The sequence below is a fragment of the Phyllobates terribilis genome, unplaced genomic scaffold, assembly GCF_046119375.1.
Source record: "Phyllobates terribilis strain yellow unplaced genomic scaffold, ASM4611937v1 Scaffold_3__8_contigs__length_932513732, whole genome shotgun sequence".
In the NCBI taxonomy this organism is placed as follows: domain Eukaryota; kingdom Metazoa; phylum Chordata; class Amphibia; order Anura; family Dendrobatidae; genus Phyllobates; species Phyllobates terribilis.
Genome location: NW_027362763.1, coordinates 684520248 through 684592136, shown reverse-complemented (window position 1 = coordinate 684592136; position 71889 = coordinate 684520248). Strand labels below are relative to the sequence as shown.

Below are 71889 nucleotides of genomic sequence, written 5' to 3'. Positions count from 1 at the left end.
AAGAGACGGTGCAAGAAAACACTATTATTTTTTTTGATAAAGCCTTTACACTAAATGACAAGTACAGTAAGCAACACTGTCACTGTACTTCATATATGTGACTGACATGTTTCTATCTATCTAATCTATGTGTGATGCTCTATTCTGTCTGTTGTAAATTGTCGGGTACCGCTGCTGAATTGCCGGCCGGCTTTTTTAAATAGACGGTGCAAGAAAACACTATTATTTTTTTTGATAAATCCTTTACACTAAATGACAAGTACAGTAAGCAACACTGTCACTGTACTTCATATATGTGACTGACATGTTTCTATCTATCTAATCTATGTGTGATGCTCTATTCTTTCTGTTCTAAATTGTCGGGTACCGGTATATGCCGCTGATGAATTGCCGCTTTTCATGTTTCACTGTTGGCACTGTTCCCATCGATTTGGGCAATCACTGTAATGCCACAACCACCATGGCTGTGGCATTACAGTGAGTGGCAGGCAATCCCTGCATGATTGGTGCTCAAAATAGCGCCAGACATGCAGGACACGCTTTTGGTGCACGAACAGTTATCGAACATAACCTCGAACAGCCGAATTTTTTGCAAATCGTTCGGGTTCGTCGAACAACTCGAACACCACCCAAAACAGCTCGAATTTGAGATTGGCGAACAGTTCTAGTCGAACACCGCTCATCTCTAGCCGGGACTCCCTCTGAGCTCCTCTCAGAACAAGGGCACGGGTGGCAGCTCCGCTCCGTCCGATACCCGGTGGGATCCTCTGGGCCTACCGGGCTTTCCCAACCAGGACATAGAGTAGCAAGGTCAGGTGTCGGGGGCAGGTACCCCTCTTGCAGCTGGACTCCCTCTGAATATATCAGCATGGCGAGGACAGGTGGCGTACACCGCTCCGTCTGCATCCTGCCTGGGATCCATTTGCTGTGGAGCTACACTCTTAAGCTCCGGGCCTTCTTGATCCTGGTCCTTGACCGGGTTGAGACATTCCTTGTCTACAACCTGCCCCTCGTCCCAAGGCCGGGGTACGAGGGCTGTGTCTCCATCCGATGCAGGCCCACACAGGATCCACGCTCAGGGAGGGAGATCACAATACAAGAACCAAGATGGCTTTTTATTAAATATGAAATTTAAAGTGTAACTAACTTGTAGGTCCTCCACCCTCACCCAATAACTGGTTCCCCTAACTCTCGGTTCCCCAGTCTCCTTGTAACCAGGGGAGCAGCACCTAGTGCATACTAGCCCCCTCTGGTGGAGAAATGTGGTGTTGGATGCAAAGGTTGGGTCACGACTATCACACTGTTCTTACCTCAGAGGAAGAACACCACACTTCATTAGAGAAGTGCAGCATCCCTGTGGCGGTCGAACCCTCAGGGGCACCACAGATGGAGCGACACATGATGTCCCAGATGTGCTCAATCGGATTCAGGTCTGGGGAACGGGCGGGCCAGTCCATAGCTTCATGTATGTACATGTATGTCATATGTTGTGAACGGGTTACATTTTCGAACCAGACTAATAGATTCAACTTTATTATAAAGAAAAAAAGAGAATTTTTTTTTAATAATATATTTTTTAATTATTTTGCAGAAGTATTAAAACACACACACACACACACACATGTTGCATTGATTTTAGCAATCATAAAGATAATACAGTTAAAGGCTATGGATGGACGTCTTTCTCATGGAAAAAAAATGTTGCTTTTTTTATATGTTAGTGGTAACATTGCAGTAAGTTTCAGTCTGCAATCTTCAATCCTTCATTCATTTACAAACACCCTGAAATGCAGCCTGATCCAAATGTCACATTACTTTTTTTTGTGGGAGTGTCTCTTCCTGTAAGATAGGTTAGATGTGAGGTCTGTGTGGGTCTCCCCGCAATATAATATCTATGAAGAACTTGGCACTCAATTGATGTAGAAAAAAAGGTGATTTATTTGCAATCCACAGTAAACATATATGACGTTTCGGTCTCATTTAGATCTTCTTCAAATATACGGATTGCCATAGAAGAATATAGGACTCAATGCGGAAGGATACAGTGCATCTGGAAAGTAGGAATGCTGACTTCTATAGGTGCAATACCTTTAGTGTAAAAGTCATATATGCTCACTGTGGATTGCAAATATATCATCTTTTTTCCACATCAATTGAGTACCAAGTTCATCATTGATATTATATTACGGATTCGGCTCCTAATTGTGCACCTGCTGTCAAGAGTGCTGCGCTCTACTACTACATGTGTTCTCCCTGTAATATAGCCTGGATGTAAGGTCTGTGTGTCTTTCCCAATAATATAGGCTGGATGTGAGGCCTGCGTGTCTCTCCCAGTAATATAGGCTGGATGTGAGATCTGTGTATCTCTCCCAGTAATATAGGCTGGATGTGAGCTCTGTGTGCCTCTCCCAGTAATATAGGCTGGATGTGAGGTCTGTGTGTCTCTCCCAGTAATATAGGCTGGATGTGAGATTTGTGTGTTTCTTCCAGTAATATAGGCTGGATATGAGCTCTGTGTGTCTCTCCCGGTAATATAGGCTGGATGTGAGGTTTGTATGTTTCTCCCAGTAATATAGGCTGGATGTGAGCACTGTGTGTCTCTCCCAGTAATATAAGCTGGATGTGTGGTTTGTGTTTTCTTCCAGTAATATAGGCTGGATGTGAGGTCTGTGTGTCTCCCCCAGTAAAATAGACTGGATGTGAGCTCTGTGTGTCTCTCCCTGTAATATAGGCTGGATATGAGGTCTGTGTCTCTCTCTCAGTAATACAGGCTGAATGTGAGCTCTGTGTGTCTGTCCCAGTAATATAGGCTGGATGTGAGGCCTGCGTGTCTCTCCCAGTGATATAGGCTGGATGTGAGGTCTGTGTGTCTTTCCCAGTAATATAGGCTGGATGTGAGGTCTGTGTGTCTGTACCAGTAATATAGGCTGGATGTGAGGTCTGTGTGTCTCTCCCAGTAATATAGGCTGGATGTGAGGCCTGCGTGTCTCTCCCAGTGATATAGGCTGGATGTGAGCTCTGTATGTCTGTCCCAGTAATATAGGCTAGATGTGAGGTCTGTGTGTCTCTCCCAGTAATATAGGCTGCATGTGACGTCTGTGTGTCTCTCCCAGTAATATAGGCTGGATGTAAGGTCTAAGTGTCTCTCCCAGCAATATAGGCTGGATGTGAGGCCTGTGTGTTTCTCCCAGTAATATAGGCTGGATGTGAGGCTTGTGTGTCTCTCCCAGTAATATAGGCTGGATGTGAGCTCTTCATGTCTCTCCTAGTAATATAGGCTGGATGTAAGGCCTGTGTGTCTCTCCCAGTGATAAAGGCTGGATGTGAGCTCTGTGTCTCTGTCCCAGTAATATAGGCTGGATGTGAAGGCTGTGTGTCTCCCCCAGTGATATAGGCTGGATGTGAGGTCTGTGTGTCTCTCCCAGTAATATAGGCTGGATGTGAGGTTTGCGTGTTTCTCCCAGTAATATAGGCTGGATGTGAGCTCTGTGTGTCTCTCCCAGTAATATAGGCTGGATGTGAGGTTTGTGTTTTCTTCCAGTAATATAGGCTGGATGTGAGGTCTGGGTGTCTGTCCCAGTAATATAGGCTGGATGTGAGGTTTGTGTGTCTCTCCTTGTAATATAGACTGGATGTGAGCTCTGTGTGTCTGTCAAAGTAATATAGGCTGGATGTGAGGTCTGTGTGTCTCTCCCTGTAATATAGGCTGGATGTGTATACTACGGGCTTGCATCCCTACCTGAGCACCTCCACCACCCCAGGAGTGCGGTAATTTATTTATTCTCCCAGTAATATAGGCTGGATGTGAGCTCTTCTTGTCTCTCCTAGTAATATAGGCTGGATGTGAGACCTGTGTGTCTCTCCCAGTGATATAGGCTGGATGTGAGGTCTGTGTATCTCTCCCAGTAATATAGGCTGGATGTGAGGTCTGTCTGTCTCTCCCAGTAATATAGGCTGGAAGTGAGTCCTGCGTGTCTCTCCCAGTGATATAGGCTGGATGTGAGGTCTGTGTGTCTGTCCCAGTAATATAGGCTGGATGTGAGGTCTGTGTGTCTCTCCCAGTAATATAAGCTGGATGTAAGATCTGTGTGTCTCTCCCAGCAATATAGGCTGAATGTGAGGCCTGTGTGTCTCTCCCAGTAATATAGGCTGAATGTGAGACCTGTGTGTCTCTCCCACTGATATAGGCTGGATGTGACCTCTGTGTGTCTGTCCCAGTAATATAGGCTGGATGTGAGGTCTGTCTGTCTGTCCCAGTAATATAGGCTGAATATGAGCTCTGTGTGTCTGTCCCAGTAATATAGGCTGGATGTGAGCTCTATGTGTCTGTCCCAGTAATATAGGCTGGATGTGAGCTCTGTGTGTCTGTCCCAGTAATATAGGCTGGATGTGAGCTCTATGTGTCTGTCCCAGTAATATAGGCTGGATGTGAGCTCTGTGTGTCTCTCCCAGTAATATAGGCTGGATGTGAGCTCTGTGTGTCTCTCTCAGTAATATAGGCTGGATGTGAGTCCTGCGTATCTCTCCCAGTGATACAGGCTGGATGTGAGGTCTGTGTGTCTGTCCCAGTAATATAGGCTGGATGTGAGGTCTGTGTGTCTCTCCCAGTAATATAGGCTGGATGTAAGATCTGTGTGTCTCTCCCAGCAATATAGGCTGGATGTGAGGCCTCTGTGTCTCTCCCAGTAATATAGGCTGCATGTGAGGCCTGTGTGTCTCTCCCAGTAATATAGGCTGGATGTGAGCTCTGTGTGTCTCTCTCAGTAATATAGGCTGGATGTGAGTCCTGCGTATCTCTCCCAGTGATACAGGCTGGATGTGAGGTCTGTGTGTCTGTCCCAGTAATATAGGCTGGATGTGAGGTCTGTGTGTCTCTCCCAGTAATATAGGCTGGATGTAAGATCTGTGTGTCTCTCCCAGCAATATAGGCTGGATGTGAGGCCTCTGTGTCTCTCCCAGTAATATAGGCTGCATGTGAGGCCTGTGTGTCTCTCCCAGTAATATAGGCTGGATGTGAGCTCTTCATGTCTCTCCTAGTAATTGTAACATACCTGGCGGCGTCCTTGCATAGTGGTCCATCTCCCACTGTGCAAGAGCGCGCACTTGATCTCCAGTCCAGAATGTCTCTCTGGCTTCCCTCCATGCTGTCTGTTTGCCTCTGTGTCTGCTGCTTAAGGGCGGCGCCCGATCACTTCCTGCTTTTTGTACCTGCTGCAGGCACACCCCTTGTGCGTCCTCAGCCTATTGCTGTCTGTCACCTGGTATTTAAAACAGCTGCTCCAATTAACCCATGCCTGAGCATCTTGCCCTGTCAGTTGGCTTTTGTCTCTGACATGCCAGGTCCTGTCTATGTTACCTGTCTTGCAGTATCTGTTCCCATGTCTGTACTGTGTCCTATCTGTGTACCTTAACCTGTAGTCTGTACTCGTTCCTTGCCTGTTCGTTCCGCCTTCCTGGAGGCTGTATTTCCAGGCCAGTCTGAACATGCTCCTTGCCTGTTCGTCCCGCCTCTCTGGGGGCCGTATTCCCAGACCCGCTCCTGTATCCCGCTGCAGTGTCGGTCTTTCCGTACACTCAGTTCCAGTCTGAACTCTCTCCTATCTTTTACCTGTTTTTTTCTCTATGTCCGTTCCTTTCCTTTTTCGGCAGAGTCTGAACTCGTACCTAACTCCTGCTCGTTGTCACTGTACTTCCGTTTGTGAGTTTGTGGTCCACTCGCTACTTCTCTGCAAGTACCCTGTGGGTATCTGGTTCTGCCTTTCCCTTCTAGTCTGTTCCGTGTGAACAGAGCCCTGTTCCCTCTGCGTCTGCGGTTTTCGCTTTGCTCTGCTCTGTCCGCCGCGTCTGCGGTTTTCGCTTTGCTCTGCTCTGTCCGCCGCGTCTGCGGTTTTCGCTTTGCTCTGCTCTGTCCGCCGCGTCTGCGGTTTTCGCTTTGCTCAGCTCTGTCCGCCGCGTCTGCGGTTTTCGCTTTGCTCAGCTCTGTCCACCGCGTCTGCGGTTTCGCTTTGCTCGGCCCTGTCCACCGCGTCTGCGGTTTCGAATTTGTCTCCCAGTCTGTACTGGACCCTACCCAGCCTGCGCTCTAGTCTGCCTGTTCCTGTATTCCCCGGTGTGGGTCAACAGCCGTGTCCGGAGTCTGACCTGGAGTAGACCCTGGTTCCTCTGCTCGGTTCCTTCCTGGTGCACTGGCGTCGTATGCCGTCGTGCGACCTTGGTCGGATCGGGCAGATACTTAGTTACGCCCCTCCAGGCACTCTCCGGTTCATGGCACAGTGGAATCACTACATAAACACGCACACGCCAGTCAGTTCGGGCGTGTGCATTACAGCATGCTCAGGCCATGGTTCCCGTTGAGCCCCACGGCCTTCGTTCTTTGAGACTTTTTCCAGCGAATACGTGCATTAAAAATAAATAAAAAAAAATGTTTTTTTTCTCTAGCTGAGTTCCAGGCGAATTACGCACCCGTCCAGATGGATCTATCAGCTCTCGTTCCTGCGGATCCGCCACGTTACTATGGGGATCCAAGACAGAGTCGTGCATTTGTGGAGCAATGCATGCTGCACTTCAAGTTCTACCCTCTTTGTTTTCCCACCGATCGGGTTAAGGTGGGATTCATTATGTCTAACCTAGCGGGTGATGCCTTGGAATGGATCAACCCCCTATGGGAAACACAGGATCCTATCGTCCTGGACATAATGGCCTTCCTGGTGGCCTTTCTAATGGTCTTCGATGATCCTAACCCGGAGGCTCCTGCTGAAGCTTCACTTCCCAGTATCCCGGAGCAGCCCCGATGGGTAATGTGTGTGGGTAGCGCAATAGTCCTCCTGCCCAATGAGACTACTGCCCACCCAGAATCCTCACAGGGTGACTACACTCTCCGGAATACTTCTCCCAACCTCAAGAGGCAGTCCAGATGTGCTAGACGTAGAGGCAAGCCGTCACGCCAGGGTCTGTCCTCCCTGAGACCTCCTGACCCCAACCTTGAAGTCTCTACTGAAGCTTCATCTCCCTGTATCCCGGAGAAGCCCCAACGGGTAATGTGCGTGGGTAGTGCACCAGTTCTCCTGCCCGAAGAGACTGCTGCCCACCCAGAATTCACACCGGAGGACCCCCTGTTGCCTCCTGAATCCCCCGGGATACCACTTGAGGACAATTGGAGAGAGACTTCCCTATACCCTGCACTTGATACCTCGCCCGCTTCGTCCAGTGAGTCCGACCTAGTGTTCTCCGAAGCAGAGGTTACCCCTGAGTCTCTACACCCCTCCGATCAGGCGGAGGATCTCCAGTTGTCTCCTGAACCCTTCGGGGTGCTACCTGGTAGCGAATGGACAGAGACTTTCCTATACTCGGTACCTGATACCTCGGCTGCTTCATCCAGTGAGTCCAACCTAGTGTACTCTGAAGCAGAGGTTACCCATGAGTCTCTTCACCCCTCCGACCTGGCGGAGGACCTCCAGTTGTCTCCTGAGCCCTTCGGGGTGCTACCTGGTAGCGAAAGGACAGAGACTCTCCTATACTCTGTACCTGATACCTTGCTCGCTTCGTCCAGTGAGTCCCACCTAGTGTACTCCGAAGCAGAGGTTACTCCCGAGTCTCTACACCCCTCCGACCAGGCGGAGGACCTCCAGTTGTCTCTAGAACCCTTCGGGGTGCCACCTGGTGGTGAATGGACAGAGACTTTCCTATATCCTGGATCTGATACCTCGCTTGCTTCGTCCAGTGAGTTCGACCTAGTGTACTCTGAAGCAGAGGTTACCCATGAGTCTCTACACCCCTCTGACCAGGCGGAGGACCTCCAGTTGTCTCCAGAACCCTTCGGGGTGCCACCTGGTGGTGAATGGACAGAGACTTTCCAATACTCGGTACCCGATACCTCGCCTGCTTCGTCCAGTGAGTCCGACCTAGTGTACTCTGAAGCAGATGTTTTCCCCGAGCCTCTGCACTCTTCTGACCCAGCAGAGGACCTCCAGTTGTTTCCTGACTCCTCCGGGGTACCACCAGATAACAAAGAGACAGTGACTTTTTCTCACCCTGTACCTGATAACCCGTCTATTTCTTCCTGTGAATTTGACAAGATGTACCTCGAAGCAGAGGTTATCCCCGAGTCTCTACACCCCTCCGATCAGGCGGAGGACCTCCAGTTGTCTCCTGAACCCTTCGGAGTGCTACCTGATAGCGAATGGACTGAGACTCTCCTATACTCGGTACCTGTTACCTCGGCCGCTTCTTCCAGTGAGTCCGACTTAGTGTACTCCGAAGCGGAGGTTATCCCTGAGTCTCTACACCCCTCCAACCAGGCGGAGGAGCTCCAGTTGTCTCCTGAACCCTTCGGGGTGCTACCTGATAACGAATGGACAGGTACTTTCCTATACTCGGTACCTGATACCTCGCCCGCTTCATCTAGCGAGTCCGATCTAGTGTACTCCGAAGCAGAGGTTACCCCCGAGTCTCTGTACCATTCCGACCCGCCGGAGGACCCCCAGTTGTTTCCTGAATCCTCCTGGGTACCACCAGATAACAAGGTAACAGGGACTTTTCTACACCTTATACCTGATACCTCGCCCATTTCATCCTGTGAGCTTGACAAGATGTACCCCGAAGCAGAGGTTACCCCCGAGTCTCTGCACCCCTCCAACCCGGCGGAGGACTTCCAGTTGTCTCCTGAACCCTCTGGGGTGCTACCTGATAATAAGTGGAGAGAGACTTCCCTGTGTGTTGTTCCTGGTACTCCACCCTTTTTGTCTGTTGCTGAGGATGGCTGGATAGGAGGTAGCATCCTAGCTAACCAGATGAGACCAGTTTCTCCAGTGGACAGTGGAAGTGATCTCCTTGAAGTGAAGGATTGGCCCTCGCATTCCCTGCGGAATATTTTGGCAGGCCTGAAGAAGAGGGGGCGTAAAGGGGGGGGGGGTACTGTAACATACCTGGCGGCGTCCTTGCATAGTGGTCCATCTCCCACTGTGCAAGAGCGCGCACTTGATCTCCAGTCCAGAATGTCTCTCTGACTTCCCTCCATGCTGTCTGTTTGCCTCTGTGTCTGCTGCTTAAGGGCGGCGCCCGATCACTTCCTGCTTTTTGTACCTGCTGCAGGCACACCCCTTGTGCGTCCTCAGCCTATTGCTGTCTGTCACCTGGTATTTAAAACAGCTGCTCCAATTAACCCATGCCTGAGCATCTTTCCCTGTCAGTTGGCTTTTGTCTCTGACATGCCAGGTCCTGTCTATGTTACCTGTCTTGCAGTATCTGTTCCCATGTCTGTACTGTGTCCTATCTGTGTACCTTAACCTGCAGTCTGTACTCGTTCCTTGCCTGTTCGTTCCGCCTTCCTGGAGGCTGTATTTCCAGGCCAGTCTGAACACGCTCCTTGCCTGTTCATCCCGCCTCTCTGGGGGCCGTATTCCCAGACCCGCTCCTGTATCCCGCTGCAGTGTCGGTCTTTCCGTACACTCAGTTCCAGTCTGAACTCTCTCCTATCTTTTACCTGTTTTTTTCTCTATGTCCGTTCCTTTCCTTTTTCGGCAGAGTCTGAACTCGTACCTAACTCCTGCTCGTTGTCACTGTACTTCCGTTTGTGAGTTTGTGGTCCACTCGCTACTTCTCTGCAAGTACCCTGTGGGTATCTGGTTCTGCCTTTCCCTTCTAGTCTGTTCCGTGTGAACAGAGCCCTGTTCCCTCTGCGTCTGCGGTTTTCGCTTTGCTCAGCTCTGTCCGCCGCGTCTGCGGTTTTCGCTTTGCTCAGCTCTGTCCACCGCGTCTGCGGTTTTCGCTTTGCTCAGCTCTGTCCACCGCGTCTGCGGTTTTCGCTTTGCTCAGCTCTGTCCGCCGCGTCTGCGGTTTTCGCTTTGCTCAGCTCTGTCCGCCGCGTCTGCGGTTTTCGCTTTGCTCAGCTCTGTCCGCCGCGTCTGCGGTTTCGAATTTGTCTCCCAGTCTGTACTGGACCCTACCCAGCCTGCGCTCTAGTCTGCCTGTTCCTGTATTTCCCGGTGTGGGTCAACAGCCGTGTCCGGAGTCTGACCTGGAGTAGACCCTCGTTCCTCTGCTTGGTTCCTCCCTGGTGCACTGGCGTCGTATGCCGTCGTGCGACCTTGGTCGGATCGGGCAGATACTTAGTTACGCCCCTCCAGGCACTCTCCGGTTCATGGCACAGTGGAATCACTACATAAACACGCACACGCCAGTCAGTTCGGGCGTGTGCATTACAGTAATATAGGCTGGATGTGAGGCCTGTGTGTCTCTCCCAGTGATATAGGCTGGATGTGACCTCTGTGTGTCTGTCCCAGTATTATAGGCTGAATGTGAGCTCTGTGTGTCTGTCCCAGTAATATAGGCTGGATGTGAGGTCTGTGTGTCTGTCCCAGTAATATAGGCTGGATGTGAGGTATGCGTGTCTCTCCCAGTAATATAGGCTGGATGTGAGCTCTGTGTGTCTCTCCCAGTAATATAGGCTGGATGTGGGGTTTGTGTTTTCTTCCAGTAATATAGGCTGGATGTGAGGTCTGTGTTTCTCCCTGTAATATGGGCTGGATGTGAGGTCTGTGTGTCTGTCCCAGTAATATAGGCTGGATGTGAGGTTTGTGTGTCTCTCCTTGTAATATAGACTGGATGTGAGCTTTGTGTCTGTCAAAGAAATACAGGCTGGATGTGAGGTCTGTGTGCCTCTCCCTGCAATATAGGCTGGATGTGAGGTCTGTGTCTCTCTCAGTAATATAGGCTGAATGTGAGCTCTGTGTGTCTGTCCCAGTAATATAGGCTGGATGTGAGCTCTGTGTGTCTCTCTCAGTAATATAGGCTGGATGTGAGCTCTGTGTGTCTCTCTCAGTAATATAGGCTGAATGTGAGCTCTGTGTGTCTGTCCCAGTAATATAGGCTGGATGTGAGGTCTGTGTGTCTCTCCCAGTAATATAGGCTGGATGTGAGGTCTGTGTGTCTCTCCCAGTAATATAGGCTGGATGTGAGGTCTGTGTGTCTCTCCCAGTAATATAGGCTGGATGTGAGGTCTGTGTGTCTCTCCCAGTAATATAGGCTGGATGTGAGGTCTGTGTGTCTCTCCCAGTAATATAGGCTGGATGTGAGGTCTGTGTGTCTCTCCCAGTAATATAGGCTGGATGTGAGCTCTGTGTGTCTGTCCCAGTAATATAGGCTGGATGTGAAGGCCGTGTGTCTCTCCCAGTAATATAGGCTGGATGTGAGCTCATGTCTCTCCTAGTGATATAGGCTGGATGTGAGACCTGTGTGTCTCTCCCAGTGATATAGGCTGGATGTGAGTCCTGCGTGTCTCTCCCAGTGATATAGGCTGGATGTGAGGTCTGTGTGTCTGTCCCAGAAATATAGGCTGGATGTGAGGTCTGTGTCTCTCCCAGTAATATAAGCTGGATGTAAGATCTGTGTGTCTCTCCCAGTAATATAGGCTGGATGTGAGGCCTGTGTGTCTCTCCCAGTAATATAGGCTGGATGTGAGCTCTGTGTGTCTGTCCCAGTAATATAGGCTGGATGTGAAGGCCGTGTGTCTCTTCCAGTAATATAGGCTGGATGTGAGGCCTGTGTGTCTCTCCCAGTAATATAGGCTGGATGTGAGCTCTTCATGTCTCTCCTAGTAATATAGGCTGGATGTGAGGCCTGTGTGTCTGTCCCAGTAATATAGGCTGGATGTGAGGTCTGTCTGTCTGTCCCAGTAATATAGGCTGAATATGAGCTCTGTGTGTCTGTCCCAGTAATATAGGCTGAATATGAGCTCTGTGTGTCTGTCCCAGTAATATAGGCTGGATGTGAGCTCTGTGTGTCTGTCCCAGTAATATAGGCTGGATGTGAGCTCTGTGTGTCTGTCCCAGTAATATAGGCTGGATGTGAGCTCTGTGTGTCTCTCCCAGTAATATAGGCTGGATGTGAGTCCTGCGTGTCTCTCCCAGTGATATAGGCTGGATGTGAGGTCTGTGTGTCTGTCCCAGTAATATAGGCTGGATGTGAGGCCTGTGTGTCTCTCCCAGTAATATAGGCTGCATGTGAGGCCTGTGTGTCTCTCCCAGTAATATAGGCTGGATGTGAGCTCTTCATGTCTCTCCTAGTAATATAGGCTGGATGTGAGGCCTGTGTGTCTCTCCCAGTGATATAGGCTGGATGTGACCTCTGTGTGTCTGTCCCAGTAATATAGGCTGGATGTCAGGTCTGTCTGTCTGTCCCAGTATTATAGGCTGAATGTGAGCTCTGTGTGTCTGTCCCAGTAATATAGGCTGGATGTGAGCTCTGTGTGTCTGTCCCAGTAATATAGGCTGGATGTGAGCTCTGTGTGTCTGTCCCAGTAATATAGGCTGGATGTGAGCTCTGTGTGTCTCTCCCAGTAATATAGGCTGGATGTGAGTCCTGCGTGTCTCTCCCAGTGATATAGGCTGGATGTGAGGTCTGTGTGTCTGTCCCAGTAATATAGGCTGGATGTGAGGCCTGTGTGTCTCTCCCAGTAATATAGGCTGCATGTGAGGCCTGTGTGTCTCTCCCAGTAATATAGGCTGGATGTGAGCTCTTCATGTCTCTCCTAGTAATATAGGCTGGATGTGAGGCCTGTGTGTCTCTCCCAGTGATATAGGCTGGATGTGACCTCTGTGTGTCTGTCCCAGTAATATAGGCTGGATGTCAGGTCTGTCTGTCTGTCCCAGTATTATAGGCTGAATGTGAGCTCTGTGTGTCTGTCCCAGTAATATAGGCTGGATGTGAGCTCTGTGTGTCTGTCCCAGTAATATAGGCTGGATGTGAGCTCTGTGTGTCTGTCCCAGTAATATAGGCTGGATGTGAGCTCTGTGTGTCTGTCCCAGTAATATAGGCTGGATGTGAGCTCTGTGTGTCTCTCCGAGCCTATATTACTGGATGTGAAGTCTGTGTGTCTCTCCCAGTAATATAGGCTGGATGTGAGGTCTGTGAGTCTCTCTCTGTAATATAGTCTGGATGTGAGCTGTGTGTCTCTCCCAATAATATAGGCTGGATGTGAGGTCTGTGTGTCTCTCTCTGTAATATAGGCTGGATGTGAGGTCTGTCTTTCTCTCCCTGTGATATAAAAGCTGGATGTAAGTTTTGGGTATCTTTCCCAGTGGGGAGGGAGAATGTGGACCAGAGAGATCCGTCAGGAGCAGAAATAACAGCCGTGATGGATTTGTATCAGTTTTGCAGAGCAAAACAATCTGACGCAGCAAAATGATTAAAAATGTTTTAATGAAGATTATTTAGAAGATTAAAAATTTACATTTCGGGAGCAAAAGAACCATAAAGAAGTCTGTACGAAGGTGTCTGTAGCCATTAAGGCTGGATTCACATTTGGACGTATGCTTTTCTGCTCCATAATAGAAAGGGAAAAATTGAACTGAAGGTCGAACACAAACTGCGGTGAACGGACTCCTTTGACTATAATGGGGCCTGTTTGGTTTCCTTTAGACCTCATTTAGATGTCGGTGATTTTCTTGTATGCAAAAAAAACGAGTTAGCTTTTACCATCCGAGTTTCTTCATTTTTTCATTGATGAAAATGATCTCTCAAGCTTCTGCTATCAGTCAGTGAAAAACGGACGGCACAATTTGGCACAGAGATGCTGCCCGATTGTTTTCGTGGTCCTATAGACTTTCATTGGTGAGTTTGATCCGATTGTCGGTCTGCAAAAATACACAGACATGTGAACTGCTACATAGACTATAAAATGTACAAGTTCTATCTGTAAAAAAAATTGCAAGATTAGAGGTATATTTATTTTTGAAACGAGAAAACGTGCTTTGAAGATCTAGAGTAGACCAGTCCGGCGCCGCTGCAGCTGATTTATAGGTCTCTACTTGGTGTGTATGTATGGAGAGACCTGTCAATCACCGGCAGCGGTGCTGGGAAGAGTCGGCCAGGGGATCATAGCTGGTGACCAGACTACTCCAGCGTCGTCCCTGACCGGCTCTTCCCAGCGTGGTTGCAGCTGATTGATAGGTCTGTCCTTCATGTGTACATAAGGAGAGATCTGTCAATCACCGGCAGTGATGCTGGGAAGAGCCGGCCAGGGGATCATAGCTGGTGACAAGGCTAGTCCGGCGTCGCCTATGGCCGGCTCTACCCAGCGCGGCTGCAGCTGTCAGGTTTCTCCTTCAGGAGTACATAGGGAGAGACCTGTCCATCACTGTCAGCGGTGCTGGGAAGAGCCGGCCATGTGATCATAGCTGGTGACCAGGCTAGTCTGGCGTCGCCTATGGCCGGCTCTACCCAGTGCGGCTGCAGCTGACAGGTTTCTCCTTCACGTGTACATAGGGAGAGACCTGTCCATCACTGGCAGCAGTGCTGGGAGAGCCGGCCAGGGGATCATAGCTGGTGACCAGACTAATCCAGCGTCGTCCCTGACCGACTCTTCCCAGCGCGGCTGCAGCGGATTGATAGGTCTGTCCTTCATGTGTACATAAGGAGAGATCTGTCAATCACCGGCAGTGATGCTGGGAAGAGCGGGCCAGGGGATCATAGCTGGTGACCAGGCTAGTCTGGCGTAGCCTATGGCCGGCTCTACCCAGCGCGGCTGCAGCTGACAGATTTCTCCTTCACGTGTACATAGGGAGAGACCTGTCCATCACTGTCAGCGGTGCTGGGAAGAGCCGGCCATGTGATCATAGCTGGTGACCAGGTTAGTCCGGCGTCGCCTATGGCCAGCTCTACCCAGCGCGGCTGCAGCTGACAGGTTTCTCCTTCACATGTACATAGGGAGAGACTTGTCCATCACTGTCAGCGGTGCTGGGAAGAGCCGGCCATGTGATCATAGCTGGTGACCAGGCTAGTCCAGCGTCGCCTATGGCCAGCTCTACCCAGCGCGGCTGCAGCTGTCAGGTTTCTCCTTCAGGAGTACATAGGGAGAGACCTGTCCATCACTGGCAGCGGTTCTGATCAGCCATAAATTAAGTATATATCTAATATAAAACGTTGGAGGATTTGACTTTTTTATGAACAAAGCTCTCAATAAAATTAATAAATAAATATAAAAATAAAATAAAATAAATATCTCTGGCTCTTGGAATGAGTAATAAAAACAATCCAGAAGTGCGCTAGAATAATAATATATATTTTTTAAAAAGTCTGCCCGCTGATCGTGCCGGCATCTCGGGCTCGTACCGGCGTACATGAAAGGCTCTGGACAGATTCCAGTGAATTAATCATTTATAAACAGCTTAAATGGCGCTATTAAAAAGAACATTAAAAATACGCCCTGATATGGTTACACTGATGGAAATACAATAAAAAAAGTTATAGCTTTCCGATTAGAAAGGAAGGGGTTAAAGTTGAAGGGGTTGCTGAAGGGGTTAAAGTTGCCAAACGTTAATACAACAATGAATAAACTTTATTTATACATAAAGTGCACATCACCACACGCGGATGCTGGGATTTGTAGTCCCATAGCAATAACTGTCAACAGGACAGGAGAAGCCTGTGGCTATTTCTGCCGCTCCCCCCCCCAGTGACGCCACTGTAAGAACTACAATTCCCGGCATGCACCGCGGAGACAGCTGTTTCCGGTCCGGAGAGGTGTCGCTGCAGTGATCGGGCCGGCGGACGCTGCTCAGCCCGGCAGGGGGCGGGGAATCTCTCCCGGTGACGCCGCCCGCTCTCGTCCCTCCCGCTCTCGCTGTGTGTGGTCAGCCCCGGCTCTCCTCCTCCTCCTCCTGCAGAGCCGGAAGTGAGCGCGCGGCCTCTATAGGCATTTCCGGTGACGTCACGGCTCGGACTCCATTAGTGCCGCAGCTGAGGGGGAAGCCGCCTGTGACAGCCCCGGAGCCGCCGAGCAGCGGCCGCGGATCTCCCCCCTCCCGTTCCCCGCTTCCCCTCCCCCCCAGTCCTCGCCTCCACACCCCGGGAGGGGGACGGCGCGGTGTCCTCTCTCCTCAGCCACCAACCACGGCCGCTCTCGGTGAGGAAACTCTGGCCTCCGCTTCCTCCTCAGACTCGGACACCGGCGGCCGAGCGACCCCTCCCCCGCGGAAGAAGCTCCGAGCCTCGGAGGAGGCGGCGGCGGCGACTCAATCGGTCATTCCCGGCGGTAGAGGAGCCAGCGGGGGAAACATGCAGGCGAACGGGGCAGCTGCAGCGGCGGCCGGTGCGGGGGGCTCGGACAGCGGCGGCGGTGCCCCGGCGTCCCCCTCACATAACGGGGAGGCCTCGTCCTCCGGGCCCGGCGGGGAGCAGGCGCACAGCAACGGCCTCCTCAGCACCAGCAACGGGGCCGCGTCCTCCTCCACCTCCTCCTCCTGCTGCGCCGCCGCCAGCGCCGCCGAGCAGCCGGGCCTGAAGAAGAAGAAGCGGCTGAGCCAGGCCGACGAGGACGTCATCCGCCTGATCGGACAGCACCTGCACGGCCTGGGCCTCAAGTGAGTGCGCCCGTGTCGCCATACTGCGCCGGTCCCGATAGGTGACGTCACGCCGTGCTGCAGACCTCTGCAGGTAGTAAACAGGCTGACGTCACAGGGGTCATTATCGAATGGGCCTGACGTCATCAGCCTGGAAATAGGAGAGGATTGTTTACTCCCTGCGCTGCCCCCTGCAGACAGGAGCAGGGATGTTACAGGCGTCTGTCACAGGCCGATACTGCCGTGTCTGTAGCCTGCGACCACCGGATGGCGCCGCCATCCCCGCCTCTAATTGATAGGTCCAGCACGATGTCATACATGTGACACCCCAAAATGGGCAAATGAATCAGAAGTGGACCCGAGGATGGCGGCAAATCGCAGGGGGCCACGGACTACAGACATGGCGGCTGCTCCGGGGGTCCTGTACCTCTGCAGTCTTCTCATCTGTATCTGATCATATATATAGTCAAGATTGACCATTCAGTGAGTGTAGCTGTCCCCATAGAGAACAGAGGAGTAGGAGATGGCCCATTGGGGGCCGCAGACTGTGCCCCCCTGACCGTGACTATAGGTGACTCACTACATATATTAGTGTGTTACCTCTAGTCACTGTCAGGGGGGCACAATCTGCGGTCCTCAATGGGCCATCTCCAACTCTTCTGTATTCTCTGGGGACAGCTGAGCTCACTGAATGGTCAATCTTGACTCCTTTTTTTTTCTGGAGGGGACTAGAGGACCCTATTTCTCTTCCAAAAATGGACCCCACACTTATTGGATCGTGCTGTCAATATATTATTACACCTCTGATCAAAATTTGACGCTTGGTCCCCCAAAAAAGTTCATGCTCCTCTGCTATAACTTTGAGTGCAGATTGTTGTTTTCTGTGGATATTTCTGCTCTTGTGTCACACGGTAACGTCTGGAAATCTGTCCCAGATGCTCATCTGATAATCCTACAGATCCGCCGTGACGGGTCGCCACCCCCGTCTGTCCGGTGCAGTGAGTGGCACAGGACGTGGGCGAACAGCTGACCCTCTACCCATTGTGTGCCCCCTCCATAGTGGCAGATAAACCTAGCACATGAGGTGTGAGCAGATGGTGCCCGGCCGGCGTGTCCATGCACAGCTGACACCGGCCGTGTGTGTGCGCCAGGCTGAGCCGCCGTGGCCTGAAGTCAGTGTCTGTTTATAGCTGGGCTTATCTCTCAGCTGCAGGGCCTGTCTGTGCTGAGGCCTCAAGTGTCACATGGACTCCTGTAATGATTAGCCCGTGCCCACTACGGCCGGCGGGATCACACACACCGCCGCTGCCCACGGATGACATTTCTGCCACCATTTTAGTTTGAGAAATCTGCCTTCCTATAATCTGCATCATTCTGACAGGTGCTGGATTATCAGACTCTGGATAATCCTAATGCCAGTTTAAAGGGAGCACCCTGTATTCATGGTGACTGTCTAATGCCCTATTATGAAATCTGTGGAAATGCTATAAATCAGGGGGCGGTCCCAGCACCTATTGGGGCATTTTCCATAACACCCATTGTCATGAATGGCAACAGCACGACCTCCTTGCCTCATAAAATATATATATTTTTTTCTTAACGGCCCCCTATTACTGGTGTTGTCTGAGGTGTGCATTATTGCTTTATTACAGCCTGTGTTGTAGCAGAGCCGGTTGTGCTGGCAGAGTTGAGCTCCATTGTCTGCAGATCTGCTCTATCCGCCGCCTGCGTGTTTGCAGGTTGGGTCTCTTTGCGGTGTGTGCGCTGTGAGCACTGAGCCTTTCCGCCCGCTCTCCTCCGCATACATTTTCTCTCTTCTTTGTGTCTTCCATCTTGCCGTTGATTAAGAAGCTGCATTTTTTTTGTTTTTCCTCCTCTCCCTTTTGGCAGCGGATAAGAGGTTAATATTGGCCAGCGATGACGGGAGGGTGATGTTTACATCCAGTAGTGGCTGAGGAAGAGGAGGACTTACTATTACTCTGCTGACACAAGGGAGGGAGGGTGATGCTGCCTCCTTAGATGTGGGGGAGGGGAGGCTTATAGAGGAATCCTCACACCCCGGGGGTCTCTGTAAATGTCTGAGGGAGGATAAACCAAAGTTATTACCTAACCAGAGTAGTATGTGTGTGACCGTGACCTCTCCGCCACTGCTGATCTGTGGTGGTCGCCTATAGAGGACAGTAAACAAGTGGATTAACTAGTAAAGTGCCAGTGCACAGTAAAATGAGCTGCAGACAAACAAGGTGGAAGGGACTGAAACAACCACCTTACACCTCCTTACTCTGATCGCTGACAACCCCCCATCATCTTACGCTGACATAACCTCCACCCCCTCTTACTCTGATTGCTGACACCCCCCATGATCTTACTCTGATTACTGACAGTCCCCACCATCTTCTTACTGACCCCACCTCACAATCCTTTTACTGGCTGCCAACACCACCATCCGCTTGCTGACCCCTGCACCCCCCATCTTCTTACTCTGACCGCTGTCAGCCCCCACTATCTTCTTACTGACAGCTGATCCCCACCACGACCACCATCCTCTTACTGACCACTGACCCTGGCACCACCATCCTTTTGCTGACTCCTCCACCACCATACTTTTACTGCCTGCTGATTTCCCCCCTCCCACTACCATCTTCTTGCTGACCTACCACCATACTATCTTCTTACCACTGACCCCCCCCCCCTTCTTACTCTGACTGTTAATTCCCCCCCCACACACACCATCTTCTTGCTGACCTCCCCCCCCACCATCCTCTCACTGTCCACTGACGCCCCCCACCATCCTCTCACTGACTGCTGACAACCACCACCATCCTCTTACTCTGACCGCTGTCACCTTCCCTGTTTTCCCAGCTCTCGTATTCATCGGAGTGCTGTATACTTGCCATTACACGGTATATACATGGTCTGTGGTGTATACACTGCTGCATATTGGGGGAGCTGTTAGTTAGAGAATTTGCATACAATGTATTTTTCCTGTTTTCACGCTCTTTGCTGTTCTGTGAGGTCACATTGTAACGTCTCCTCCCCACCTAGAAACAATAAAGTATAATGTGGTCTGATGTATATCGTCCAGTGACGCGTGCTGTTATATACTGTATACCGCCACCATGATGCATCACCCTGTGATGGGGGTTACACATCTGGTGTAGATCCTGATTGTGTGCGATGGCGCCAACAAACTGTAAGACCCCCATACACAGAAGCCAAAGGTGGGCTGACAAATCAGCATTCACCGGCTGTTTAAAAAAATTGCATCTCAGCTGTTTTCTGCTGATAATGACGGTGCTCATCGGCCGAAAAAAAATCCAACATGCCTGATCTGTCCTCTGAGCATTAAGAAAAGCAAACAAATACGAAAAATAGGCCACTAAATTTATGCAAAAGAGTCAAAGTTTATTAAGGGGTAATAACAAGCACAAGAGGGGGGTAAAGTGCAAAGTGACAGTAAAAACCATAAAGATAGCTCCACGCGACAGCTGCCATAAATAATATATATGTAATTATACCCAATTTGCAAGCATGCTCGATGGGTGGTACAAATAGCAGATATACAATCAAGAGTATGTATCAATTTAATACATATTATCCAACTCTATGTACCAAATGGTGTTACCTATGAAGCCCTGTACAAGTGCCTAAATGGTTATAGACATGATATATTGCCCTAGATACTTTATTTTATATAATACCATCCATGCTCGTGTATCAGATAGTAGAGGGGTCACCATGGCCCTGTTTATACATACCAAGGGATAAAGCGTGGAAAGGCAAGGCAGGTACAGGAACATATGATGTAAGCTGCACACGTGGAGCGATCTCCCCGACGCGCGTTTCGGTTTCCCTTCGTCAAGAGGCATTAAGAAGAATCGCCCGTGTCAGAGGCAGCAGACAGTCATTGCTTATGGTCGGAGATGGCCATTTCAGACTACTTTTCTCTGATGTGAATGGGGGCCTTCACAATTGGAGAAAACTTTTAGGAACCTCCATAATGGGGGGGCCGATCGTTCAGCCAACACCAGTGACTGGACATCGCTCGGACTATGCACTGACCTCTCAAAGCCAATGGGCTAATTCACGTAAGATTAGCCTAATGTTCTCTGAACCTACAGAGCTCAGCCGACAGTCTAATGTGTACAGGTGCCTCCCCAACAGATGCCATGGTAGAGAAGGCTCGTCATGTCCCATTTCAGACTGTTGATCCCTGACTAGTGGCGCTCTTGGAGATCATAGCGCTCCTGTGTGGGGTTGGGGGGGCTGTCAATCCTTCTTGCAGCAGCTGTGTATTGGGCATTTCTTGGGGGGAGGGTTGTGCTGACCCCATAGACATTAGACTGTCACCTGTCCACCATTATGGGCGGCTTCTGCCAACTTTGGTCTAGTCTGTGTGTGTGCTTCTTTTACAATTATGGCACCTTCTTCCCAAGGCAATGAGCGCGGGCAGCAATTTATCCTTGCACTAGTCTTGATGGGATTGGCCCAAGTGATCAGATTGATGGACGGGCCCAACTCTTTTATAACTATAAAAAGACCACCCCCTCCTGCTACACAATCCAGTCAGTGTTAAAGAAACAGTGGTCTTGCTAGCGAAGTGAGAAAAATATAGGCTTAAACTTATGGGATCAAATAACTAAAAATTGACATGTCCATATGTGTTCACCCCTTTTGCTATGAAGCCCCTAAAAAAAATTCTTGTGCAAGCAATTCCCTTCATAAGTCCCATGCTTAGTGACAGGACGTCCCCCTGTCTCAATCTAATGTCACATGTCTGTCAGTATATACACTTTACCTTTTCTAAAAGGCCACAGAGGACAACACCATTAACAAGAGGCTCCACTAACCAAATACCATGAAGACCACGGAGATCTTCAAACTGCATCACACAAAGACCACGGAGATTTCCAAACTTGTACCTCAACAACTTTGTCCCTGACTAGTCAGGGTTGGGGTATAAAAACAGAAAAAAAAACAACAATCTCTGATGATCCCCGGAGCACCATCAAATCAATTATCACATGGAAAGAACATGGTACTACAACAAACCTGCCAGGAGAAGGCACCCATCAAAACTCTCAGCCAGGGCAAGGAGGGCATTAATCAGCGGCAGCACAGAGACCAAAGGTAACACTGAAGAAGCTGCAGAGTACCCAAGCAGAGACTGGAGTATCTGTTCATATGACCACAATAAGCCGTACACTCCTTTTTAAAGGTGGCCTTTATGGAAGAGTAGGCAGAAAAAAGCCATTACTGACACAAATATTGTAAGGCTCATCTTGAGTCTGCCAAAATACATGTGGAAGACTCCCCAAATGTATGGAAGAATATGCTGTGGTCAAAAATGAACTTTGGCCACCAAAGTAAACGCTATGTACGGTGCCAAACCAACACAGCCCATCACCCCAAGAACACCATCCCCACAGTGAAATATGGTGGTGGCAGCATCATTCTGTGGGCATGTTTTTCGGGACAAGGGAAAATGGTGCAAGTTGAGGGGGAGATGGATGATGTGAAATACAGGGATATTCTTGAGCAAAACCTGTCTGACAGTGACTTGAGACTGGGACGAAGATTCACCTTCCAACAAGACAATGACCCCAAGCATACTGCTAAAGCAACACTCGAGTGGTTTAAGGGGAAACATATAAACGTTCTGCAGTGGCCGAGTCACAGCCCAGACCTTAATACAATGGGGAATCTGTGGTCAGATGTGAATATTGCTGTTCATCAGAGGAAGCCATCTAATCTGAAGGAGCTGGAGCAGTTTCGCCTTGAGGAATGGGCAAAAATCCCAGTGGAAAACTCGCTTATCCAAAGAAACTTGCAGCTGTAATTGCCACAAAGGGAGGCTACACAGAGTACTGACTTTAGGGGGGTGGGGGTGAATAGCTATGCACACTGAAGTTTTCCGTTTTGTCCTATTTGCTTCACAATAAAAAGAAAACCAAATGTTCACAGTTGTAGGCATGTTCTTTACATGAACTGATGCAAACCCACAAAAACAAAACAGTGAAACACGAAAAATGCCAATGGGGTGAATACTTTTGCAAGATACTGAAACTATTTCTGTCTGGAACACCCATTATTGTACAAAGCTTACATTCAGCTATAATGGAGTAATGTGAATAAAGCCTCGATGGGCGCCTGTCAGGAAGGCAATCCCTCTTTAAACTCTCGGCCCTTTAAGGGAGTGTCAGCCCAAACAGGCATTATAAACTTGGGCACGTAGGGGATATATCTCCTATAAAAACCACACTTTTTAGTGGTCTTAATCGCTGCTTACTTTCTGCAGAAACTGCAGTTTAGTCAGATATAATAATTAGATGCTTGGTGCACCATTACCATAGACATTGAATGGAGCGGAGGTAGCGTTTCACCCTCACGCCATTTAAAACGGGGGTGTATCTCCCAGCGATCAATAAGTTGCCTTCCCCTATTCTGCTCTTTTGGGATTAACCCTTTTAAGATGTTTTCGTCATTACTTAATTTTAAGTTTAGTGGGTCCCAGGGATCAACCCCCGGTAGCTGACAGGCAATGGTTGGTTTGGTGTTGCTGTACATGTACAGACGGATCGGACTGTATGAGGTTGGTCTTAGGACGCTGCCGACACATCCAGCCGTAATAACCCTACAGCGGGCACTGAGCGGCGCTGTGCCAAGTTTCCGTCTGTGGGTCCCGGTAAGTTGAGCGGCTTCTGACACTGTGTCTCTCTTGCAGCCAGACGGTTGATCTCCTCATGCAAGAATCAGGATGTCGTTTAGAGCACTCGTCCGCTACCAAATTCCGCAACCATGTCATGGAAGGGGAGTGGGATAAGGTAATGATGCCACTCCATTACGCCCTTCATAGTAGGTGCTGGTCAGAGGGTGCACAGCGTCTCATGTCAGAGCAGCTTGGTACAGATCTTGTCGTTTTTTTTTTTTTTTTGTTTGTTTTTTTTTGGGATGAATGACTTATTTTCCTTTCTTGCTGTGAGTTTCTAAGATGATTTGATTTGATCTTTGCAGGCAGAGAACGATCTGAACGAGCTCAAGTCTTTAGTGCACTCTCCGCACGCCGTGCTGGTAAGAAACCTTCTGTCTCCTATCATTAGCATGCTATGTGTCCATCGCTCTTCTGCTTGGGGAGGGGATCATTGACTCTGCTTTTGCATTTGTAAATAATTTAAAATGTAATTTTTCAAGAACGCTGATGGTTGTCTTTCATTATGTTTTACATTATACTTTTTATATATATAAATATTTTTTTTTTTCCAAAATTGTTAAAACCCCTGGGAATGGTATAAAATATCAAGAATACTTGCCAATCCTGCCCAAAAAATGTTCCTGTTCTTTTCCGCTGGAATTTACTTATAGTGCTTCAGCAGCATTGTCTACATGTGACCGCTGCAGCCGATCACCGGTCACAGTTGTGAACCCTATGGTATTAGTGCGCCAGTCTAGTGTCATAGTCCTATAAACATGAACCACAGGAGCAGCAGGGCATTGGTGAGGTCAGGATTGCACCGTGTGCACAATTTTTATTGTATTTTAGGTTAATTTTATTATTGCACATCTCTAACACTGCTCGATCCAAAAGGCTAATAAATCTGAAACTTGAATATTTCTCTGCAGAATTATTGGGCAACTAAATGAAAAACTTACATTTTCCATCTGTTACAGTGAGAATAAGAACCAAACAAAATACATTTCTGACATTTTCATAAAGAATCTCAATGACCAATATACAACGCGTTCCAAGTTATTGTGCAAATTGGATTTAATTGTCCGAAAGAAGGGGGGGGGGATCTTCCCCTTAATTTTCATGCATGGTTTGTGTCTCAGGGTCTTATGATCACTGAAATCAATCTCAAAATACCTGTGATAATTATACTGAACTAAAATATAAACTTGGCACTTGTTTTTGTTCCCATTTTTCATGAGCTGAACTCAAAGATCTAAGACTTTTTCTATGTGCACGTGAGGTCTTTCTCTCAAATATTGTTCACAAATTTGTGTAAATCTGTGTTAGTGAGATCTTATCCTCTGCTGAGAAAATCCATCCACCTCACAGGTGCGTCATATCCGGATGGTGATTACACATGATTATTGCACAGGTGTGCCTTAGGCTGCCACAATAAATGGCTTCTCTAAAATGTGCAGCTTTACATTATTGGGGGCTACCGTGGTATGGGGGAGGGGGCAGAAAACCAGTAAGTGTCTGGTGTGACCACCATTTGCCTCACGTAATGCTACACATCTCCTTCACACAGAGTAGATCAGGATGTGGATTATTGCTCTGCTCCTGTTCAATGGCTGTGAAGTTGCTGGATATTTGCAGGAACTTGAACACTGTCATCCCCAGATACAGAGCTTCCCGAACATGCTCAATGGGTGACATGTCCGGTGAGTGCTGCCATGTAAGAAAAGGGATGTATTCAGCTTCCAGGAATTGTGTACAGATCCTTGCAACATGGGTCTGTGGTGGTGGACGAATGGCACAATAAAGGGCCTCAGGATCTCCTTACGGTATCCCTGTGCATTCAAAGCTGAATCAATAAAATGCAGCAGTGTTTGTTTGCCCATACCATAACCCCCACCATGAGCGACTCGATTCACAACCTTTACATCAGCAAACCGCTCACCAACACGACTGCCATCTGCCCAGTACAGAGAAAACCTTGGGTCCGTGCAGATAAAGGCATAATGAGGAAGGTTTCTGCTGACAAATTCATCTGATTAAGAGAGCAGCTGCTAAAATACCATCACAAAGCAGAAAACTGGTATCTGAAGGTGCTGGGAGTCCAGTGAACCTCAAGGTGTAGAATCCACCACAGGCCGCAATTGTGCATAAACCTACTATTCAGCCGCCTCTAAACATTGCTCACAAGCAGAAACTGAGGCAGTGGGCCCAGACATGCATGAAGACTATAAAGCCATCTTGTTTACTGATGATGCAGTGCAACCTTGGTGGTCATCCACGACTCCATCCATCTCATCTAGACCATCCATGTCCCAACAAGGCTGCAATGCCAGAAAGGAGGTGGTGGAGTCGTGTTTTGGGCCAGAGTTAAGGGCCTACCAGCTCTTCCCATAAGGGTCTCTGAAAGTGTGAAAAATTATCTGGATAAAGTATATAGTTTCTGACTGACCACTTTCTTCCATGGTACGAAAAGAACTGTGCCATCCTTGGCAAAATCATCTTCATGCTGACAATGCCCCAATCTTGTGCTGCAAAGAAACCTGAGTCATTTGCTGCTATGGGCATAAAGGGAAATTAACTCCTGGTGCTGCCACCATCCTCCCCTGACCTCACCTATTGAGAAACTTTTGGAGTATCCTCAAGCAAAAGATCTATGATGGTTGGAGGCTGATCGCAAACAGCAGCTCTGGAGGCAATTCTGACATCCTGCAAAGAAATTCAAGCAGAAACTATCCAAAAGCTCAAAGTTCAATGGATGCAAGAGTTGTGAAGGTGACGTCTAAGGCGGCTTCTGTTACATGTAACTTGGCTTGTTTAGATGCTTTTTGACTTCAGTTAATGTGACCCATTAATGCTGCAAATGACCATTTTCAGTTCTTAACTACGTATAATATATTTGGAAACTGTTCTGCAGAATAATTTGGTGCATTTACTTTTTTTTTTAAATTCTGTTATTGGGAGGTTTCTCCAATAAAATCTGATCTACACACTAACTTTTGAAGATTTGCAGGTTATACTGACTCATCTGCATTGACCGTTTAGCAAAATCAGACCAAAAAAAAAAACCATTTGCATAATAATGTGGAACGTGGTATAGTAATATGGCCGCCCTTCTTCTCAGTAACAGCCATAAGCTCCATCCATGTAGTCTGTCCAGTTCTTCACCTATTATGGGCTGCACCAACCACATCCCCAGACACTGATCAGAGAGGGGACTGTTCTCCTTCACCAGAAATCTCCTGTGTGAGAAGGGCCACAAGTTCTCACTAGGGTTTAGGTCCAGTGTGGACTGGTTCGGGTCATTATTCTCCATCAGTAAGGCCTATCCGGCCCCGAGCAGTGGAGACTCCGATGCTGTGATGGAGTCTCGTCCTGCAGAACAATCCTGGTTTTCAGGAGTGATGCAAACTTGTTCCTGCTCCGCTGCTGGAAGAAAGTGTCTTCTAAACACCGACAGGTGGCTGCAATTATTCCAGGTTGTGGTCAAATCTCCATTACTTTTGGCACAATATGATTAAAATTGAAGATTAAGTAAAATTGGAGCAAAAACCATGCAGTTTTAATGCAATCTTTAATATTGCAGTTAAACACAAACTATCACCTGGGTTGCAACGTGTGAACACAGCCTGACATAGTGGATAGAAAGTCTACACTCCCTTATTAAAATTCCAGGTTTTTGTCGTGTGTAAAAAGAAGAAAAAAAAACTACCAAAAAGAAACATTTCAGGACTTTTTTTTTTTTTTTTTCCATCTTTTTTTTAATGTCATCCATTATCTGCATAAATCCATTGAGAAACAAACTGAAATCATTTTGAGGGCGAAAATAAAAATAACAAAACTAAAATAATGTGGCTGCATAAGTGTGAACACACTTCTATAATTGGGGGATGTGGTTGTGTTCAGAGTTGGCCAATCACATCTACCCTTATGTTACATACAACCCCTGGCAAAAATTATGGAATCACCGGGCTCGGAGGATGTTCATTCAGTTGTTTAATGTTGTTGGAAAAAAAGCAGATCACAGACATGGCACAAAACTAAAGTCCTTTCAAATGGCAACTTTAGGGCTTTAAGAAACACTAAAAGAAATCAAGATAAAAAATATGGTACTCAGTAAGGGTCATTTTTTTCAGACCAGAGGGAAAAAATTATGGAATCACTCAATTCAGTCTGTGATCTTTTTTTTTTTTTCAACAACCTTAAACAACTGAACATCCTCCGAGCCCCGTGATTCCATAATTTTTGCCAGGGGTTGTAGTAGTCAGTGCTCGGCTGCTGTCATTTACAGCGATTCTGATTAATCCTAAGAGAGGGTTTCGCTGTTCTAGGAGGCTTTTCCTGACATTTTCGTAGATGCATTTTACAGCAAAGGCCACGATCTGTAAACAGCTGACAACTTTCAACAATGAGATCCCTTTGCTGTGTTATCAGTCAGGAGAAGGGGACAAAAACATTTCCAAGGTATTAGATCTATCATGGGCCAGATTAAAGCCCTTTCAGTGTCCAACAGTGACATTTACCTAGAACTGAATGTTCCTTTAAAATTTGATGAGAAGAGAAGAAAATTTCGTCCAGGAGGTGGCCAAGAGGCTGACAGCAACATTAAAGGAGCTGCAGGAATTTCTGGCTAGTCATGGTTGTGTACTGCATGTGACAATCTCCTGTAGTCAGGTCTCCTGCCTGTGGTGTTGGTGGGAAGACAGAAGCCCCTTCTTACAAAGAAAAACATCCTGACTGTTTTGCCAAGGCAAGTGGGAAAATGTTAGTCTGAGACACCAGGTAGAATTTTTTTGCCATAATTTCAAAAGGTGCAAAGCCAACACTGCACATCACCAAAAGAACACCATACTCACAGTGAAGCATGATGGCAGCAGCATTGTTTTGGGGCAGTTTTTCAGCCGCTGGAACTGGGGCTTTAGTCAAAGTTGAGGGAATTATAAACCGTTCCAAATATGCATTTTGCAGCAAAACCTTCAGGCCTCTGCTTGCAAGCTGAGGATGAATTTTCACCTTTCAGCATGACAATGACCCTAAGCAACTTCCAAATCGGCAAAATAACGGCTTCACTAGAAGATCAAGCTTTTGAAATAACCCAGACCCAGACCTGAATTCAAGTGGCAATCTGTGGGTGACCTGAAGAGGGCGCTGTACACAGGAGATGCCCCCACAATCTGACAGATGTGGAGCTACTGCAAGGAGGAGCCTGCAAATATCGCCAATTCTAGATGTGCCGCTCTGATAGACTCCAACCCCAAAAAGACTTGAGTGCTGCCTGAAATTCAGAGGACTGCAATAAAGTATTAGTGTAAGGGTGTGCAGATTTATGCAACCACAATATTTTAGTTATTTTCCACATTTACAAGCCACCATTCTCCATCATATGGAGGCATCGTCTTTAATTCTGCCTCCTACTAACCCCAAAAACCTCCTTGTAAAATCAGAGGAGCACAGAGGTGCGAGCTGTTACAGAGCCATACTGGCTGCTCTGCCGTACAGGCCGACTAGCTGATGTGATCACATATGCAAAATCCTGTTGAAGCCTTTGGGATCTCTCCATGGTTGTGATCGGTGACTGTTGGATCGATGCCGATTTAGTTGGTTTCCCTAAATATTACAATTTTTGCAAAGCGATAACTGGTGAAATATGTTGGTTTGTCCTTGTGGTGAGATGTGCGGCTGCACGATGCATCGGAGGAGCTGTTACTTTTGCTGCCCTATGGCTCAGTGGCTGCTGAAACTTCCAGCGTCGTGCACTGAATGTCCCCTTTGTGTGACCGGGTCACTGTCATTCATTGCCACAGAGGTGATTCCAGTCATACAGCGAGCCCCGCACGTGAGCTCACCAAAGGGGCCACACGCAGGTGACAGTCGCTCTCTGCACAGGGGTCCTCTGACTGCCAGGCAGCCAATCTCTGTAGCTGTCTGCCTGTCAGGAGGGGAGCAGAGCCTTTTCTGAATGATACAGTAAGGCTTAGATGACTCCTATAATGGAAGTGGACAGAGCTGTCAGCTGCCAGAGGGAGAAGGAGACTCTGACCACAGAAAATAAGTAGTGTCATTTTTCAGTGTTTGAGAAATCCAAAAAAATAAATATATTGTACCCATAAATAAATATTATGAAAAAAAACAAGTACACATTTTTGGTTATTGCTGTGTCCAGAACGACCTGACCTATAAAACTGTCCCACCCTTTGTGAAAAAAAAAAAACGAAGCAAAAAGCAATGCTTTATACTCATACCGCCAAACAAAAAAATGGAATAAAACGCGATCAAAAAGACAAATGTAAATAAAAATGGTACCCCTGAAAACGTTATCTTGTCCCGCAAAAACAAGCCGCCACACAGCTCCATCATCCGAAAAAATAGTTATAGCTCCCAGAATAAAGCAAGCAATACAAAAAAATAATTTTTTCTATAAAATAGTTGTGTAAAATCGCCAAAACACAAACTATGTAAATGTGGTACTGCTGTAAATGTACTGACCCGAAGAATAAAGCTGCCTTATCAATTTTACCGCGCGCGGAACGGCATAAAAAAAAAAATAATAATAATAATAATTTCCGGAATTGCTGGTTTTTGTTTATTCTGCCTCACAAAAATCGGAATAGAAAGTGATCAAAAAAAGTCACTTGCCTGAAAATGGCACCAATAAAAACGTCAGCTCATCCCGCAAAAAACAAGCTGTCACATGACTGTCAGCCAAAATCTGGAAAAATTATAACTCTCAAAATATGGCGATGCAAAAACTAGTCTTTGCCAAAAAAAAAAAAAAAAGGGTCTTTTTAGTGTGATAGCTGTCAATCATAAAAACCCGATATGAATCTGGTATCGCTGTAATCGCACCGACCAGAAGAATAAAGTAATCTCATCACTTATACCGCACAAGGAACGGCGTAAAAAATAAACTGTGGGGTTGGGGTTAGGACTGGGGTTGGGATTTTTTTTTCAAAAATAAGGGGAAAAAAAAATGATGATATGGCGACTAGTGTTGAGCGCAAGTGCTCGCTACTTGAGTTTGCACCGGGTGCTCGGGTATGCACTGAGTATCGCGGGTGCTCGAGTCTCCGCCCCATATGTTTTGCAGCGGTTATACAGCCAAAAAAACCTTGTGGGGATTGCCTGCCATGCACGAGCGATCCCCGCATGTTTTTTTATTTATTTATTTTTTTTTAAGTGTCTAATAACCGTGAAACCTGCAGGCGGGGACTTGGGCATGTCACTCGAGCACCCGCAATACTTGATGCATACCTGAGTACCCGATGCAAACTCAAGTAGCGAGCACTTGCGCTCAAGACTGACAACTTATTCAATATGATGACCTAATGTTATCAAATTCTGTCGTACCTCTTGGTTCAAAATGTTCACTATACCCCTTGATAAAATCCTTGAGGGGTTTAGTTTCCAAAATGGTGGCACTTGTGGGGGGCTTCCACTGTTTAGGTGCATCAGGAGCTCCCCAAATGCGACATGGCGTCCGCTAATTATTCAAGCAAATTTTACATACAAATAGTCAAATGGCGCTCCTTCCCTTCCGAGCCCTGCCGTGCGCCCAAACAGTGGTTTCCCCCCACATATGGGGTATCTGCGTGCTCAGGAGGAATTGCAAAAGAAATTTTGGGGTCCATTTTTTCATGTTACTGTTGCGAAAATAAAAAAATAAATTGAGTCTAAAGTAAAAATTTTGTGGGGGGGGGGGAGAAAAAAAAAAAAAAAGTTAAATGTTCATTTTTTTTTCTTCCACATTCCAAAAAATTCCTGTGAAGCAACCTGAAGGGTTAATAAAGTTCTTGAATGTGGTTTTGAGCACCTTGAGCGGTGCAGTTTTTAGAATGGTGTCACTTTTGGGTATTTTCTGTCATAAAGGCCCCTCAAAGTCACTTCAAATGTGATGTGGTCCCTTTTAAAAAAAAAAAAAAAAAAGAAAAGAAAATTTGTTTCCAAAATTGTGCTGATGTAAAGTAGACATGTGGGAAATGTTATTAACTATTCTGTGTAACATCTCTCTGATTTAAGGGCATAACAATTCAAATTTTGAAATTTTCAAAATTTCCCCCACAAATGACTAGAGTTAATCGAAGAAATTTTGCCACCATCATGAAGAACAATGTCACGAATAAACAATCTCAGAATCAGCGGGATCTGTTGAAGCGTTCCAGAGCTATTACCTCAGTGACAGTGGTCAGAATTGTAAAAATTGGCCCGGTCATGAACGTTCAAACTACCATCGGGGGTAAAGGGGTTAAAGGAAATCTGTCAGCAAGTTTCTGCTATGTAATCAGAGAGCAGCATAATGTAGGGACAGACACCCTGATCCCAGTGATGTGTTACTGGGCTGCTTGCCTTAATTTTGGCACAATCCATTTTCTCTGCTGCAGATGTAGCAGAGCTCTGAATGCTGAGCCCTGTATAAACCTGCCCCCTACACCACTGGCTACTTTGTGTATACTGTATAACCAGCGATAGCGGCGGGGTTATACAGTGCAGTTGCCTAGGAGGCACAAGACAACTAGTCCTGTAGTGATAAACTCCGGCTGATAAAACAGTGATTTTATAGAAACAGCTGCACACAGCCAAGTAATCGATGCATACAAAAACCTGCTCACAGATTCCCATTAACTCATTTAGAAATTGACAGCGACACCTCAGCCAAGTTGTGCCAGTATGTATCCACCATTGTGCAGCGTCCCCTCTTATTTTTACAACACCACTAGGAACTGAGGAGACAATTGCTGGAGTTTTGAGGGAGGAGCGTTGTCCCCTTATTGTCTGATTCTTGCTGCTCAGCAGTCCGGGATCCTTGCTTGATTTTTTTTTTTGTTACATAATGCACCAAATGTTTTCTATTGGTGAAAGGTCCTCGCGGCCGGTCCATCTCCCGATCTCTTTATTTTGCGGAACTGAGCTACTGTGATGGATGCAGTATGAGGTTTACTATTGCCCTGCTGAAATATATACGCGGCCTTCCCTGAAATACACTGTCTCGATGGAGCAGATGTTCTTCTATCACTTCTATATACTGCCCCCTCTGGCAGGTGACGGCTAGCTGGGCGGGCCCCCTCTGGCAGCTTTTTTTAAATTCTTCCACAATTGTTAGCCGCAGTTGTTTAGATTGTTGTCCTCTGACCATGTTTGCTTCAGGGAGACTCTGCCTCTCTAACGCTCTTTGTATACATTCATATGACTTAGTTGATTTGTACCACTTACTTTTTCAGTCTTTTGTTAACCTAGTCCCAAATTTTGAGATGGTGCTGTAAACCATTTCAAAACGAACTGATTTTTTTTTTTCAAATTAAATGGAAAAATGTCCAACACCTGATCTGTTCGATGTTTTGCTGTGAATAATGGCGACAAGAGATTTCCAAATTTGTTTTCTTTACATCTTACACATCAGCCAAACTTTATGGAATTGGGTTTATACAGTCATGGCCCAAAGTGTTGGCACCCTTGAAGTTTGTTCCAGAAAATTTATTGCAATTACACATGTTTTGTTATACACATACACATTTATTCCATTTTTGTATTGGAACAACACAAGGAAAAAAAAAGGCAAATTGGACATGATTTCACCCACAACCCAACTCTACTCACATTCTCATCCCTGTCCTCCTCACTTGTCACCCATGTCCAATGGCAACTAGCACACCCCTGCAGAAACCTTGCACATCTAGACACTACACACTGTTCTACCACTGATATCCATATCCTCACTCCATGACACAGACAGTGCCACCACTTTCTACAATGCCACTCTCGCATCAGCCATTGACTCGGTCGCCCCTCTTGTGCATGGCAGAGCGCGACGAGTCAACAGGCAACCCTGGCACAACAACCTCACTAAAGAGCTTTGACAAGCGTCCAGGGTTGCGGAGCGGCGTTGGAAGGAAACATATATACTCAGGATGACTTCACTGCATTCAAACAAGCAACACTCACATTCAAATCAGCACTCACCTCTGCTAAACAGGCCTACTTCACAACCCTCATATCCTCCCTATCCTACAACCCCAAACAGCAATTCAACACTTTTAACTCTCTCCTCCGCCTTCCACTGCCCCCTCCGACCTCCATCATCTCTGCTGAGGAGTTTGCCACACACTTCAAAAACAAGATTGACCCAACACTGTAAGTCTTTACTGTCCAACCACCACAACCCCTTTGTTTTCCATACCATTTCCCTACCCCCATAACCTCCCTTCCCAACATCACGGAAGGAGACCTTACTTGTCTCCTCTCCAAATCACACCTCACCACATGTGCACTCGACCCCAACCTCACCCCCACACTCATCCCATCTCTTCAACCTATCACTATCTTCTGGTACTTTCCCCGCTGCCTTCAAACATGCCACAATCACGCCCATCCTCAAAAAGCCATCCCTCGACCCAACCGCCTTGTTCAGCTATTGCCCCATATCGCTGCTCCCATTTGCCTCCAAACTCCTTGAGCAACACGTTCACGCTGAACTTTCCTCCCACTTCTCATCTAACTCTCTCTTCGACAAACGACAATCCGGATTCCGCCCCCACCATTCCACCGAAACTGTCCTTACCAAAATCACCATTGACTTACTTACAGCCAAAGCTAACGGACAATTCTCTGTACTCCTTCTTGACCTGTCCTCTGCTTTCGATACAGTTGACCACTGCCTCCTAGTACAGATCCTCTTTCTTTGGCGTCAAAAACCTTGCCCTATCCTGGATCTCCTCATACCTTTCTAACCACACATTTAGCGTCTCCCACTTCCACGCTACCTCCTCACCCCGCTCCTTCTCTGTTGGAGTCCCTCAAGGCTCTGTCCTAGGACCCCAACTTTTCTCAATCTATACCCTTGGCCTGGGACAGCTCATAAAATCCCATGGCTTCCAGTACCATCTGTACGCTGACGACACCCAGATCTACCTCTCTGGCCCAGACGTCACCTCTCTGCTGTCCAGAATCCCAGCATGTCCAGCAGCCATATCCTCCTTCTCCTCCCGCTACCTCAAGCTCCATGTGGACAACTGAACTCATTATCTTTCCCCCATCTCGAATATCCTTCCCACCTGATCATTCTATCACAATAAATGACATCACACTTTCCCCTGTACCGACATTCTGCTGCCTCGGAGTAACCCTTGGCTCTGCCCTGTCCTTCAAACCCCACATCCAAGCTCTCGCCACCTCCTGTCGCCTCCAGCTCAAAATTATTTCCAGAATCCGTCCTTTCCTCAACCCTAACTCTACTAAACTGCTTGTGCATGCCCTCATCATCTTCTGCCTCGACTATTGCAACATCCTCCTCTGTGGCCTCCCTGCTAACACTCTCGCACCCCTCCAGTCCATCCTCAACTCTGCTGCACGACTTGTTCATCTCTTTCTTCGCTACTCCTCTGCTACCCCCCTTTGCAAATCCCTTCACTGACTCCCAATTCCCCAGCGTATCCAGTTCAAACAACTAACACTGACCTACAAAGCCATCCATAACCTCTCTCCTCCGTACATCTCTGAACTAATCTCCCGATATATTCCCTCACGTAACCTCCGGTCCTCCCAAGACCACCTTCTCTCCTCCACACTTATCCGTTCCTCGCGCAATCGCCTCCAAGATTTCTCCCGAATATCCCCTGTCCTATGGAATTCAGTGCCTCAACACGTCCGATTATCCACCACATCCGGATCCTTCAGACAGAACCTGAAAACCCATCTCTTCAAACAAACTTACAGCCTGCCATGACCTTGCTGGCGCATCACCACCACCAGAGCTGCTGCAACCCCCCAACCTACTGTCTCCTTCCCCATCCTGTAGAATGTAAGCCCGCAAGGACGGGGTCCTCTTCCCTCCTTACCAGTCTATCATTGTTAGTTTGTTTACTGTAAGTGATATCTGTATTTGGTATGTAACCCCTTATGTACAGCGCCATGGAATCAATGGCGCTATATAAATTAATAATAATCCCAAAAGTGGGCCGAACAAAACTGTTGGCACTTTTGCCAAAAATGTGGGTAAACCACTTTGTTTCAAGCAACTGTCTAAGGACTTGAGAACTTAAAATTGTTGAAAAATATCAACAATCTCAAGGTTACAAGTCCATCACCAGAGATAGTTGCAACGCAGGATAGTCCGGATGGTGGATAAGCAGCCCCAATCAAGTTCCAATGAAATTCAAGCTGTCCTGCAGGATCAGGGTGCATCAGTGTCAGTGCGAACTAGGCGTCTACATTTGAATGAAATGAAACACTATGGCAGGAGACACAGGAGGACCTCTCTGCTGACACAGAGACCTAAAAAAAAGCTAGACTGCAGTTTGCCAAAATCCTTCTGGGAAATCGTCTTGTGGACAGATGAGCTCAAGATAGAACTTTTTGGTAAAGCACATCATTCTACTGTCTAGCGAAACCGGAATGAGGCCTACAAAGAAAAGAACACAGTACCTACAGTCAAATATGGTGAAGGATCACCGATGTTTTGGTTGTTTTGCTGCTTCTGGCGCTGGGTGCCTTGACTGTGTGCAAGGCATCATGAAATCTGAAGATTACCAAAGGATTTTGGGTCACACTAGTGCCTAGTTTCAGAAAGCTGGGTTTGTGGCCTAGGTCATGGGTCTTCCAGCATTGACAATGACCCCAAGCATACTTCAAGAAGCCCCCAAAAATGGATGAAAACAAAGCGCTGGAGAGTTCTGAAGTCTCCGCAATGAGTCCGGATCTAAATCCCATTGGTCACCTGTGGAGAGATCTTACAATTGCTGTTGGGAGAAGTCGTCTTCACATATGAGAGCCCTGGAGCGGATTGTAAGAAGAGTCGAAGATTCCAGGTGAGAGGTGGAAGAAGCTGATGGTTAGAGGAAGCGATTGATTGAAGATATTTATTCCAAAGGTCGTGCAACCAGATATTAAGCTGAGGTGGACAACAACTTTGTCCAGTCCATTTTTGGAGTTTTGTGTGAAATTTATGTCCAATTATTTTTTCTGGTGTTCCAATACACACAGAAAATAAACACACGTAACTGCAATAATTTTTGGGAGAAATACTTAATTTTCTGGAACAATTTCAAGGGTGCCAACACTTTCGGCCATGACTATATATGCGCTTTATACAGGTGTGCCAGGCATATATTTTGGATTGTGACGGGCATCTATCTTCCAAAACTATATGGCTATGGGGGCTCCTGCTTTAGCTGCATCTGGCTGCAGAAGGGTTAATGCAGCTTTGTTTGCAGGATCAGCTGACTGCCCTCTTGGCTTTGACTTCCAGCCTTGTGCTGTGTGTTTTATTTTATTTATTTATTTTTTTTTTTTTCTTGATTTGTTGATCCTGAGCAAAGTGGGGGATGGGGGTCAGTCGCAGGAAGTGAGGTAACAGATATTTGTAAACTGTGCCATTTAAAGTTCCAGTGTCTCCTGTAACCATAACAAGGCAGTCGTCGCTGGGCGTCTGTGCCTGTTCCAGCTCGCAGATGCTCTGTTCGTGGAAGATTTACTTGTGGTTTTCGCTCTGCTGTTTTTGCTTTTACTTTTTTTTTTTTTTCCCTTTTGTCTTTTTACTCTGCATAGAAGTCCCCCCTCCTCCTAAATCTGTGTAATCTGAGAATAGGACCAATGCTGGTGAACTGTGCTTTTACCTTCTGGGGATTTGCTGAAGTGCAGTTGACTTTTTTTTTTTTTTTTTTCATGCTCCGCCAGCGTCCGTCACTTTCCCTGCCATTTATACGCATCGTGCCTCCATGTTTGGCTGTATATATACACATGCGGCTGCATGGTGAATACTGCTGTGCGGCAGGTGGATGATCGGCAGCACCAGACTGATTCTGGTGGGAGATATGGATCCCGCCCGATCATTATGGTCAGAAATGCGCCTGTCGGCTGGTTTCTGCCCTTTTCCATTTCTGAAGGCATGTACGCTCATCTGAACAGAGAATGCATGTCCATGGGAGCGATGTATGACATCTTCTTCCCAGAGAACAAAAGGATTGGACATGTTGAAATACAGCTGCCCAATCCTTGTATATTCAGATTTCTGCAGTTGGGACGTCCTCGTACCCATTAGATGGCCAGTCGAAATCTGCTGTAGCCTAGTGCCTGTACACAGACCCCGGACCACTACAATAATGATGTTGTGAGGACTAGAAGGCATTTTTTTTCCTCTATTGCTGTTGATGATTCTTCTTTGTGTTTCTGGCAGCAGTGTCGCCCATCCGCTGGAGGTTCAGGGAGCGAGCACTCCTCCTCCTCCTCCTCCTCATCCTGCCCCACGTCCGATGTCATACGGGTGAGTGCACTATACATGAAGTGACTCTGTACAGGTATACAGACTCCCACCCTGCACAGACCACCGGGGATGGCTCAGCGCTATCCTACTGAACAATGGTGCGCATGCTTCACCTCCCCTCCATCCATTCTCTACGGAACCACCGGGGATGGCCGAGCGCTGCCCTGCTGAGCAATGGTGCGCATGCTTCACCTCACCTCCATCCATTCTCTGTAACCGCTGGGTTTAGCCGAGCACTGCCCTGCTGAGCAATGGTGCGCATGCTTCACCTCCCCTCCATCCATTCTCTGTGACCGCTGGGTTTAGCCGCGTGCTGCCCTGCTGAGCAATGATGCGCATGCTTCACCTCCCCTCCATCCATTCTCTGTGACCGCTGGGTTTAGCCGCGTGCTGCCCTGCTGAGCAATGATGCGCATGCTTCACCTCCCCTCCATCCATTCTCTGTAACCACCGGGTTTAGCTGAGCGCTGCCCTGCTGAGCAATGATGCGCATGCTTCACCTCCCCTCCATCCATTCTCTGTAACCACCGGGTTTAGCCGAGCGCTGCCCTGCTGAGCAATGATGCGCATGCTTCACCTCCCCTCCATCCATTCTCTGTAACCACCGGGTTTAGCTGAGCGCTGCCCTGCTGAGCAATGGTGCGCATGCTTCACCTCCCCTCCATCCATTCTCTGTAACCGCCGGGTTTAGCTGAGCGCTGCCCTGCTGAGCAATGGTGCGCATGCTTCACCTCCCCCCATCCATTCTCTGTAACCGCCGGGTTTAGCTGAGCGCTGCCCTGCTGAGCAATGGTGCGCATGCTTCACCTCCCCTCCATCCATTCTCTGTAACCGCCGGGTTTAGCCGAGTGCTGCCCTGCTGAGCAATGGTGCGCATGCTTCACCTCCCCTCCATCCATTCTCTGTAACCGCCGGGTTTAGCCGAGTGCTGCCCTGCTGAGCAATGATGCGCATGCTTCACCTCCCCTCCATCCATTCTCTGTAACCACCGGGTTTAGCTGAGCGCTGCCCTGCTGAGCAATGGTGCGCATGCTTCACCTCCCCTCCATCCATTCTCTGTAACCGCCGGGTTTAGCCGAGCGCTGCCCTGCTGAGCAATGATGCGCATGCTTCACCTCCCCTCCATCCATTCTCTGTAACCGCCGGGTTTAGCCGAGCGCTGCCCTGCTGAGCAATGATGCGCATGCTTCACCTCCCCTCCATCCATTCTCTGTAACCGCCGGGTTTAGCCGAGCGCTGCCCTGCTGAGCAATGATGCGCATGCTTCACCTCCCCTCCATCCATTCTGTATGACTTGGGAAAGGTTGAGTTACAACATGTGAAGTAGCTGAAATGACCAGAGTATGAGCACAGAGTATAAGGCCCACCCCAAGCCCCCGCATATCACTACCTGCGCACACAGGTGTAGCCTGAGGGGGCGGTTTTCTCCACCATGATGAATCTGCACACACTTTACCCCCAATAGTTCAGTTGACTGCCCTAATTCTTTTACGGTATATACCGTATGTCATGGGAAGAAGACGGTCTCCTGCTGGGCTCACTGACGTTTATTCCTTTTTTTTTTCTCCTCTTCTGTCTTCAGAGGATGAAGTTTTTGCTTCTCCAGCAGAAGTACCTGGAATACTTGGAAGATGGCAAAGTCCTAGAAGCCCTGCAGGTCCTGCGCTGTGAGCTGACGCCACTGAAATACAATACCGAGCGAATTCATGTCCTCAGTGGGTAAGAGGCCCTCTCCGCTGTGTCCCTCCATCACTAATGCAATGCAAGATTATTTTTTTCTATTTTATTAATTCTATCACGTGGGGTAAAGCATGCTGACCTTGTGATCAAATACTCAGGCCTCATCCTGAAGAGTACAGCAAGCTACATAACATTCTCTGGCCATTTTTGTAATCTTGCAAAAAAATAACTTTTTTCATTTACAGTGAACACTTTTTTTTGTCACCAATGTCCTATTTCCTCAATAAGGGTGCAGGGCCCCTCCGGGTCCTTGCTCCCCAATTAAAATAGTGTCACCAACTCTTCACCTTTTTTTAAAGGGTTTCACCAAGACTTTTTTTTATTGATGACCTATGTTAGTGTCATGTCAGTGAGGGTCCGACTTTCTGATTCTCCCCCCACACGCACACACTGATCACCTGATTTAAAGGGGCTGCAGTGTGCAGGAAGTGATCCAGCTCCATACACCATGTAGTGGCTGTGAGTGGTACTGCAAGTCTCATACAAGAGGGGAAAACAAACTTTTGAGGTTCAACATTTCTCTCCACTGCTGGTCAACCAAGAGAGGATGTCTAACTTTTCTTAATACACTGATGTAACGCACTTATTTCTGTATCCCAGGTATTTAATGTGTAGTCATGCAGAAGACCTGCGAGCAAAGGCAGAATGGGAAGGAAAAGGGACAGTATCGCGCTCTAAGCTGCTTGATAAGCTCCAGAGTAAGTATTCATATGCGGGGCTACATCTCCGTCCATTATTGACGGGTGATTGATATGACCCCACTCCAGCCCGTGTGTTGTCAGGCTCATGTATGTAAGGCTATGTGCCCACAATGCAGAAATGCTCGGATTTTTCCTGAGCGTTTCTGCATCTCCTGGCAGAAAAAACACGTGCACTTTATATGCGTTTTTTCTGCCAGGTACAAGCGTTTGTCAAGTGTCTTTTTTAGCATTTTTTAAAGCGCTTTCCAAGCGATTCTTAGCATCACTTGGAAAAGTGCTTGAAAGTTGTCCACACAATATAAATCCATGCAAACGGCATGGATTTATATTGTGTGACCAACATAATGTTAAAAAAAAATTAAAACGTAAGAAAATAACCTTATACTCACCACCTGATGGCCCCCGCTCTGCTCCCGGCATCGCTGCTGGCTTCGTGGTGGGTACCGGTAATGGAAAAGGACCATCGCTGACGTTGGCTGTCACATGACCGCTGACGTCATGGAAGGTCCTTTTACATTACCGGTACCCGCCACGGAGTCAGCAGCGACGCCGGGAGCAGAGTGGGGCCATCAGAAGGTGAGTATAAAGTTATTTTTCATTTTATTTCTTTTTTTTTACTTACAGGTACTACGGTACCCGGGTCTGGAGGAGAGTCTCTGCACAACACACATGTATTTGCATTGCAGTAAATGGCAGACCTATTACAAGCAATTTTAATGCTTTTTCGCGGCGAAAATACGCCGCAAAAAAACGCATTAAAATAGGCTATGTGCACACGAAGCGAACGCGGATTTCTTAAATGTCAAAGCGGCAGTGTATGGTGGGGGAAGAGAGGGGCTTGCGATGCCAAGGGCCTCGGGAGGTGCGGTGGGCTCTACACACCAATTACCTGGCTGCTTCTGTAGGAATGAGGCTACTTAAAGGGCACCCGACAAGCAGATTCATGCCCCCCGGAGTACGCACAGCATGAATCAGACTCTGGCTGGCTGCTTTATCACTGCTGGATTTTTTTAAACCTACTTTGAAAAGCCAGCAGGGGGCTATTAAGTTGTACATTGACTTTTTAGACTTCACTAAATTGCAACTGCAGCACGGACATTGTCTTGCACTAATTTCTGTACGTTCGCTCTGCTAAGCCCTGGAAGAATCGCTAAGGTTTTACTAGCGTCGCGCGCAGCCTGCAACTACCACACAGGTGTCCCTGCCTCATGTCCTGCTGACCTGTAATTTATGTAAGTCTTCTGAAGTGTTATATCTGCAAAATGAAGTGTTAGTTAATGACGATCTACCTATTTCCCTTCTCTCCAGCATACCTTCCGCCATCTGTCATGTTACCACCCAGACGTTTGCAAACTCTACTACGTCAGGCTGTCGAGCTGCAGCGAGATCGGTGCCTCTACCACAACACGAAACTTGACAATAATCTGGACTCTGTGTCCCTGCTAATCGATCACGTCTGCAGCAGGTGGGTAATGTGCCACTAAAGGGGGGTCTCACCTGAGTCTAAGATTGATCTATGGCTCATCTGTAGGACCCGCACTTGAATGGAGAGAACTAGGGTCCCCTGACCCGGCGAGAAGAGTAAGCGGCCACCTCTGTTTATTCTTAACACTGTCTTTGGAGTTGGACCGATCAGATATCACTTTAAAAAAAAAAAATAATATTAATTACATTTTAATTTATTTTTTGTTTACCATAAAAGCAAAGCCCAAAAGAAACAATGGCAGAATTGTATTTATTTATTTATTTATTTTTCAGCATTTTATCCCACTTTTAGAATATTTTTCCTCCTGGTTTTTCAGTACATTACGTGGTAAAATGAACGCTGTCATTCAGTTATCGTGCAAAAAAAAAACAAAAACAAAAAAAAAACACCAAACCCTCATACAATGTCGACGGAAAAGTAATGAAAAAAAAAATAAAAAAAATTTAAAATGTTGTGGTTGTTAAAAGAGGAAGAGAAAAAAAACGAAAGTGCTAATAAATAAATAAAAATGACAAATTGCTGCCTGGACCTGAAGGGGTTAAAGTGTTTATGTAAAGCAGGCGACTATATATTCCGGTTATAGGAACATTCTGCACTTGAGGCTTAGGTTGAAGTCATTCTTAAGCTGTAAATATTTTGTCGCTTTTCCTTTTTATTTCATTCCGCTCTCATTCATTCCTTCTGATCTCAGGAAACAGTTTCCATGCTTCACCCAGCAAGTCCTCACGGAGCACTGCAACGAAGTTTGGTTCTGCAAGTTCTCCAACGATGGCACTAAACTAGCGACGGGATCAAAGGACACAACTGTTATAATATGGCAGGTCGATCCAGTAAGTGTGGAAATGATGAACACAATGACGTGTGTTGGTGGTACGTTTTCCGGGGCATGTCCACTGCAGCCCAAAAAAATGACTGCTGTATTTGGCACCGCAGCACTCCTTTCCACCCCCCCCCTGGCCGGGGGGCACGTGCCCAATTGGATTTCTGATTATTAAGACTGCACAGGAGTTTTAGGACCTGGTGATTTCCCCAGCAGTGGAGACTAAACCAGTTCTTGTCATCGGGTTACGTTGTTGTGAAGTGCTCGGGTTAATTACAGCCTCATGAAGGAGGTCAGCGTTCCCTCCCATAAGAGCCGTAACCAGACAGGAATGTTAATTGTGCATAGAAATCTTACAGGAGTGAGCCGGTGTTATAGGAGGGGCCCAGGATTGAATAAAGCTCTGTCCCAGCTGCCGCCATGACTCCTCACCCTACGTAATCACATCCGCCCATAACTGGGTGTTCTCTGCCGCTCCCGCCTACAGTGACTTGTCATTTAGTCACTCGATGAATGTTTGATTCTCTCTATAATTACTTGGTTTAGTGGCTTGTAAAAAAGTGGGTGAAAATAAATAAAGCCCCTTTAAAAGGGGGGCCGCAGAGTGACGGATGCATATTTCCCTTTTAACCACCTAGATGCCGCGTTCATTATCGACCGCAGTATCTAATAGGGTTTAATGGCAGAGATCAGAGTGAACACTTGGCTGGATGTTGGCGGTATGTTTCAGCTGGCGTCTGCTCCTGCAACAACACGCCATAGACAATACTGGTATCCATTTGCGGATATTCTCTGGTGTATTCATAAACTTTTTGGAAACCTCAAAATGTAATAAATCAATAACCCACCATTGTGTGTTGTGTTCACCAGTACAGGGAGCAGCAGGCAGAGGGGACTAAAAGCATGAAAAAAGTCTTTGTTCTAATTGCCAAAACTGCAAGCAGTCAGCCGTCCCCTTTAATGCCAAGAAGCTGCAATTAAATGTCTCTTGTCTTTCACTCTCAGGACACTCACCAGCTAAAGCTACTTAAAACATTAGAAGGCCATGCGTACGGGGTGTCCTACCTAGCCTGGAGCCCGGATGACAATTATCTGGTGGCCTGTGGTCCAGACGACTGCTCCGAGCTCTGGCTGTGGAACGTACAGGTGAGATCCCATCACTGTGGTCGGTAAGAAACCAGGGAACGTGCGAAAACCGAAGCCTGAGCAGGCGGCCTACGCAAGAAAGAGAACAGACCTAATATTACCTCTCCTCTACTGATCCTGAGATATAGTGTATCTCCACCAGCAGAATAGTGAGTGCAGCTCTGGAGTATTATACAGGATGTAGCTCAGGATTAGTAATGTAATGTATGTACAGTGACTGCACCAGCAGAATAGTGAGTGCAGCTCTGGAGTATAATACAGGATGTAACTCAGGATTAGTATATGTACATATGACACGACTTTTTATGTAAACTCTCTAAACTTTTAGTTTGTGCTCCTAACTAGACATATTAAAGACACTGAAGGGAGGAAGGTGTAGTATAAAGTTGCAGAATTTCCTCGGTAGTTGCTCCACTACTTCTTGCACCGTGTCCTGACCTGATGTGAACTCGGCTGGAAATATGATCTGTTGTGAGGGCCGGAGCCTGTGATGCTCCTGACGTCTATGATTTACATCTGTCTTCTTCCAGACTGGGGAACTAAGGACAAAAATGAGCCAATCTCATGAAGACAGTCTGACTAGCGTGGCCTGGAACCCAGATGGAAAGAGATTTGTGACCGGCGGCCAACGTGGACAGTTCTACCAGTGTGTAAGTACCGCAGTTGTCCCATACACCAGTGGTCTTTAACCTGTTGCATACCACTATCTGGAGACCACTGATACAACAACCACACAGAAATCAGCAGTTACAGGGACTGTCCATAAACACTTATCCACATGGTGGAGGATACATGTAAGATCTCTGGAGTCCCATAGTCCCCAGTGTGAGTGGAGCAGACCCTGACGGACACTGTGGTCGCACTGGTCACTACTGCTGCATTCAGAGGAATTTGGAGATCTATGGAGTCCCAGCAATCGTACATTTAATTTTTTTTTTTTTTTATCTATTTTTTTCTCTTTCCAACCGCAGGATCTGGATGGGAACCTTCTGGACTCCTGGGAAGGTGTGAGAGTGCAATGTCTGTGGTGCCTAAGTGATGGCAAGACTGTCCTGGCATCCGACACTCACCAGAGAATCCGAGGCTATAACTTTGAGGACCTTACAGATAGAAACATGTGAGATCTGCCCTCTTGTGTCTGGGTCTATTAGCTGGGCATTATAGGGGTCTCTTTTATGCAGAGTTTGGCGGATCTCGCGCCATTTTAACCCCCTACTTCTGTCTGTTTCAGAGTACAAGAAGACCATCCTATCATGTCATTTACAATATCAAAAAATGGAAGGCTAGCATTGTTAAATGTAGCTACTCAGGTAAGCCCTCGCCCTGCGCGCTCTGGTCTCTATAATATGCATGTAATGAACGGGCATGAGGGGAGAAGAAAACAACTTTAGCTTTTTCCTTGGGGCATTCAGATTGTCCCCCAACATCTGCCATCTTGGAGAAATGATGACCTCGGCCGGTCTCGCAGGTTGGACTTGACCTCGGCCGGTCTCGCAGGTTGGACTTGACCTCGGCCGGTCTCGCAGGTTGGACTTGACCTCGGCCGGTCTCGCAAGTTGGACTTGACCTCGGCCGGTCTCTTCCTCTCTGACAGCTGCTTGTCCTCTCCACCCCAGTGAAATTCTAAGGTTAGATCAGCCAATGGTGCAGGTTTATTTATAGGGAAGTCGGGAGAGACAGGCGACCAAATAAGCATCTAACAGGCGGATATCTTTTATACTCAGGTCAGGATAAAACTAACCACGTGCCGAATGTTTGGTACGTGCGACATGTATTCGCTTAAAACTGGAAATGTGTTTTAGAATTACATCTATTTGGGAGATTCGTGGGGTCTTGTAACTGCAAAATAGGAGCCCCGAGTACTATTAAGGAGAAAATATGAAATTAAATGGGTTGTCCAGTACTTGGACGCCCCCTTTTAATATGCTTGAAACAAACAAAAAATTAAATCGACTGTCACCGGTCCAGCAATGTCAGCGGCTCGTGTGGCATAATCAAGTGCTGCAGCCAATGAATGGTTGCGGTTAGGCTGCTTCGCTCACATGTCCCTCGACGCTGGGTCCGTGGGCAGGCGCTGATTGGCTGCAGCGCTCATGACAGGCAGCCACCGGCCGACTCTCCACCGACATTGCTGAACCAGCACCAATGGTATATTTAAGACCTTTAAATTCTGCTTTTGATGGCCTTTTCCCCGTTTTTCCTGCAGGGTGTTCACTTATGGGATTTGCAAGACCGAGTTTTAGTGAGAAAATACCAAGGCGTGACGCAGGGCTTCTACACAATACACTCGTGCTTCGGCGGTCATAACGAAGACTTCATCGCTAGCGGCAGTGAAGGTAACGCGCTACCGCTTCTCTTCTGCTTCATTACCTGGGTTTTCTGTACTTGTGGTATTGGAATTTACTTGTGCCATCCGTCCCAGAAATTAAAGGGGTCACTTCACACCAGGCGCTGCTGATGTGGTGTCCACCGGACATTTGGCAGGTAGTATGTGCTCCCGTCGGGTTTCATACACCCGTCTCTTTCAATAGCTACGCAGTGTTTGTCGGAGTCTGCATCAGCAGCGTCTCCCAGCTCCCAATGCGAAATTGTAATGTTGTGGCAACCAAAAAAACAATAACACACTATCAAAACATCGTATCTACCCCAAAATGGTATCAATAAAAACGTCAGCTCAGCGTGCAAAAAATAAGCCCTCACCCGGCCCCAAATCCCGAAAAATGGAGACTCTACAGGTCTCGGAAAATGACATATGGAAATTTTTTCCTTTTTCTTACAAATTTGGGGATTTTTTTTCACCACTTAAATAATAATAATAATAAAAAAACCTACACTTTGCGAACTCATAATGACCTGTAGAATCTTAATGGCAGGTCAGTTTTAGCATTTATTGATCATGGTAAATAAAAAAAAAAAAAAAGCCAAAAAACAATTGTGGGATTGCACTTTTTTTTTTTTTTTTTTTTTTTTTTTTTTAGCAATTTCACCGCACTTTGAATTTTTTTTTTCCTGTACACTATATGGTAAAATCACTGGTGTCGCTCAAAAGTACAATTCGTCCCTCAAAAAACAAGCCATCATATGGCTATATTGACGGAAAAATAAAAAAGTTCTTATGGCTCTAGGAAGAAGGGGAGCAAAAAACAAAAACTGAATATCCCCCAAGGTGGTGAATTTTAAGAATATCTGCTGCTTGTTTCCCTACAGATCATAAGGTATATGAGTAACCAAAAACCCATTCGTAACATAATTACGGGTCCGCAGCATCATAAGTAGATGCTGCGACCCATAACTAGATACCACTCCGAAAACTATATAAAGAAACAAAGGAGGAAAAAGGAGTATATGGTATAATCAGAAAATAATTAAATACAATGCAAAAAATCACATGTGGTAAAACCATTTAAGAACAGGACAGATGAACATGAACACCAGCCATGGAGGGTTCGCCAGCTTCTGCAGTTATTTGAGCAGTGTTTCTCAGTAAAGTGCAAGAAGATTTAAGGTGCCAGCCGAGCGGTTTGCTAGATCTTTAGTAAGTATATACTGGGAAGTGTGCAGGCAAACCATCCACAAGGGAAGTAGTGCTTAAGACCTTCCCATTGCTGTATTGTAGTGTGCCCAGTGCCAATTTAAAGAAATATCAAAGCATTGTTATCCCAGTGGGAACTGGACAGGAACAAAAACCGGGTGGGGATGAAAACCCCCCCCCCCCCACTAGCCCCCGACGCGCGTTTTGCGTAAATAGATTGTCGCTTTCTCAAGGGGAGGTGTTTTCTGTGTGATCAGAGGGGAAAAAAACCCTGAAAATGCCAAGGTGGTGAAGGGGTTAATTTTAAGAATATTTGCTTGTTTCCCTACAGATCATAAGGTATATGTCTGGCACAAACGCAGTGAGTTACCCATCGCGGAGCTGACTGGACACACGCGCACCGTAAACTGTGTGAGTTGGAACCCACAGATTCCCTCGCTGATGGCCAGCGCTTCTGATGACGGCACAGTTAGAATATGGGGACCAGCACCTTACATAGAAAACCAGGAGTTTGAAGGTAACTATGTAGCATATTGAACGGCCATTCATTTCTCTTAACAAGCTGCAGTAGACTGATCGGACTCCATATGATTGGAACCGCTTAGTAATTTCATTCTGCCCGAAACGTGGGTGGCATCAAATACGGACAGGCTTCCTCTGACTGGTCAATGCAGCTGGGTGGGGAGACGCCAAAGGGAGCTGCACTGGAGAATCCCATAGATTACACCCTACTCACACAATGATGGCCAATCTATGGGATTTTCCCTGAGAAGAGGGGCCATGGTGCAAGCTAGGGAGGCAGAAAAGACAACAGTCGCAAGGTACAACAGAAAATAGACGGTGGCACATAAAAGGATATTTTGGTGTACTCACCGTAAAATCTTTCTCTTAGCCTCTAATTGGGGGACACAGGACCATGGGTGTTATGCTGCTGTCCACTAGGAGGCGATACTATGCATAATCTGAAAAAGATTAACCGTGGCTCCTCCTCTGCAGTATACACCCCCGGACGGCATCAGCCTTCTCCAGTTTTGTGCAAAAGCATTAGGAGGAACATAACATGGATAACATAACCATGCCTATAAGAAGGCAACTATGTATGAGCTCAAAAAAACAATGAGAACTCAACATAATAACGGCCCGGAACGGGCGACAGGGTGGGAGCTGTGTCCCCCAATTAGAGGCTAAGAGAAAGAGATTTTACGGTGAGTACACAAAAATCTCCTCTACTCTGTAGCCTCATTGGGGCACACAGGACCATGGGACGTCCCAAAGCAGTCCCTGGGTGGGAAGCAATGGATGAATATTGTGTAGATGGGGCCCCTACAATTGGGGCACCGCTGCCTGCAGAACCCATCTACCCAGGCTTGCGTCTGCTGAGGACTGGGTATGAACCCTGTAGTGTTTGGTAAACGTATGTAGGCTTGTCCAGGTGGCTGCCTTACACACTTGTTGTGCCGAAGCCTGGTGCCGAATAGCCCAGGAGGCCCCTACTGCACGTGTAGAGTGTGCCGTAATACCTGCTGGAAGAGGAGAATTTTTGAGGCGGTAGGCCTCTTGTATGGTGGATTTGATCCACCTGGCAAGGGTAGCTTTGGAAGCTGGCAGACCCTTGCGGCCGCCTTCCAGAAGGAAAAGAGAATCAGACTTCCGGAAGGGCGCAGTCTTAGACACATAGATACTTAATGCCCTGACAAGGTCAAGCGTATGCAGAGCCTTCTCCACTCTATGAACCGGGACCGGACAGAGGGATGGCAGTGAAATTTCCTCATTGAGGTGGAAGTTGGACACAACCTTCGGAAGGAAGGATGGGACCGTACGGAGAACTACCTTGTCCTGGTAAAAAGCCAGGAAGGGCCGTCTGCAGGAGAGTGCTGTCAGTTCAGACACCCTGCGTATCGAGGTGATTGCCACCAGGAAAACCACTTTCTGGGATAGAAGGCGGAGTGGGACTTCCCTAAGGGGTCCAAAGGGTGTTTCCTGCAATGCTGTCAGCACCAGGTTGAGGTCCCACGTTTCTAGTGGTCGTCTGTAGGGGGGAACCAATTGGGAAACTCCCTGAAGAAATGTCCTTACTTGCGCCTTGTTAGCAATGCGCCTCTGAAAAAGCACTGAGAGAGCGGACACCTGGCTCTTAAGGGAGGCCAGGGACAGTCTGGCCTCCAGACCCGATTGGAGAAACCCAAGTACCCTGGGGAGGGAATAAGGGAATGGGGTCTGGCCACGAGATTCGCACCAGGTAAAGAAGGCTTTCCAGGCACGGTAATAAATCTTAGCAGATGTTGGCTTCCGTGCCCTGATCAAGGTTACAATGATGTCCGGCGAGAAACCTGACTGTGTTAGTACCCAGGTCTCAATGGCCACGCCGTCAAATTGAGGGCCCCTGAGTTCTGTTGGTAGAACGGGCCTTGTGACAGAAGATCCGGGCGGTCGGGGAGACGCCAGGGGACGTCTGCTGTGAGCTGTACGATGTCGGCGTACCATGTACGTCTGGGCCAGTCCGGTGCAATTAGGATGGTTGGAACTCCCTCTTGCTTGATCTCCAAACCAGGGGAGGAGTCCTGAGGAGATAATTTGCATATTTCCACTGCATTTTGGGGTAAGTGAAGAGTCTCCGCGAGCTCAAAGAACACTGGATTTTGGCTGTTGGAGCTGAAAAGAGGACATCGGTAAACCGCGCGCCGTTAGGCATTTTGAAGCATTTTTCACTGTTTTCAGAACATTAACAGTAAGAACATGGAAGAGTCCAGGAGCCATTTGGTGAGCTGCATATCCTGCTACATGTTCACAGACTTGCCAGTGGAAAAGCCAAACTTCACATGCCAGAAATGCAAGCTTGTGTCCCTGTTGGAGGAAAAGTTGCGAAATCTAGAAGAGAGGTTAACTACCTTGAAAATCATTAAGGAAGGTGAAGAGTTCTTAGACAGAGCAGAATTATCTCTTCATGATTCAGAAAGAGAAGAAATTCGAACTGCACCTGACGAAACAGAGGAATGGAAGCATGTGACCCACAGAAGCAGGAGGATCGAGAGGCAGTCAGCACCCATACTGCTCAGGAACCAGTACCAGGCTCTCACACAGGAGAACCATGAAGAAATACAGCAAAATAAGACTTTGCCAGCAATGAATAACCTTGTAAGCCCTCAGAATCCTCCTGGATGGAGAAAGAAGAATGTTGTGAAGAAAAAACGGAGAGTGGTGGTCATGGGGGATTCCCTGTTAAGAGGAACAGAGGCCGCTATCTGCAGACCAGACATAACCTCAAGAGAAATGTGCTGTCTTCCAGGAGCAAAAATTAAAGATGTGTCTGACAGGATATCAAGACTCTTCAGACATACAGATCACTACCCATTCCTGCTAATACATGTGGGGACAAATGACACCGCAAGAAAGGACCTGGAAACCATCTGCAGTGACTTTGAAGGCTTAGGCAAGAAAGTGAAAGAATTGGGAGCGCAGGTGGTCTTCTCATCCATCCTCCCAGTGGATGACCATGGAACAATGAGGTGGAATAAGATTCTACAGGTGAACAACTGGCTACGTCGATGGTGCCGTCAACAAGGATTTGGATTTCTGGATCACGGGATGAATTACCTATACGATGGACTACTTGCTAGAGATGGGGTGCACCTTACGAAGACTGGAAAACATGTATTTGGAAGTCGCCTTGCTACACTCATCAGGAGAGCTTTAAACTAGAACAATGTGGGAAGGGAAGCAAAAGGCCAGAAAAAGCCATACAGCTGACAAATACTATTGAGATCTCTGCTACTGGAAGTGGAAAGGAAGAACAAAGACAAAACAATTTAAATAATAAAAATATGGGAGGAAGAGAAACCAATCACAAACTAAAATGTTTTTATACAAATGCACAAAGCATGGGCAACAAACAAGGAGAATTGGAACTACTAATGCAGGAAAAGAAATATGATGTCATTGGAATCACTGAAACTTGGTGGGACGATACACATGATTGGAATAAAAGGCTAAAAGGATACAACTTATTTGCAAGAAACAGAATTGATAAACGAGGAGGAGGTGTCGCATTGTATGTTAGAAAAGCGTATATCTGCACAGAGATTGATGCTTCAGAGACTGGGAGTTCTGTGGAAACTGTTTGGGTAAGAATACAAGGAGAGAACAACGGAAAGGACACCATTGTAGGCATTTACTACAGGCCACCTGGGCAAGCTGAAGATATGGATGAACTCTTTATGTATCAAATGACCAAGTTCTCCAAAAAATATGACGTAGTGGTCATGGGAGATTTCAACTATCCAGACATTTGTTGGGAATCTCTCTCAAGTAAAACTAACAGGTCAAGCAAATTCTTATCCTCTCTTGCTAACAACTTTATCTTCCAAAAGGTAGGGGAGAAAACAAGGGGATCTGCTACTTTGGATCTAATCCTTATAAACAGGGAGGAAATGGTTGCGGAGGTAAAGGTGGCTGGGACCCTAGGAGGCAGCGATCATGCTATTATAGAATTTTGGATAACTAGAGGAGGAAGACATGTGAAGACTCAAACTTCAAGGTTAGATTTTAGAAAGGCAGATTTTAAGAGACTCAGAAAGAGAATAGGAGGGATCCAATGGCTGGATGTCCTTAAGGACAAAAATGTCCAGGAAGGATGGGAAATTTTTAAAAATGAGATTCTCAAAGCACAATCGTTAACAATCCCGAAAAGTAGGAAGAATGGGAAGCATTTAAGGAAACCAGGATGGATGAACACAGAACTTAAACACATGCTAAAAAGAAAGAAAGAAATGTTTATTAAATGGAAAGAGGGAGGCATATCTAAAGAAGATTATAATGCAGTCTGCAGATCCTGCAGGGCACGTATCAGGTTAGCTAAAGCTTACAATGAATTAAGGCTTGCAAGAGATGTCAAAAGCAATAAAAAAGGATTTTGGGGGTATGTCAAAAGTAAAAGAAAAGTCAAAGATGCTATAGGATTTTTACAGGATGAAAATGGAGAAATGGTAAGAGAGGATGTTGAGAAGGCCGAACTTTTTAATTCCTATTTTGCATCTGTTTTCTCTCAGAAAGAAAATGTAACATCAACTGATTTTCACTGTCCTTTTAAAGGAATAGAAGAATCCAAGTTATCTGTAAACAAAGATTGTGAGGGAATATTTAGCTAACATAAATGAGTTCAAGTCTCCAGGTCCAGATGAATTACACCCCAGAGTACTGAAGGAGATCGTAGAAGAAATTTTAGAACCACTCTCCATAATCTTTGAAAATTCTTGGAGAACAGGAGAAGTCCCAGAAGACTGGAGAAGAGCAAATGTTGTTCCTATCTTCAAAAAGGGGAAGAAGGTGGACCCAGGGAACTATATACCGGTGAGTCTGACTTCTATACCAGGAAAGATCTTTGAACAAATTATTAAACATCATGTATGTAAGTACCTGGATAAGAATGAAGTGATTAACCAGAGTCAGCATGGGTTTGTAACTAACAACTCATGTCAGACTAACTTAATTTCCTTCTATGACAGAATCACTGACTGGGTGGATCAGGGAAATGCTGTAGATATAGTATATCTTGACTTCAGCAAAGCATTTGACAAAGTATCTCACACCATCCTTATTGAAAAAATGACCAAGTATGCAATGGACCAGGCAACTGTTAGGTGGATTCATAACTGGCTTAGTGATCGGACTCAAAGGGTGGTTGTAAATGGCTTCACATCCAGCTGGATGAATGTCTCAAGTGGGATACCACAGGGCTCTGTCCTGGGACCTGTATTGTTCAACATCTTCATCAATGATTTAGATGAAGGAATTGAGGGTAAACTGATTAAATTTGCTGATGACACAAAGCTAGGTGGGATAGCTAATACTAGAGAAGAGAGAGAGAGGATTCAAAAAGACCTAAATAAACTGGAGCAGTGGGCAGCAACCAACAGAATGGTTTTTAACAGGGAAAAATGCAAAGTACTACATCTGGGCAATAAAAATGAAAAAAGCATATACAGAATGGGAGGAATAGAGCTAAGCAACAGTACATGTGAAAAAGACTTAGGTATACTAATAGATCATAGACTGAACATGAGTCAACAGTGTGATGCAGCAGCAAAAAAGGCAAATACAATTCTGGGATGTATTAACAGAAGCATACAGTCTAGATCACGTGAAGTCATTATCGGTCTTTACTCTTTGGTCAGACCTCATCTGGAATACTGTGTACAGTTTTGGGCACCACATTTTAAAAAAGACATAGACAAACTGGAACAAGTTCAGAGAAGAGCGACCAGAATGGTGACTGGTCTGCAAACCATGTCCTATGAGGAACGGTTGCAGGATTTGGGAATGTTTAGCTTGCAAAAAAGAAGACTGAGAGGAGACTTAATAGCTGTCTACAAATATGTCAAGGGCTGTCACATTGTAGAAGGATCATCTTTATTCTCATTTGCACAGGGAAAGACTAGAAGCAATGGGATGAAACTAAATGGGAGGAGACACAGATTAGATATTAGAAAAAACTTTTTGACAGTTAGGGTGATTGAGTGGAACAGGCTGCCACGAGAGGTGGTGAGTTCCCCTTCAATGGACGTCTTCAAACAGAGGCTGGACAGACATCTGTCTGAGATGATTTAGTGAATCCTGCTTTGAGCAGGGGGTTGGACCAGATGACCCAGGAGGTCCCTTCCAACTCTTCCATTCTATGATTCTATGATCTTCCTCACCACTCTGGATATCAGGGGGAGAGGTGGAAAAATGTACAGGAGCTGGAACTGGGTCCAGTCCTGAACCAGGGCGTCCGCTCCTAGCGCCCGCGGGTCGTGAGTTCTGGCCATGAAGTTGGAGACCTTGGCATTGAAGTGGTATGCCATTAGGTTCACGTCCGGAGTTCCCCAGCGATGGCAGATCTGGTGAAAAACTTTGGGATGGAGAGACCACTCTCCCGAGTCCATTCCTTGCCGGCTGAGGAAGTCTGCTTCCCAGTTGTCCACACCCGGAATGTGTTCCGCAGAGAGAACCGAACCTGTGTCTTCCTCCCAGTGGAGAATGTGTGTCACTTCTCGCATTGCCTGGGCACTGCGGGTCCCCCCCTTGGTGATTCACATATGCCACAGCCGTGGCATTGTCCGACTGTACTCTGATGTGAGAGGCTGCCAGTAAGTGATGGAAGGCTCTCAACGCCAGGAGGATGCCACGAATTTCCAAGATGTTGATGGGCATGGTCGCTTCCGCTGGGGACCACTTACTCTGTGGTGTAGGTGCTCCGCACCCCAACCCGTCAGGTTCGTGTCGGTGGTCAGAACCTTCCATTGGCCCGTGAGAAAGGATTTCCCCTTTGTTAGTGAGGTTGGCTTGAGCCACCAGTGCAGGGACCTCCTGGTTGACCACGTCAGCTGGAACTCCCTGTCGAGAGAAAAAGGGTTCCTGTCCCACGACTTGAGGATGGCTAGTTGGAGAGGCCTGAGGTGAAGCTGGGCAAATGGAACCGCTTCTATTGCCGCTACCATCCTGCCGAGGACTCTCATGGCAAACCGGAGAGATCGAGGGGGTTTGCTGAGGAGAGTGCGAACTCCTAGACGGAGAGGCAGTGCTTTGTCCTTGGGAAGGAGCACTAGACCCCTGAAGGTGTTGAATAGCTTTCCCAGGAAGGTCAGAGATGGATTCGGGGTTGGTGATGACTTTTGTAGGTTGACTAACCAACCAAGGCGTCTCAGTGTCGATTGAGACACTGAGCTCGCAGTCCTTGAAAGTGGGAGCCTTGATAAGGAGATCGTCCAGGTATGGAACGACTACTATGCCTCTGGAGTGCACGACGTCCATGGTGGCTGCCATGACTTTGGACTCGCCACGGCTCCCAGAGTGTTTACCAAACGGGAGAGCCACGAACTGGTAGTGGTCCTGGTCGATTGCGAACCTGAGAAATCTCTGATGGGCGGGTGCAATTGGTATATGCAGGTATACATATTATAGGTCTATGGAGGCGAGAAATTCTCCCTTTTCCATGGACGCAATGATGGACTGAAGGGACTGCATGCGGAAGTGACATACCCGTACATATTTGTTGAGCTGTTTTAGGTCCAGTATGGGCCTTATGCCGCCTCCTTTCTTGGGGACTACGAATAAATTGGAGTAGAACCCTCGGAAGCGCTCGGCCGCGGGGACCGGTACTATGACTCCTACCTGAAGAAGCGAGAAGACCGCTTGACGGAAGGCACAAGCCTTGGCTGGCGGTTTTGGGGGAACAGAAAGAAAGAGTCTGTTTGGTGGGTTGGAAGTGAACTCTATCTTGTATCCCGTAGACACTAGTTCCCTGACCCACCTGTCTTCTGTAATAGGCAGCCAGACTTGATGATAGAGCAAAAGTCGTCCGCCTACAGGTGGGGTGTCTTCCGGAGTCCTTGAGTCATGAGGAGGAAGTCTGAGATTTTCCTCCTTTGAACTTTGACTGGCCTGCTTTTGACTGCCAGGTCTTGTCCGACTTTTGCGTCGACCGCGAGTTGTTCCTGCGTAGGGAGTGGTTGCTATTTTGTGCTGGCCGCGAGACGGACCAGCCCGAAGAGTTCCGAAGGGATCGGAATCGTGTTTGGTTGCGCTTCTTGTAAGTGCGTTTGGGTTTCAGTTGGGGGAGAGAGGTACTCTTACCCCTGGTGGCGTTGGATATCATCGTGTCCAACTGTTCACCAAAATGTCGACCACTGAGGTACGGGAGGTGCGTGAGGGACTTCTTTGAGGCTGCATCTGCTTTCCATTCCCGCAGCCAGAGGATACGCCGAATCATGATGGCGTTTGATGCTATCCCCGCTGCACCCCTTGCAGAATTCGTAGCAGATTACATGCTTCATGCAGCTCTAACTGCTATTTGGGCCGCTTGGTCCGACAGCTCAGGAGCAGATACTTGTAGGCTAGCTTGTAAATTTTGGACCCAAGCCAGGATGGCCTTGGCAGCCCAAACTGAGGCGAACGCGGGAGCCAGGGAGGCCCCTGCGGCCTCGAAAATTGAACAAGCCATACGTTCTACCTGCTGGTCTGCTGTGTCCCTGAGGGTTGAGCTATCTGGCAGTGAAAGGAGTGACTGTGCTGCTAGCCTAGAGACTGGGGGATCCACTTCGGGTGGATCTGTCCATTCCTTGGTGGTCTCCTGTGGGAAGGGGTACCGCACCTCCAGATATTTGCTATCAGTAAACTTCTTCTCGGGCTGTGAGAACTGCTTTTTAAGGATTGACTTAAACTCTGGGTGGTCAAAAGACTTTAGGCGGCTTCAGAAGTCCTTCAAAGGAAATCTTGTGTTGTGGTGCCTCCGGGGGCGGATCAGAAATGTCCAGTACCCGATGGATGGACGATATTACGTCCTCAACTAGCGCTGTATTGCTAGGGGGGATTGGGATTAGGGACCCTTCAGTTTCCTTGTCGGAGTTGGAATCACAGATGCCCTCCGAATCCTGTGTATCGCTAAGGAGTCTCCTGCTGGGTGAACCAGGGTGGAGGCCTTCTCTGGTCGGGGATCGCTGCGGAGAACTGCATTGTCTGTCCCTGGTAGGGGACGGTCTAGATCAGGGGTCCTCAAACTACGGCCCGCGGAGGACTTTTATCCGGCCCGCCGGGCTATGGGCGGAGGAGAGGAGAGCGGTGCCATTGCAAGCCCCCCCCCCCCCCCCCCTTGCTCTGGGCCCCGGCAGGCGGATACTTACCTCTCCCCGTGCCTCTGCAGATCCGCTGTCTTCCTGCTGTGCGCTTCCTGTGACGTCTCAGGTCAGAATGCGCGATGACTTCTTTACACCGCGCCCTCCCGAGTGCCGTCACAGGCAGCGCAGAGCGGGACAACGCAGCCGCGACGCTGGAGTCCAGACCAGAGTAGAGCAGCGGCAGCAAGTGAGAAGTGAGGTGAGTATTGGATTTTTTTTTTTTTTTTTTTATGTATGGCGGCATAGGTCATTACATGGGGGGGGGGGTGACATCCTGCATGGGGCATGATATGGGGGGGGTGACATGCTGCATGGGGCATTATATGGGGGGGGGTGACATGCTGCATGGGGCATTATATGGGGGGGGGTGACATGCTGCATGGGGCATTATATGGGGGGGGGGTGACATGCTGCATGGGGCATTATATGGGGGGGGGTGACATGCTGCATGGGGCATTATATGGGGGGGGTGACATGCTGCATGGGGCATTATATGAGGGGGGTGACATGCTGCATGGGGCATTATATGGGGGGTGGGGTGACATGCTGCATGGGGCATTATATGGGGGGTGGGGTGACATGCTGCATGGGGCATTATATGGGGGGTGGGGTGACATGCTGCATGGGGCATTATATGGGGGGTGGGGTGACATGCTGCATGGGGCATTATAAAGACAGGGGAGTGATATCTTGCATGGGGCATTATATGGGGGGTGGCATCCAGCATGGGGCATTATATGGGGGGTGGCATCCAGCATGGGGCATTATATGGGGGGTGGCATCCAGCATGGGGCATTATATGGGGGGTGGCATCCAGCATGGGGCATTATAAGGGGGGGAACAGCCTGCATATGGCATTATAAGGGGGAAACAGCCTGCCTATTGGGAACATTTACCTGCCCATTGGGGACCTATGCTGCCCATTGGGGACATTTACCTGCCTATTGGGGACCTATGCTGCCTATTGGGTACAGTTACCTACCTATTGAAATACCGGTTGATTTAACTTTACTTGTTCTTCATTTTAAATATTGTATTTGTTCCTGTATTGTTTTTTTTTTTTTACTTCAAAATAAGATATGTGCAGTGTGCATAGGAATTTGTTCATAGTTTTTTTTTTTAAAACTATATTCCGGCCCTCCAATGGTCTGAGAGACCGTGAACTGGCCCCCTGTTTAAAAAGTTTGAGGACCCCTGGTCTAGATTATCTGGAACTACGGTGTCTCCCTCTAGAAGGGGATGACCGTGTGCTATGGGATGACGCAGATGAACGTGACCTGTGGGTCCCCTTGTGTCCTGACCTAGACGTGGATGTGCCCTGGTTGTCATGTCCCTGAGTCGAGCCTTCCCTTTGCTGGGTAGCGTTCATAGCCGAGGCATGACTCTGCAGAGCCAGAAGCAATGTGGAGGTTAGGTTATCTCTAGACTGCGTCATAGATTGCGACATCTGAGTGACCCATTCTGGCGTGGCATTAGACACCGAGGCATTGGCAGGGGCTTCTTGGGGCTCTGGCACAGTAGTCTGGATGCAGTCCTGGCAGTGCGGGTACGTGCTGCCACTTGGGAGAGTATTGCTGCAGGCTGTACAGAGTGCATAATGGCAGTCCTGCCTGGTTCTCTTGGACCTTGAGCCCGGCATAGTGCACTGGGGTGGCTATGCAGAGGAGCCTGGACTCACAGCCGAGGAAGAACTCCAGCTGTGATCTTATCCCACCGGTGTGCCCCTAGGTCCAGCACCGAAGATCCACAGTCCTGTGCCCCCGGGAGACTGGCTGGTCTTCCCTTATCCTGCAGCAGATAATGGCCGCTGGAGTAAGGTTAAGAAAGAAGAGGGGTGGAGAGCTGAAAAGGGCGGCATAACTGTGTGAAATCGCGCCCTTTCAGTCTCGATCCTCCCCCTCTGACATTGTAGTGTCATATTTGTCATCCGGGGGGCGTGCTGGGGAGAGGAGGTGGCGGCTTCGGCTAGGCCGAAGCCGCGGCCTAGATTAGATGCCTGATGCCCAAAGGGACTGCAGGCCGGCGCGGAAGTCCGGGAGGGGGCCGGATCTGAACCGGACCCCCCCCCCCCCCCCTGGATTTAAAGGCAGGATAGCGGTGGGGTATAAGCGGAATCCCTGTGAAGAGTCCCCCTGAGGCACCGTAGAGCTGGTGCTGCCGCAGAAACGGGCACAGGGAGGCCTGTGTCTCTGCTGTGTTCTGCCTGTGCCCCCCCCCGGTCCCGACAGGCGCCCGCAGCAGGGCTGGAGTCCTTGGATTCAGCCGTAGTGTGCTGGCTGCTGGGAGCTGCTGCCTGTACAGGCCCTACCTGAGGCGTTTCAACCTAATACCCCCAGGGGGGGATTAGGGAGGTGCTGTTGTCACCGTCAGGGGGCTATATCCTCGCCTCGACCTCAACCCAGAAACCAAAAGGAATTGGGGAAGGAGGGGGGTCTCGACTTCGAACCAGCACCCGAGGGGCTGGCGAAGGAGCGACATGGGGAATAGCCATCTCAACTTCAACCGTGCACCCCATAATAAGGGGCCAAGGAAGGAGCCATGCCGGGAGTCTCGCAGAAGACCCACTGTTCTTCATATGTAATCCCGTCGGTGAAAAAACGGAGTAAAGGTTTTAGGTGTGCCTCCTATGCGACACTAAGCAAAAACTGGAGAAGGCTGACGCCGTCTAGGGCTGTATACTGCAGAGGAGAAGCCACGGTTAATCTTTTTCAGATTATGCATAGTGTCGCCTCCTAGTGGACAGCAGCATAACACCCATGGTCCTGTGTCCCCCAATGAGGCGACAGAGTAAGTACTATTACCTATTGGGGAGGAAGGGTTAAGCACAGCGATGGCCTGCGACTTGGCATTGAATGTGTATTTTAGGAGCTGACCCTTTCAGAAAGTGTCCCCTCTAACGGTCAGTACTCCTGATCCTATCACCCCCGGCCGAGGGCTCATGTTGCAGGAGAAGCTGTGGCCAGGCATTTCCACTGGCTGCCATGTACAGTGCTGGCCAAAAGTATTGGCACCCCTGCAATTCTGTCAGATAATACTCAGTTTCTTCCTGAAAATGATTGCAATCACAAATTCTTTGGTATTATTCTCCATTTAATTTGCTTGTAAGGAAAAAACACAAAAGAGAATGAAGCAAAAATCAAATCATTGATCATTTCACACAAAACTCCAAAAAAGGGCCTGACAAAAGTATTGGCACCCTCAGCCGAATACTTGGTTGCACAACCTTTAGCCAAAATAACTGCGAACAACCGCTTCCGGTAACCATCGATGAGATTCTTACAATGCTCTGCTGGAATTGTAGACCATTCTTCTTTGGCAAACTGCTCCAGGTCCCTGATATTTGAAGGGTGCCTTCTCCAAACTGCCATTTTGAGATCTCTCCACAGGTGTTCTATGGGATTCAGGTCTGGACTCCTTGCTGGCCACCTTAGAAGTCTCCAGTGCTTTCTCTCAAACCAGTTTATAGTGCTTTTGGATGTGTGTTTTGGGTCTTTGTCCTGCTGGAAGACCCATGACATCTGAGGGAGACCCAGCTTTCTCACACTGGGCCCTACATTATGAGGCAAAATTTGTTGGTAGTCTTCAGACTTCATAATGCCATGCACACGGTCAAGCAGTCCAGTGCCAGAGGCAGCAAAGCAACCCCAAAACATCAGGGAACCTCCGCCATGTTTGACTGTAGGGACCGTGTTCTTTTCTTTGAATGCCTCTTTTTTTTTTTTTTCCTGTACACTTTATGTTGATGCTTTTTGCCAAAAAGCTCTACTTTTGTCTCATCTGACCAGAGAACATTCTTCCAAAACGTTTTAGGCTTTCTCAGGTAAGTTTTGGCAAACTCCAGCCTGGCTTTTTTATGTCTCGGGGTAAGAAGTGCGGTCTTCCTGGGTATCCTACCATACAGTCCCTTTTCATTCAGACGCCGACGGATAGTACGGGTTGACACTGTTGTACCCTCGGACTGCAGGGCTGCTTGAACTTGTTTGGATGTTAGTCGAGGTTCTTTATCCACCATCCGCACAATCTTGCGTTGAAATCTCTCAGCAATTTTTCTTTTCCGTCCACATCTAGGGAGGTTAACCACAGTGCCATGGGCTTTAAACTTCTTGATGACACTGCGCATGGAAGACACAGGAACATTCAGGTCTTTGGAGATGGACTTGTAGCCTTGAGATTGCTCATGCTTCCTCACAATTTGGTTTCTCAAGTCCTCAGACAGTTCTTTGGTCTTCTTTCTTTTCTCCATGCTCAATGTGGTACACACAAGGACACAGGACAGAGGTTGAGTCAACTTTAATCCATGTTAACTGGCTGCAAGTGTGATTTAGTTATTGCCAACACCTGTTAGGTGCCACAGGTAAGTTACAGGTGCTGTTAATTACACGAATTAGAGAAGCATCACAGGATTTTTCAAACAGTGCCAATACTTTTGTCCACCCCCTTTTTTTAGGTTTGGTGTGGAATTATATCCAATTTGGCTTTAGGACAATTCTTTTTGTGTTTTTTTTTTTTTCATTGAAGACAAATTAAATGAAGAGAATAATACCAAAGAATTTGTAATTGCAATCATTTTCAGGAAGAAACTGAGTATTATCTGACAGAATTGCAGGGGTGCCAATACTTTTGGCCAGCACTGTAATACTACATTTCCCCTCCAATCAGGTTGAGCTCCTCTTTATAGCTAAGCTGACATCAAGATTTGCCCCTGGAAGGTATGAGCAACACTTTATCAGCCTCTTAATACCAGCTTAAAAATGCCTGAATATCCCTAAATGTATGGGTTTAAAAATTGTTTAATAGTTCCTGGTTGGAGGCAGCAGACAGGTCTGTGACTCCTCCTGTTCCCTGATCTCTCCACTCGTGCTGTATGTCAGCCATAGTACTATGGGTGTTCTCCCAGCAGATGTATTAAGAAAGAAACACAGATCACCCTGTCCTGATCGGGAAGAAGGAAGGGAAATCTGGTGATCTTTGCTGCCTCCGAGTGCGATCTCTTGCCAAAGCGACTCTCCAGGGAGGTAACGTGTCAGACATTTCCGAGCGGTTGTAGGGGAGATTCTTCAAAGAGGAAACCGTAAGGTGACTAAAGTTCCCCATCCTACTGATAGGATGGAGCACCAGGTCTTCTCGAGGAATACAAAGGGCATGAAGGAGAGTGTAAAAGGGCGGAAACCTGCAACCGAAGGCTGGAGAAGGACAAGATTCTGGTTTTAAAAAATCTTATAGGATGAAAATCCGGTGGCTCCTTCCAAGGACGCAAGTGTGGAGATGAACCTTAGCAGGCTAAGGCTGATCAGCCATAAGCACGTCTTAAGAACCGAATCAGAAAAGACCATTCAAATTCTGAACTTTGGCTTTGATTACGGCTAGGTAAGGAAGGGTAGAATGGTGGACTCTGAGAACGGGTCAGAAGAAGTGGAATCTACGAAGCACCAACATCAGATGAACCGGGTACGAACATCAGGCTTGGTAAGGTACAGTCTGGAGCCATAAGGATCACTGAGAAAACCTCCAAGTGACCTTCTGAGCACGAGGCAGGAGGAAAGACCAGGAAAAAGACACCACCCAAGCTGAGCACGAGGCAGGAGGAGGAGACCAGGAAAGAGACACCACCCAAGCAGTGACCATCCTGTACCCTGCAGATGACACTGGGTTCAGGGCCTGGCAGATTTCCTTGTTTTTTGAGATGGGTAAGGCACGAAGAGAAGCTTATCGGTAGGAATCTGCAGCTTTTCTCTTGGTGGATGACTAACAGGAGAGGGCGAACCTGTGCATCTAAGGGTTCTTGAATCACTCAAAATGTGCCCAAGATTATTCTGCAGAAAACGCTGAACCCAAACTCCACCTGGTACAAAAGCCTGGTCTCTACCGCTGGGTCATAGGAGCTCCTAGTGTTCTATCCCGGGGACTTACTGGCGTTGTTGTTGAGAGCAGCTGAACCCGTGCTTCATGGTCCTGGAGTGCAGGAACGGGGCTCTAGGAGAGTTGTAGTAGGGCTGAACTTGTATCTATGTACTGGGAGCTAGGTGGTGAGGACACTGCTCTCCAACTTGAGGATTTATTATTGGAAGTTAGTAGTTGCTCACAAGGCAAAGAACAGGAGAGTCTAGAAAACTGGAGAGAGATCTCCAAAGGAGATCCTGCTTATGAGGACGGGCAAGCAGATAAGTAATCCAAAGAATTCACCAACCCATTTCACAGAGACCAAATGGATCTTTGGGGGGGGGGGGGCAAGCATGGAATTGGGGAAAGTAGTCTGATTTGAAGGAAGAGACATCCTACCGAGATCCACGTCAGAAGGCCGATATGACCGCTGCCTGAAAAGGAAACGTAGAGCCGAGGGTAGGCGTGTTCTCCTGAGGAGGGAAGACACTGGACCAATGAGGGAGCCGAAGGCCGTTCCCATGAAGCCTGCTGTAGATAATATCCCTAGATGCTCCCACTACCACAGATTGTTCAGAATGGGGTTGGGGGGGGGGGGGCTGCAGTCGGTTCAGCAGATCCCTGGAACGTGAAAGTGTTATAAGGGGTGAAAATGACCAGATGAGATGTCACGAGTCCCAGGGGCAGGTGGACAAATATGACGTGAAGAGAACCATCAGTGAGGAAAAAATTCCCCAGTATGACCTGGAAAAGGAAGTGTGCGGGTACATGTCCTAACTATTGACCAGCAGTCTCTTTACATCTACTATGGATCTGATAGAGCCGGCCTTATTTGGGGATGTGGTGGAGTTGCGTAGTCCCTCATGCGTCATGTAATGATAGAATGGTTGCAGTGGATAATGAGGAACCAGTGCCTCGGGATGCTTCCGTTCCATGCCTTAGGACAAGAGATTACAGAGACCAGCGTGGGATGTGAGCTCAGAGGAGCACCTACCAGGGTCAAGGGAAAGGCAAGAAGAGATCCCAAAGTCCAAGATTGTGTTCCCCAAAGATGTCCATCAGCATCCTGTGCTTGGGTCTCTGGGGAAAATGGTGCTTTTTGGCAAGCAGGAACCCATTCCCTGCCTCTACCCAAAAAAAAAAAAAAAAACTACCCGAAGGCCCTAGAAGATGATTCTGTCCTCCAAAGTGAAGGTGAGCGAAGTTGCTGAGCCACCATATGGACATCACTGGGGGTTGAAAGGGGAGGATTTGGCTTTTTCCAAAGGACTAGAGTAGGAGAGACCTACCGCCGGTGGGGCACCCCAGAAGCGGAGGTCAGCAGAAGGTGCCCAAACGAATGAGAATGATGACTGAGGGCAGCGAGGTGAGATTGGGACCTGGAGAGACCCTTCTAAAAAAAGAAAAGGCCAAAGTCTACAGGGGGCAGGAGTCCATGAGGGAGATCGGCCAAACCATAATAAAAAAGAGAATACCGCTATGGAGAGAGCAGGTGGAGTGCAGAGAGGATCCGGGGGTGCAGCAGTACTCACCTGTCTGGTGTCATTAATGGGGTATTGCAGGCATCATGGGGGGGGGGAGAGGTTAAGAGGCTGATAAACGCTCCGAATCCTAAATCCTGATATCAGGTTCCATCCAAAGCCTAAATATTTAGGTCCACATCACTGTCGACAAAAAAAAAGTTTTCTGGTTCTTGGAAAAGGGGAGGAAAAAGTAAACGTGCAAAAATAAAAATTTTGTCTTGTTGGGAAATTGTAACAATGGGGAATGTTATTGTTAAAGCGGCTGTCCAGGATTGGGAAAACATGGCTGCTTTGCTCCAGAAACCTCACCACCACCGCTGACCACTGATACCACCCAGGCTCAGGGGGGCTGTTTTGTTGTATTAACAGCGCCATGTTTTTCCAATCCTGGACAATCCCTTTAATTGTTCATAAATCAGTAAAAATTGTTGAATATTAACTTTTGTCTTCTTTTTTTTTTCCCCTCCTTTCCGCCTTCTCTCCTTCCAAAATGCCCCCCACACTTCCGTTCTAGAGGAATGCAGTAGCATGGACAGTTGATGGCAAATTTCTGTTTTTTTGATTTATTTTTTTTTTGTTTGTTTTTTTTTCCTTTTTCGCTGAAGACGACTTCTCTAACTTAAAACTTAGTCGTATTTTTAAATGGCTTGGGATTGGTGCAAACAAAACAGGATTGATAGCGGGACAGACGCTTTTCAAGAGAAGTTAAAAAAAATAAAATACACAAACAAAAAAACAAAACCTACAAGTCTGGTGCCCTCCTCTGGGGGCAGATCATATACCACCCTGCTTCATAGTACCCGGCTCCGATGATGAAGCACGTCGTTAGATTGTTATTGGACACCGTGTTACCCCATCCCCCTCCATCGGTTGTGAAGAACTGTGCTATATTCAAGCTGTCCATTGAACTCGGTATTTTTTTTTTTATTTTATTTCATTTTATTTTTTTTTATTCCCATTTCTGACTTTTTTTTTTCTTTTTTTGTGTCCGGCAGCCTACCATCCTCGTTGCTCTTCTGTGTAATGAAGTTTAATGCTTGTTTGGGGGGAAAAAAAAAAATCTAAAAAAAAAACAAACTTATTTAACAGTTTAGAAGGCTTGATAGATCGCTTTAGTCTGAGTATCCATTTAATAGGAAAGTATTTTCTCCTCTCGTTTCATGGATTTTTTCCGCCTTATTTAGCTTGAGATCTTTCCAGCTTGGTTCATGGATAGTAGCCTTACTTCTATATATATTATTTTTATTTTTTTTCCAATTTTTTTATTTTTTTTTATTTTACATTTTTCCAGATATGAAAAGTTTGCTGAACCCTGTCTGAAAAGAGAAAAAAAAAACAAACAAACCCAGTATCTACGATATTAACACACACACAAAAAAATAACAATTTAACCCAACATATAAGAAAAAAAATAAATCCTAGTTTTTGTACTTTGCAGCAGAATGTGTTACCCCCGCTCCCCCCCACCCTGTCAGGGGTTAACGGCACAATTTTTTTTAAAAAATAAATTATTTATAGGACTATAGTGAGTTCATTTTCATTTTTGTGTAAAGTTAAAAAGAAAAAAAAAGTCAACCAGCTTTATTGAGACTCTCCACAGCGGAGATGATGGTTGGAGGGGTGGTCGTTGGTTTATGACCGTCCCTCCTTCCCCTTTTAATGCACAATTACAAGACAGGGGGCGCTAGTTTAGGGAGGGGGGAATGATATTTTCTTTGTCCCCCTTCCCGATGTTTGATTGCAAAGCTGTAATAGACGTCCATTTATTTTGCTGCTGATACTGAGTCTTGGGTAAGGTCCGAGGCACTGGCCTCATTTTTTGGCAATAGGAAGCCACCTCCGCTGGGGGTCACTCGATCGGACGTGGCCGACAGCGTTTTATTTTGTGCTTTCTAAGATTCGGGGGAGGGAAAAATGGAAACGGCAGCCGCCCTCGTCCTCATAGATTAAGGTTGGTCCAGTCTACTGCAATGATGTCTTACTGGATGTGGTTGTGAAACTACAGCTCCCATCATCCCCTGGTGTCTGTTACTGCACGGTGGGAGTTGTTGCATCACAGCTGCTGTGGGGTCCTGTTCACACTACTGGCAGAGCTGTGGCCATAGTCGTGGTTATATGGGGATATGCCATTGGGAGGTTGTATTGGAGGTGGAGGATCAGGCACTTGTAGACCTTACATTGCCCCTGACCTATAGGACAAGGAGCGGCCATATTGCATCACCATACGGGACCCCGGTGATGGGGACACATGGGCCGATCCCTCCTTTCTTTGCCAGATTAAACTTTGCTCTTTGCAGATTCAGTTTTGTTTACGTCTTTCTTTCTTTTTTTTTTCTGTGCACCTCATACCATACAGTATCCATACAGTCTGCCATGTCTAATGGGAGGAGGTGGAGGGTAATGCCCTTCTTGCCATAAATAATCCCGGGGAGGTTTACACTAAAAGCTCCATTTTTTTTAAATTTATTTTGGGATGGATTGCAACCCAACGCCAATCATGGCAGATTAGGATCGTGGTAGGTTTGCATGTGCTCCGTGCAAGAACGATGGGGCCGAGTCTTGCAGATACCCTGTATGCATGGGTTCGAGTGGTTCAGGAGTCGGTGGGATATCACACCTCCTGCCCCCTCCCCATTATTAATCACACAATGCTAATGCGAGATATTAATGTTTTAGCAGCCATCCAATATATTAGGGGTGACTGAGACCTGGCTCTCCTCCCCAATCACATGCTCCCTTTACAGCGGAGAAGGAACTTTAGAACTAATGAAAAAAAAGGGCCATCTTTACCCAACGTGGCTGAGGTTTGTATCGTGCCAGAGCAGGCGGGCACATGGAGGGCAAAGCCGCTGCCAATGCTAGGATCTAACATGCACCTGGTTCCTATAGGACCACCATTAATTGACAGGTACAGATTTTACATAAATGCATGTTACATTGCAAAAATAAATATGTATAGGGCCATATAACGGGCCCGCTGGGGATGAGGGTACAGACAGGGCACTGATGTTACACCCGTCTGATCTATGCCACAGCATGGGCATCTCCCAGTCGCTATTGCAGACCAGACTCCCCCGGGCTTTGCACAGCATCACATGTTGCTTTGGAGCACAAGCGGCCATCAGTTCAAAGCATCGGGTTTGTTTTTTTTTCTATTTTATGTTTTGCCATCATTTAAGTTACAGACGACCACTCGAACCAGATGCCACACAAGTCACTGGTGCTGAACTGCAATACCAGACCCAGCCTCTTTAGACAACAGAGGCGCTGTTCCCAATTGCAGGATTGCTCAACGTAAAAGGTGTATACGAAGCCGTAGTACTCCCCGTGTGTATATTGCATAACAGTAGGAGAAGAAAATAAGTCCTGCTCCACAATTAATGCATCCAGTGATGAAGAAGACCACCGAGAGCTGGAGAAAAATCTGCTCCTTTCTTTCAGAAACGCTGCCTCCCCCTGACCGTGGGTTATTCATGGTATTGCATCCTGGCTCCATTCATTTCATAGTCAGGGGGTGATTCTGTTTCTTAAAGGGGTTGTCCAGAATTTGGAAAACATGGCTGCTTAAGTTTTTTTTCTTTAATTGCTTAAGGCAGCTCACGTCTGGGCACAAACCAATCACGAGCACTTAGTCCGAGTCGTGCCCCCTGTATAAGGCCGATCCCCTCAGTGTTGTAGTAGGGGCAGGTAAGCATTCATTTTAAGACTTTTAGGACTTTCCCCCCCAGATGCAATGAATCTCTTGATTTTTGTCCCTCGTCAGGCGCAAAGCTGCCATTGTAACTTGCCAAATACAAGTCCTGCTCTTTCCTTAATATCCCAAGTAATGTGGATGGACTGACTCCACCGTCAGTAATATTTCTGTGCAATAATAATAAAAAAAAAAATAAAAAATCAAGGAACCCACTGCTTCCGGCACTGTACGTGCTGCGTTTCACGTCTCCACAGTGGCTCCAACTATATTTTTATAAGCCTAGAATTTACATACGACGCCATTTTTTATTTTTCTTTATTTTATTTTTTTTTTTTCTTTATCTTCATTGGTTTTATTTTTTAATTTTATTTTTGGTTTTCCACCCTTTGGGTCAGGATAGATATTCTAAAAATTTCATATGTTTTAGTATTAAGGTCAGATGCAAAAAAAAAAATGGCATCTTGAAAAATAAAAAAAAAAAAGTTTAAAAATGGAACAAAAAAAATTTAAAAAAAGTAAAGAAAATTAAAAAAAAAAAAAGACAAAAAGGTTTTAGGGGGAAAAGTTAGGATTAAAAAAAATAAATAAATAAAAGACCATAAAGCATTACGAACCAAGCTGCAGGGATCAAGGAGAATAACTATAAATTGATCTCAAGATTTTAAAGTTGTGGAGATTTGTATGGAGTTGTGGTGGATCTAGTTAACACTTAGAGCTTTTTGGTATGTAATGACTATTTGCTATGGACTGATATTAAATGTTTCAAAAGAATGCTCTTACTATTTTATTTTTTTTCTTTTGATCTATATTACGCCGTTTAAGTTACTTTGTATTATTTACCACATTAAAGTATAAAACTAAAGTCTCCAATATTTATTTTCACGGTTTTACTAATTATTTAGTGGTATAGGACTTCTTTTCTTCTTTTCTTTTTTTTTTTTTTTTTTTTTTTTTTTTTTTGAGAGAGGGAGTGGTATTTTTTTTAATATACCTTTTTTTTCTGTCAGTACATTCAACATTAAATGTATTCCCTTTCTTTCAAGTCAATAAACCAGACAGCTAACTGGATTGATTACTTATCTTTTACTGATCCTGAGTTACCTTCTGTATTATACTTCAGAGCTGCACTCACTATTCTGCTGGTGCAGTCACTGTGTACATACATTACTGATCCTGAGTTACATCCTGTATTATACTCCAGAGCTGCACTCACTATTCTGCTGGTGCAGTCACTGTGTACATACATTACATTACTGATCCTGAGTTACATCCTGTATTATACTCCAGAGCTGCACTCACTATTCTGCTGGTGCAGTCACTGTGTACATACATTACTGATCCTGAGTTGCATCCTGTATTATACTCCAGAGCTGCACTCACTATTCTGCTGGTGCAGTCACTGTGTACATTACATTACTGATCCTGAGTTACATCCTGTATTATACTCCAGAGCTGCACTCACTATTCTGCTGGTGCAGTCACTGTGTACATACATTACATTACTGATCCTGAGTTGCATCCTGTATTATACTCCGGAGCTGCACTCACTATTCTGCTGGTGCAGTCACTGTGTACATACAGATGCATCTCACACAATTAGAAGATCATCAAAAAGTAAATTTATTTCAGTTCTTCAATACAAAAAGTGAAACTCCTATATTATATAGAGACATTACAGAGTGATCTATTTCATGTGTTTATTTCTGTTAATGTTGATGATTATGGCTTACAGCCAATGAAAACACAAAAGTCATTATCTCAGTAAATTAGAATAATTAACAAAAACACCTGCAAAGGCTTCCTATGCGTTTAAAAAGGTCCCTTAGTCTGTTTCAGTAGGCTCCACAATCATGGGGAAGACTGCTGACTTGACAGATGTCCAGAAGGCAGTCACTGACATTCTCCACAAGGAGGGTAAGCCACAAAAGGTCATTGCTAAAGAAGCTGACTGTTCTCAGAGTGCTGTATACAAGCATATTAATGGAAAGTTTAGTGGAAAGAAAAAGTGTGGTAGAAAAAGGTGCACAAGCAACCGGGATAACCGCAGCCTTGAAAGGATTGTTAAGAAAAGGCCATTAAAACATTTGTGGGAGATTCACAAGGAGTGGACTGCTGCTGGAGTCATTGCTTCAAGAGCCACCACACACAGACGTATCCAGGACATGGGCTACAAGTGTCACATTCCTTGTGTCAAGCCACTCATGACCAATAGACAACGCCAGAAGCATCTTACCTGGGCCAAAGAGAAAAAGACCTGGACTGTTCTCAGTGGTCCAAGGTGTTGTTTTCAGATGAAAGTAAATTTTGCATTTCATTTGGAAATCAAGGTCCAGAGTCTGGAGGAAGAGTGGAGAGGCCACAATCCAAGCTGCTGGAGGTCTAGTGTGAAGTCTCCACAATCAGTGATGGTTTGGGGAGCCATGTCATCTGCTGGTGTAGGTCCACTGTGTTTTATCAAGACCAAAGTCAGCGCAGCCGTCTACCAGGACATTTTAGAGCACTTCATGCTTCCCTCTGCCGACAAGCTTTTTGGAGATGGAAATGTCATTCTCCAGCAGGACTTGGCCCCTGTCCACACGGCCAAAAGTACCAATACCTGGTTTACACAACAGTATCACTGTGCTTGATTGGCAGCAAACTCGCCTGACCTTAACCCCATAGAGAATCTATTATAGAGAATCTATGGGGTATTGTCAACAGGAAGATGAGAGACCCCAGAGCCAACAATGCAGACGAGCTGAAGGCTGCTATCAAAGCCACCTGGGCTTCCATAACACCTCAGCAGTGCCACAGGCTGATCGCCTCCATGCCACATTGCCGCATTGATGCAGTAATTGATGCACAAGGAGCCAGACCAAGTATTGAGGGCATTTACTGACCAGACATTTCAGTAGGACAACATTTCGGATTTTAAAAACATTTTTCAAGCTGTTATAAAATATTCTAATTTACTGAGATAATGACTTTTGTGTCTTCATTGGCAGTAAGCCAGGGGTCTCAAACACGCGGCCCCTCCGGCTGCTTCTTGCGGCCCGCAGGCACAGACCCCATATTGATCGCGGCTCTCCAGCCGCCGCCGACATCAGCGCTGTAGTCCAGTGTATTGCCGCGCAGAGACCGGCTCTCTGCACAGCAATACCAGTGTCAGCCGCCGGCCTATCAGAGGCCAGCAGCTGACATCTGCGTCCCAGCGCAGCAGCGTATGATGTCACTGCCATGCGCAGATGTCAGCTGCTGGCCTCTGATAGGCCGGCGGCTGACACTGGTATTGCTGTGCAGAGAGCCGGTCTCTGCGCGGCAATACACTGGACTACAGCGCTGATGTCGATGGCTGCTGGAGAGAGCCGCGATCGTTACGGGGTCTGTGCCTGCGGGCCGCAAGTGCAGAAAGGACGCCGAGGGAACGGAGGACAGGTGAGAATCTTTTTTTTTTTTTTCCTCTGTCATGTGAAATAGAGCACAGGGGGGCACTGACCGCAGTATGGGGGGACAGAGACCCTGACCGCAGTATGGGGCGGGACGGGGACCCTGACCGCAGTATGGGGGAACCTGGATGGGGGACCATGTCTGTAATATGGGGGATCTGGATGGGGGACCATGTCTGTAATATGGGGGATCTGGATGGGGGACCATGATGGGGTACCATGTCTGTAATATGGGGGACCGTGTTTGCAATATGGGGGACCTGGATGGGGGACCATGTCTGCAATATGGGGGACCATGTCTAATATTGGGGACCATGTTTGTAATATGGGGGACCATGTCTGCAATATGGGAGACCATGTCTGCAGTATGGGGAACCTGGATGGGGGACCATGTCTGTAATATGGTGGACCTGGATGGGAGACCATGTCTGCAGTATGGAGGACCTGGATGGGGGACCATGTCTGCAATATGGGAGACCTGGATGGGAGACCATGTCTGCAATATGGGGGACCTGGATGGGGGACCATGTCTGCAATATGGGGGACCATGTCTGCAGTATGGGGGACCTGGATGGGAGACCATGTCTGCAAGATGAGGACCAGTTCAAAAGGTGTATAGAAAATAAAATGTATCACTAAAAATGGCACTTTGTCATACAAATAATGCGGCCCCCCAAATTAAATGTTTTTCCGTGTGCGGCCCATATGCCCAGCTGAGTTTGAGACCCGTGCTGTAAGCCATAATCATCAACATTAACTGAAATAAACACTTGAAATAGATCACTATGTGTGTAATGACTCTATATAATATAGGAGTTTCACTTTTTGTATTGAAGAACTGAAATAAATTAACTTTTTGATGATATTCTAATTTAGTGAGAAGCGCTTGTACATTACATTATTGATCCTGAGTTACATACTGTATTATACTCCAGAGCTGCACTCACTATTCTGCTGGTGCAGTCACTGTGTACATACATTACATTACTGATCCCGAGTTACATCCTGTATTATACTCC

General features: G+C 47.1%; 1 protein-coding gene across 2 annotated transcripts; it reads left to right on the top strand.

The window, feature by feature from the left end:
• The first annotated feature begins 15913 nt into the window (after nucleotides 1-15913).
• On the top strand, nucleotides 15914-68317 carry WDR26 (WD repeat domain 26). Of its 2 annotated transcripts, none has more exons than XM_073671863.1 (15): nucleotides 15914-16358; nucleotides 23062-23161; nucleotides 23352-23408; nucleotides 37190-37273; nucleotides 38856-38992; nucleotides 39614-39711; nucleotides 41023-41179; nucleotides 41892-42030; nucleotides 43026-43166; nucleotides 43697-43816; nucleotides 44138-44283; nucleotides 44398-44476; nucleotides 45373-45502; nucleotides 47030-47215; nucleotides 64266-68317. In XM_073671863.1, the coding sequence occupies exons 1-15, from the start codon at nucleotides 16054-16056 to the stop codon at nucleotides 64289-64291; spliced, it is 1905 nt and encodes a 634-aa protein (XP_073527964.1). In that variant the 5' UTR covers nucleotides 15914-16053; the 3' UTR covers nucleotides 64292-68317. The 2 variants fall into 2 exon arrangements, with proteins under 2 accessions (XP_073527964.1, XP_073527963.1); XM_073671862.1 differs by having other exon boundaries at nucleotides 37187-37273.
• Nucleotides 68318-71889: the final 3572 nt, after the last annotated feature.

What these genes read in the sequence shown, in the direction of transcription:
- WDR26 (XM_073671862.1), top strand. Translation starts at nt 16,054, where the DNA reads ATGCAGGCGAACGGGGCAGCTGCAGCGGCGGCCGGTGCGGGGGGCTCG. An exon ending in CTGCACGGCCTGGGCCTCAA is followed by an intron (nt 16,359 to 23,061) that starts GTGAGTGCGCCC and finishes TCTCTCTTGCAG; the next exon opens with CCAGACGGTTGATCTCCTCA. An exon ending in TAATATGGCAGGTCGATCCA is followed by an intron (nt 42,031 to 43,025) that starts GTAAGTGTGGAA and finishes TTTCACTCTCAG; the next exon opens with GACACTCACCAGCTAAAGCT.